Source organism: Solanum stenotomum, chromosome 8 (genome assembly GCF_019186545.1).
Source record: "Solanum stenotomum isolate F172 chromosome 8, ASM1918654v1, whole genome shotgun sequence".
Lineage (NCBI taxonomy): Eukaryota > Viridiplantae > Streptophyta > Magnoliopsida > Solanales > Solanaceae > Solanum > Solanum stenotomum.
The window spans coordinates 10,716,111-10,785,923 of NC_064289.1; the positions used below are offsets into that span (position 1 = coordinate 10,716,111).

At 33.7% G+C, this 69,813-nt stretch overlaps 8 protein-coding genes and 1 non-coding gene across 11 annotated transcripts; 2 read left to right on the forward strand and 7 right to left on the reverse strand.

Moving 5' to 3' along the window:
- Window positions 1-3,657: 3,657 nt before the first annotated feature.
- On the forward strand, window positions 3,658-9,131 carry LOC125872494 (oligouridylate-binding protein 1B-like). 2 transcript variants are annotated; one of them, XM_049553230.1, is made up of 12 exons: window positions 3,658-3,897; window positions 6,279-6,340; window positions 6,542-6,644; window positions 6,782-6,858; window positions 6,932-6,993; window positions 7,110-7,197; window positions 7,392-7,467; window positions 7,554-7,584; window positions 7,770-7,889; window positions 8,103-8,188; window positions 8,367-8,543; window positions 8,649-9,131. In XM_049553230.1, exons 1-12 carry the CDS (start codon window positions 3,793-3,795, stop codon window positions 8,913-8,915), a joined length of 1,254 nt encoding a protein of 417 aa, XP_049409187.1. In that variant the 5' UTR covers window positions 3,658-3,792; the 3' UTR covers window positions 8,916-9,131. The 2 variants fall into 2 exon arrangements, with proteins under 2 accessions (XP_049409187.1, XP_049409188.1); XM_049553231.1 differs by having other exon boundaries at window positions 8,106-8,188.
- Window positions 9,132-10,370: 1,239 nt separating this feature from the next.
- LOC125872485 (protein PHYTOCHROME-DEPENDENT LATE-FLOWERING) lies at window positions 10,371-21,574 on the forward strand. The gene is made up of 12 exons (XM_049553218.1): window positions 10,371-10,661; window positions 11,905-11,947; window positions 12,085-12,149; window positions 12,227-12,313; window positions 13,530-13,610; window positions 14,454-14,615; window positions 14,690-14,788; window positions 14,862-16,240; window positions 17,712-17,938; window positions 18,023-18,171; window positions 19,264-19,302; window positions 19,393-21,574. Exons 1-12 carry the CDS (start codon window positions 10,497-10,499, stop codon window positions 20,974-20,976), a joined length of 4,080 nt encoding a protein of 1,359 aa, XP_049409175.1. The 5' UTR covers window positions 10,371-10,496; the 3' UTR covers window positions 20,977-21,574.
- A 5,267-nt stretch (window positions 21,575-26,841) lies between these two features.
- On the reverse strand, window positions 26,842-30,569 carry LOC125872491 (zinc finger CCCH domain-containing protein 62-like). The gene is made up of 10 exons (XM_049553228.1): window positions 30,231-30,569; window positions 30,003-30,124; window positions 29,091-29,205; window positions 28,944-29,005; window positions 28,656-28,707; window positions 28,371-28,482; window positions 28,050-28,148; window positions 27,836-27,963; window positions 27,412-27,720; window positions 26,842-27,369 (listed from the first exon to the last, which is right to left on the reverse strand). The coding sequence occupies exons 1-10, from the start codon at window positions 30,449-30,451 to the stop codon at window positions 27,039-27,041; spliced, it is 1,551 nt and encodes a 516-aa protein (XP_049409185.1). The 5' UTR covers window positions 30,452-30,569; the 3' UTR covers window positions 26,842-27,038.
- Window positions 30,570-31,626: 1,057 nt separating this feature from the next.
- LOC125872499 (25.3 kDa vesicle transport protein) lies at window positions 31,627-36,695 on the reverse strand. 2 transcript variants are annotated; one of them, XM_049553238.1, is made up of 7 exons: window positions 36,513-36,670; window positions 35,646-35,714; window positions 34,959-35,167; window positions 33,630-33,790; window positions 33,379-33,525; window positions 32,650-32,726; window positions 31,627-32,030 (listed from the first exon to the last, which is right to left on the reverse strand). In XM_049553238.1, the coding sequence occupies exons 3-7, from the start codon at window positions 35,144-35,146 to the stop codon at window positions 31,947-31,949; spliced, it is 657 nt and encodes a 218-aa protein (XP_049409195.1). In that variant the 5' UTR covers window positions 35,147-35,167; window positions 35,646-35,714; window positions 36,513-36,670; the 3' UTR covers window positions 31,627-31,946. The 2 variants fall into 2 exon arrangements, with proteins under 2 accessions (XP_049409195.1, XP_049409194.1); XM_049553237.1 differs by lacking the exon at window positions 35,646-35,714 and having other exon boundaries at window positions 36,513-36,695.
- A 784-nt stretch (window positions 36,696-37,479) lies between these two features.
- On the reverse strand, window positions 37,480-40,071 carry LOC125872496 (2-alkenal reductase (NADP(+)-dependent)). Its single transcript, XM_049553234.1, has 2 exons — window positions 39,909-40,071; window positions 37,480-38,760 (listed from the first exon to the last, which is right to left on the reverse strand). Exon 2 carries the CDS (start codon window positions 38,699-38,701, stop codon window positions 37,670-37,672), a length of 1,032 nt encoding a protein of 343 aa, XP_049409191.1. The 5' UTR covers window positions 38,702-38,760; window positions 39,909-40,071; the 3' UTR covers window positions 37,480-37,669.
- Window positions 40,072-42,012: 1,941 nt separating this feature from the next.
- On the reverse strand, window positions 42,013-46,116 carry LOC125875279 (uncharacterized). Its single transcript, XM_049556382.1, has 4 exons — window positions 45,315-46,116; window positions 43,464-44,751; window positions 43,064-43,147; window positions 42,013-42,376 (listed from the first exon to the last, which is right to left on the reverse strand). Exons 1-4 carry the CDS (start codon window positions 45,873-45,875, stop codon window positions 42,312-42,314), a joined length of 1,998 nt encoding a protein of 665 aa, XP_049412339.1. The 5' UTR covers window positions 45,876-46,116; the 3' UTR covers window positions 42,013-42,311.
- Window positions 46,117-49,076: 2,960 nt separating this feature from the next.
- TRNAA-UGC (transfer RNA alanine (anticodon UGC)) lies at window positions 49,077-49,149 on the reverse strand. Its single transcript has one exon. It is a non-coding gene; the product is annotated as a tRNA-Ala (tRNA).
- A 1,418-nt stretch (window positions 49,150-50,567) lies between these two features.
- On the reverse strand, window positions 50,568-52,354 carry LOC125875205 (dormancy-associated protein homolog 4). The gene is made up of 3 exons (XM_049556304.1): window positions 51,781-52,354; window positions 51,116-51,194; window positions 50,568-50,976 (listed from the first exon to the last, which is right to left on the reverse strand). Exons 1-3 carry the CDS (start codon window positions 52,091-52,093, stop codon window positions 50,949-50,951), a joined length of 420 nt encoding a protein of 139 aa, XP_049412261.1. The 5' UTR covers window positions 52,094-52,354; the 3' UTR covers window positions 50,568-50,948.
- A 3,897-nt stretch (window positions 52,355-56,251) lies between these two features.
- Window positions 56,252-58,657, reverse strand: LOC125872233 (ethylene-responsive transcription factor RAP2-12-like). The gene is made up of 2 exons (XM_049552949.1): window positions 58,306-58,657; window positions 56,252-57,278 (listed from the first exon to the last, which is right to left on the reverse strand). Exons 1-2 carry the CDS (start codon window positions 58,532-58,534, stop codon window positions 56,392-56,394), a joined length of 1,116 nt encoding a protein of 371 aa, XP_049408906.1. The 5' UTR covers window positions 58,535-58,657; the 3' UTR covers window positions 56,252-56,391.
- Window positions 58,658-69,813: the final 11,156 nt, after the last annotated feature.

Genomic DNA, 69,813 nt, shown 5'->3' on the forward strand with positions numbered 1-69,813 from the left:
TTTCTTGAAGATTTTAATAAACTTTAATGGAGAGAAGAGTGTCGTGTATACATTTTGAAATATATTTTAAAGTACCATGTTATATAGTAAGAGATATACATTCAAATATACATATTGTAAAATGTAAATGACTAAACAAACTTATTTTTTGGATAAACATTTTGTGAAGAATCGATGCCAATTTAGTTATGCATACAAATGATTTAAAAAAATACATACAGTGTTTAACACATAGATAGTGTAAGCCAATTCTTGATACATAAGATATACGACAACAAATTCCTTTAATACTCGATAATTTAGTAATCTAACTAAACAAGTATTGATTTACGTATACCAAAATACATCAAATTGATACAACGCATTCATACAAAGTATTAGTATCACATATAAAAAATTATTTGACTTTGAATTCTAGTCCTTATTATTATGTTACTAATAATATTAAGTATGCCTAATATAATATTTGAGGCAGCGAAAATGATATTTTGATCTACATAATTTTAGGAGGAACAATAAAATTTTATGATCTAGATAGAAGATTTACAACACATCTGTTATTGCTAAATACGTTTTTGATAAAAAGAATATTAATATTATGTAGGACTTGTGCATACATGTTAATTCGTAGTGCAACAAGATGCTTACAAATCCTCAATTTCTAATAATATTTTTACAAAATGATTAAAGAAAATGAGAGAAAAAATGAGATACAAGGGAGAATTAATAACAACAACATATCTAGTAAAATCTCATAATTAGATCTGAAAAGAATATAATATACGCAAATCTTACCATTACCTCGTAAATATATAAATTTACAGAAATAAATAAAGGATGTATACAAGTTTATGATAACATTCATGCTCTCTTTTCTAATTTAATTTTAAAATGAACTTTGAATAAGATAAAACGAAGATAGTATCTTCAATGAGATGTAAGAAATTCTAATTTGTAATAGAAATGTTCACAACCAATATGAGTTACGATGCAGTGGTGAGACTGTTTTACCCTTAATCAAAGGTCTTAGGTTCGAGCTCTAGCATGGAGAAATCTTGTTGGAAGCACTATGCAGTATGTTATGCAAATTTAATCAGAGTTCCAATACAAACTCCGATACACTAGGTAAAAAAAAAAGATAAAAATGTTCACAAGTACTAAACCCAACTAAGAAAATGTAACTACTATAGATCGAATAACAATTGATGAACACAAAAAGCAATATTTTAGTGGTATTCATTATATTCCTCCGATTCCACTATCAAAATACATTTATACTTCTAAAAGATTTGACAAAATCATAAAATGTAATCAAGAGCGGCTTAAAATAATCGATGGCCTAAAATTAAATTTCAATAAAGGAACCTTTTGATGAAATTTATGTGTATATTTATTTGGAGTCCGGAGTTAAAAGGGTAAAAAAAATTGTCAAAAATTTCAAAAAGGGGACATCATTTTTTTTTAACCAAAAGGGTAAAATCACTCCTGAAGGAGTGATATCCTTCGGAGAAAATTAACTCCGTCTACTCCATTAAAATAAACAAAAATCGCTGCCCCAACAGCGATTTTGTCGATTTTTTTTATTGTTTTTCTTTTAAAATCGCTGCCTTAGCAGCGAATTTGTCAATCTTTTTTTTTATCGCTGCACCGACAACAATTTTGTCAAATTTTAATTATTATTTATTTTTTAAAAATAAAATCGCTGCACCGGCAGCAATTTTGTCAAATTTTAATTATTATTTTTTAAATGGCTGCTTCAGCAGCCTTTTTTTAAAAATAAATTAATTCGCTGCAATAGCAGCGGTTCTCTTTTATTTTTTTATTTTTTTCCAAAACTTCTTTTAAGAAAAAGTTTAAAGACAAAACGCTTTGGAAAAATAAAAGTTTTGGAATAAAATGCTGCTCAGCAGCTATTTAAAAATAAATAATTTTTTTTAAAGAATTGTAAAGAAAATCGCTGTAATTGCAGCGATTTTAATTTAATTTTTTTAAAAAATAAAAATAGTTAAAATTGCTGCCGGTGCAGCGATTTTTTTTTTTTTAAAAAATAATTGGCAAAAATTTGCTGCTGTAGCAGCGATTTTATGATTTTTTTTTTTTTTTTTTGACAAAATCGCTGTTGTGACAGCGATTTTGTTATATTTTAACGTAACCGAGTAAATGGAGTTAATTTTCTCCAAAGGATATCGCTCCAAAAAAAAGAAATTGCTGCCAAACTTTTACTTTTCCAAAGCGTTTTGTCTTTAAGCTTTTTTTTTTTTAAAGAAATTTTGGAAAAAAATCAAAAAGAAAAATAAAAAAATAAAAGAGAATCGCTGCTATTGCAGCGATATTTTATTTTATTTAAAAAAAGGCTGCTTAAAAAATAATAATTAAAATTTGACAAAATCGCTGGTCGGTGCAACGATTTTTTTTTAAAAAAAACAAATTTGACAAATTCGCTGCTAAGGCAGCGATTTTAAGAGATAACAATAAAAAAAATCGATAAAATCGCTGTTGGGGCAGCGATTTTTGTTTATTTTAACGGAGTTAATTTTCTCCGAAGGATATCGCTCTTGAGGGAGCGATTTTACCCTTTTGGTTTAAAAAAAATTGATGTGCCCTTTTGAAATTTTTGACATTTTTTTTTTACCTTTTTGGCTTCGGACTCTATTTATTTGTAGCTCATCCTTAAATTTTTTTCAAGTACGAAATCGGGAAAAACATATGAATTATAAATTCATATGAATACTTACTTATAGTTAGTTCTTTTTACTTATTCAGGCAAATTATGTTAAAACTGTAAAATAAAGTTATCTTAAACAGAAAAAAATGAAATATGTGGAGAAAAAACAACTCAAAAAATAAAAGAGAATAACGTATTAACAACTTATCATTATTTGCTCATTCATTTAAAAAATCTCAATAAACTTTTTAAATTGTAGATATTTATACAAATTATATATTATCATTATACGTAACAGTAACAAAATTGGGTATTTGATATTTTTAGGGTGGAAAACAACAACTTCAATAGTCTTACTCTAGAGTCGTCCTTGAATATTACATTAGTTTTAGCAAACTGAAATATAATCTTTCTTGACTACTTGGAGGCATTGCGAAAAGACAACTTTATCATTTTGACTTCTTAGATTCAGATTCAGGCAAATTGAGAGTTGAGACTATCTTAAATTTTCTGTAATCCTTTATGAAATAATATATTGATTGACTGAATTAAGACATAATGTGGTCCCATATAAATAAAATGATGAATATCTATGCAGATATCGACGTCTTAATTAATTACTTGAGTATCAAGTCATCTACTCTTAAATTCATTCTTACTCTATTTTTTTAAACTATAAATAATTTTTTAAAATTTAACTAATACATATCCAAACACAAAATTATACCAAAGAAAATAAAAATTATTCCAACAAAATAAAAAAGTAGAAGTTGGTTGATAAAATATGATAGAAATTGCATTTGATAGTCAATTCAATTATACGTTTATAATTTTAATATAAGATTTTGATTAATCTTTGAATAAGTCCTCTTGTATTCTATATCTTTTGATTATATATTCATTTCATTTTATATATGGGTACTAAACGGGTCGGTTCTAACCCGTTTACCTTCTTCTATAAATGTCACCATCATCACCCGGTAAAATTTTGTTTTTTTTTTTTGTTTTTCCCTTTGTTCGAGCACCTTCTTTTTCTATTTGCTTAGAGAACCCTACCACCGCGTTCGAAGGGCTGGTGACTATCTCCTTCTTCGTTCATCAATCGATTGAATCGATCTTTGAAGAAAATGCAGAATCAGAGGCTGAAGCAACAACAGCAGCAAGCTTTGATGCAACAAGCGCTTCTTCAGCAACAGTCTCTCTATCATCCTGGCCTCTTAGCTCCACCTCAGGTTCGTCTCCTGTTTTTTTTGGTAATTTATTCAATTTTCTGGTCGTATGAGTGTATTTTGTTGAGTGATTTGTTAATTTTTTGGCATCGCGGTGGATATTCGCGATTTTTAGGTTTTGCTTTGTATTGTGTTTGATTTATCTGGAAATATTGGGCAGGAAGATATTACTTTTTTTTTGTTTTAATTTGTTTGTACTACTTTACTTTTTAATCGGTTTCGAAATGAGTGCATTTTTTTGGCAACATTTTAATTCCAATTTTACACCTGACATGATATTTTGGTACATTTGACATATGTGACTATATGATTCAAAAGTTTATCTTTTTTTGTTTTTTTTTAACTCTGTGCTGAGTCAAAATAGGGCAAACAAATTGGAATGGAGGGGGAGTGTGTTTTTTTCAGAACTGTTTCGACTTGAAGTTGATCTTTTTTTTTTCCTGGTGGACTTGCAGTGCTTTTTGTTAGAAATTTAGTGTTTGGATGTGTATTGGTGGGTTTGGCTGATAAGTGTTGTGTTTATTTAGTTCATTTCTCGGTTGGATGAGGCTTCTCATGATGTGGATCATACTCTTTCTGATACAGGCTTAAGATTGTTGACCCACTTTGATTATCTCAAGAGAAAAACTTAATTATAATAATAAAAAAGGGGGGCTGTTAGAGTATAAATCTGGTCTTTATTGATTTGTAAGAGTTCCCAAATGCATTTATGTTGGTTCTGGTTACTCTTATCTGTATCTCTAAAATTTTGGTTGGATACTTATATTCTTACTAAGTGTGGAACATGTTATGCCATAAGTTCGAACTTGCCTTTTTGGAAGCATCTATTTGTGCACTCTTCATTGCAGCACCTCAATTTCTGAAATCTACTTAAATTTCTCTTTACAGTGTGTATACATGAAGGAAAATGTTTTTATGAAGATACTTCACACTGAGAGATTATTTTCTGAATCATTTTTGTGTTTCATTGAGTATAAAAATAAGAGATATATGGTAATCATACAAGGTGGAGGATCGGTATTGAAGATAGACTTTGGTTATGTTCTTATGTATTAAAGATTGATAAATAATATTTTGATTGTTGGTTGAAGTGACATGGAGTATGAGCTTAGTTACGTGGAAAAAACTAAATATAACCAAATAACAATCTACAAATCCATCTTTAGTTTTCACTATAGCTAGATTTGGTGAGTTTCATGTGATATATGGTCCAAAATGCAATATTCTTAATTTTAAGCGACTTGTTCTTTGAAGAAGAAGTATGTGGACCCTCCTTCAAGGGAGCCAGATAGTGAAAGGTTTATTCTTTTGTTATCTTGCTGATTATGCTTGACTAAGTGATTTATGACTGGGTCAATTTAGAAAGTCTCAAACAAGGCAAGGCTAGATGAAATGCAAAGAAAGGTTTGGCTTTTGACTCATAGAAAAAGGACCGTCTCAGCTCAACCTTAAAACCTACTGAGATAAGATAGGTGACTGAAGGGAGAATTAGATGTATTCCTAGGGGGCAGTGAGCGTGGTTTGAGAAAGTGAAAAAGAATTATACTTGAATCTGCGAGAGCTGTAGAAACTCTATGTAGTTTGTATATTCATGGTTGTAGCATAGGAAAAGACCATATATTAAAACCATTAGGAACTTCAAATCTTGGAGACATGGTCTAGACATGACCTTATCGTGGTGTTGGATTTAAAGTTTTTATGGAGTCTCGTTTTGTTGTAGGAGTCTACCCATTGTTCATAATGTCTCAAAATGATATGTCATAGAGTAACAATGCTTTATTTAGAGATTTAATTGAATGATGATTATTCCCTCAGTATTAAAATAGCTGCAGACCTTATATATTGCTTAGGTTTACTTTCTCTCTTTTGGCTTGCTAGTGATGTATGGTACTAGGTGAACAGCTCTTTTGAGAGAAAATCTGATTATTCAATGGGATCCTTCTTGTGGGAATCAATTATCTTCAATTTTGTTACAAGTTTGTTGTAAATTGGTCCCTTTGTAACGGAACTTTTTGCTGTATATCTTCTTCCCCCTTACACAATGAAGTCAACAAAAAATAGGAGGGAGAGGGGGAGAAAGAAGTAGGAAAAAGACAATTTCTAGATACTTGTTGGAACTGTAATGGGATACCATTTTGCTGCCATCATCTAAGCTCTGACAGAATGCTGCTTTTATGGTCTGTTCTTTTCACTTCTACATCCTTGTTATTTTCTAGCTTTTGTGTGTTGGGGTGGTGGGTTGGGAGAGGGAGCTTTATCTTTTTCTTTATGATTCATGAAATTTCTTCCTGTTTTCCATATATTATCTGTGAATGATGCTTGGATTTTCTACTTTTGTTTATTCTTATCACCTTAGACACTCATATACATTTGGTTTGATGCAGATTGAGCCAATACCTAGTGGAAATCTGCCTCCTGGGTTTGATCCAAGCACATGCCGCAGTGTGTGAGTGTCCTTTTGGGGCCCGTCTATTTTTTCTCTCCTCCTGCCTGTTTGCTTTGACGTTTTTTAATTTTATGCATTTAACTTAGTTTTAATTTGTTATGATTTGACTATTGGAGAAGGTTCTTATAGCTTCGTGTATTTTTTTTCCTTTGTTTTTCTTTTTTTAAATCTTTTAGTTTCTTTATTTCTGAGAAAATGCAGGTTTGTTGGGAATATCCACCCACAAGTGACTGAACCTCTTCTTCAGGAAGTTTTCTCTAGTACTGGTCTTGTGGAAGGATGTAAACTGATAAGGAAGGAAAAGGTTAATTTTCTTCTCTCCTTGCTTAGCTTGTCTGAATTCTCTACGACTAAGACTTCCTCCTTTCTCTTGTCTTTAAGTATTGTATACTTTTTCTCTCTCTCTGACTCTGTCATTTACAAGCCTGTTCTGTCATGCAGTCATCTTATGGTTTCATCCACTACTATGATCGTAGATCAGCTGCACTTGCTATAGTCTCTCTTAATGGAAGGCATCTGTAAGTAAATTTATGAGCTCTCTATTTCAAACTTGGCCTTGGTTCAACTGTGACTCTTACTCCGTCTTTACAGGTTTGGGCAGCCTATTAAAGTTAATTGGGCATTTGCCAGTGGACAGAGGGAGGACACTTCAAGTAAGTTTCAGTTTCTATCTATCAATGTTTAACCCTCAATTAACTTTGCACTTCGCACATTGTTTCTTCTTGGTGCTAGTTTGTGAACCTATGTGAAGAGTGTTTTGCTTTTGCAGGCCACTTTAATATATTTGTTGGTGATCTGAGCCCCGAAGTTACTGATGCAATGCTATTTGCTTGCTTCTCTGTTTACCCTGGTTGCTCGTAAGTGTCATCCTCCTATTTGAACCCACCCTAAAAAATGTCAGAAGACTCGTTCCATTGTTGAATATCACCTAATGATTGTATCATGCCTTTAATGCATTTACTTCAGAAGGTTTAAAATGCATCCACGAGGGGAAAATGATAGGGTTGGCGATGCTTAAATACAACGGCTAATTATCCCTTTTTAATGACAGTGATGCAAGGGTAATGTGGGATCAAAAGACTGGGCGTTCTAGGGGTTTTGGTTTTGTTTCTTTCCGAAACCAACAGGTAACTTTTTGGTATATAGCTTCATGTTTTATTTTTTCATCCCCTCTTTGATATTGTAATAAATTCTTTTTTTTTTTTTTTTGCAGGATGCTCAAAGTGCCATCAATGATTTAACAGGTAGAGAGCATTTGATCAGTTCTTGTACACATTTCACTTTGTTCAATGTGTATGTTGTAGACCGTTCCTATACAGTAGGAAGCTATAAGATTTCATTTAATCATTAAACCTTAAGTTCAAGTATAAACTTGCTTCTAATCTGAATGGCTGATTGTGCGCATTTTATTTCTCCTTTGTTTTTGAAGGCAAATGGCTTGGTAGTAGGCAGATACGTTGCAACTGGGCTACCAAAGGTGCTAACTCGAATGATGACAAACAGAGTTCTGATGCCAAAAGTGTTGTGGAATTAACAAATGGTTCATCAGGTATGTAATTTTTTAATGAATCCTTGGCTAGTGCTTTAATTGGTAAAGAAGTTCATGCAAGACAAGCTTAAGCACTGTGTATCGACACTAGTTGAATTCAGTACTTGGTACTTCATTTCGTTGTGTACTCAATCAATGTCGTTCTTGCCCCCTTTGTACATGGTCAATATCATAAACTAAATTCCCTGTTTATTTGCCTTTTTGTTATTGTAGAAGATGGTAAAGAGGCAGCGAATAGTGATGCTCCTGAAAATAACCCACAATACACCACTGTTTATGTGGGCAATATTGCTCCTGAGGTGAGGACATCTCTTACCATTGTTTAGTGTCCACCTTTCCTCCATTAAGATGTCAATGTTGTAACTTTTAGGTTCAAAATAACCAGGCTGCCTTGGCATATTTTCTTCTAGTTTCCTTCTTGAATTTGCTTCCTGCCTTTGGCAAGGACTTTTCCCTTACAAGCATTTGTTATTTCAGGTAACACAGCTCGATCTCCATCGCTACTTTCATTCCCTTGGTGCAGGAGTGATTGAGGAAATTCGAATTCAGCGAGATAAAGGATTTGGCTTTGTAAGATACAATACTCATGCTGAGGCAGCTTTAGCAATTCAAATGGGAAATACCCACTCAGTTCTGGGTGGAAGGCAGATTAAGGTTAATCTTTGTGCTTGATACCATTTCAGCTCTAGTTGTGTGATCTTAGACTAATCTGTTGTGTTAAATTTTTATTGCCAACTGCTCTAATTTGTGTGCTTACAGTGTTCGTGGGGTAACAAGCCAACTCCGCCTGGAACAAGCTCAAACCCACTTCCTCCGCCAGCTCCCACACCATTAGGTATTTCAGCCACTGACCTTTTGGCTTATGAGAGACAGCTAGCTATGAGCAAGATGGGTGGTGTCCCGGGCCTCATGGGTCAATATCCTTTGAAGCAAGCATCAATGGGGATGGCCTCTGGAGCAAGCCAAGCTATATATGATGGCGGTTTCCAGAATGTTGCTGCACAACAGCTCATGTATTATCAGTGATGTGCTTGATCTGGCTCTGCGGTTGGCATTGCCTTTCTACCTAGTTTACCTTTAATAACACTTTTTTTTCTTTTTTTCATGTTCTCTATTTTTGTTCTTAATATTTAGGCATCATGCCTAGTTAGATGTGAGTGCCACGTGTATCAATACGTATAATGTATGCTTTGTCTTCCAGTTTATTAGTAGGAATGAGGGAATACTACGAGGTTTGCTCCATTATTGTTGTTCATACATGCTTTGATCTGGAACATTTTCTTCGTCTTGTTTCGAGAATTTTGATGCAACTTCTCTAGCACGCAACGCTTTCGGGTACAGTATAAACTTGAGAGGTTGCTACTGCATCCATACAAGTTTGCTTCTTAACCGTCAAGAAAATGAGTTTGTTTTAGTAATGACGTATTTGTATTTGCATTTGCTTTTGCTTGTTTGCTTCTTAACCATCAAGGTTTTAGCAATTACGTATTTGAATTTGCTTCTGCTTGTAGTTTGTGTGGAGTTTTATGTATTAAGGCAATGTATAATAAGAGAGCAAAATAAAATAAAATGGAGGAACATTTTCTTACTGTTAAATTGAAAATCAAATTGTTAAGGACAAAATATCTATTCAACTGAAAATCAACAATAAATATCATATTGATTTGGTTATTAGCGTGTGAAAAATTTAAAAACTGATTAGGTAATACAAAAAACAAATCGGTCGATGAGCACCCCTAGTATCCCCTTCCTTTTTTTGTTCCGATCATGTTCCTCCTCTACAAATTTCCCTATTTCTCTATTTTTTTATTGCTATATTAGATAACTAGGTAAAATATTTATTATTTATTAATTATAATTAATAGCTCATTTTCGTCACCTCAGATAAAATTACTATAAACGATAATTATATTTAGTAATTAAGCGTAAATAATTTACCATGAAAATCTCTCAAATTCTACATTTTAATTGCATGATTTGTTTCTCAATGATCTGATCTTTATTTGTTATCTTTAGTTATTTATATGAAAAATTACATAAATACACATCTTATTTTATCATAATCTCTAAAATTTTCTACTATCTAAAAAATTACAAAAATTTCCTCTTGGATACATCCCTATTCTTCTCGGATAAATTCCTTCCTTCTTGATACATTCCTCTCCCCTTTCGGATACATCCCTCTCCCATTATGTAATGTATCATTCCTAATCTGTGAGCTACGTATCCGTACGTTTTCTGATAAATCCGAGATCCTATATATTCAGGAATTTTTGTAATTTGAAAAAGAATAGAGATATAATGTAATTAGGATCTTAAGAGATTTATGTAATTTTTACAATTTATATTTCGCGAAAAAATTCTTTTAAGTGCATGAAGCAAGTTTTCGGGTCAATACCATCTCGAAAGAGAATTGGATCCTGAACGGGTCCAGTTGGGGTTCCCTTTTTATTCAACCATTTTATTTATTTATTTACTGAAACAAAACCAAAACGTCCCGAGTCAATTTCTATTCTCTCTCTGTGCTTGTTAATTATGCCCAATACACAGATACTACTTCACTAAGTCTCCGGCACCGGATCAACGCTGTTGTAGAATTTTCAGGCAATGGGAGTTTCGTTTAAGGTTTCCAAAACCGGTGCAAGGTTTCGGCCCAAACCAGTACATCCCGACACCGAAGAACACGACGACGTCGCTGTTGGTGCTAACAAAGAAAGGAATTCAGTTATTTCACAAAATAAATCCAATTCCGCATCGACTGGAAAGCTCACGGTAATTTTATCATTCACATGTTCTGTAATTAGGTTTGATTTTCAATTTCTTCATTTTTTGGTGGTCAGTATGCTAAATTCGTAAATTTTCCCTTTTATAAGATGAGTTTAATTTGATTTGAGGTCTTTGCATATTTCACTCCCAATGTTTGCTGCTTTTACTGTTGCTCTAGCACGCTCTAAGTGCAAAAAGACAAGTTTTTGAGTTGCACTTGAGCGGCCATTTTCGATTTCTATCCTTTTCCTCATGATCTAACCCTAAACTATTTATTTCCTTGTAAAACCATGAATGAATTTATAATTATGTGAAGTTTGTGTGGCTGACTAACTTTGAGGAGTAAAATATTGAAGGGATATTTGGTTCTTTGGATTGCAATAAATGGATAATTATAAGGTGAATCAAGGGTGTTGCTTAGTGGTCAATGAAGTGGGTTGATAATTCGTGGAACATGTCGGGGTGCGCACAAGCTTGTCCTGACACCAAGATTGTCAAAAATAATAATAGTATGTTGATCGTTATACAATGAACACTAATACAAAGATTGTAATGCACATGTTGTAATACCAAAGTCAAGATTAGTTGTGTCCTGATATTGCTAATATGTGTATTTTTGTTTCACATTTAATTTCGTATGGAATAATACAGACTGTCACAGAAGTTATGGAAGTATTGGTTTTTATATGTTTTAATTTTTATCTTGGAACTCCTACACTGAATTGATACTACAGAATTGCATCAATGGTGCAGCCGAAACCAACGTTGTATTAATAATGCACAATTTTGTGTCTGGATTCTTATAAGCAAATTAGACGATCTCAAAGAGTACAATTAGAATATCCTAAACTTCATCTTTTGTAAATGAGGTTGAATGTGCTGGAAACTTCCCTGCCTACACACATTTGATTTGTGTGCGAGACTGAAAGAATCCTGAACAGTATGAATGAACATGCAGTAAAGGTAAATGAAGCTTCTAGCTCATGAAATTTAATAAAGAAAGGACATAAATGAAGCCAAACTTTTAGCAAGATTAAGTTGGACTTCTAAAATGTGGTGACGTGAGAGATCCAAGTTGTCAGCTAATGTTCACTGCCTCAAATAGTTAATCCATCATGCATAGTTACTTGACGCATGTGCTGTTAATCTTACTAGCATATCATGAAAAAGTATGCCTCATAAATTGTGTTTCTTTTGAAGAATCACTAAAATTTTAACTTCACTGATAACATCCTCCTGTCTGCCATAGGGTGCGGTTGTGCATGGAAGCAAGGATGTTACCACAGTCCCTGGTAAGTGAAGATATTGTAAAGGAATTCCATTTATATGGGGAGGACAAATGACCGTTCTCTCTCCCACTTATGTTACTATTTTTTTAATTTCAAGAGTTGTGCATTTTTCAGTATTCTTATTTTGCTGTATTGAGCAGATAATGAAGTTTCCTTCACATTGTGCCTTTTCCTGGATGGATATTCTATTGGGAAGCCCTCTGAGGTTTGTTGTTAATCATCTCATATGCACTATATAATAGTTCAGGCTTTGGGCTGATAGTTTTATGTTTTCCTTTTCAGATGCAGAATGAATATGGGCATCAAGCCTCTGAAAATGTTCCAAAATTATTGCATCCATATGATAGAGCATCTGAAACTCTCTTTTCTGTAAGTGTACTGAGCTTTATTTTTCCTCTTTTCCTTATCTCTCTCTATCTCTGGGTGTGTGGATCATCTGTTGCTTTGTTCCTAAACTCTTTTTTTAACAAATTTATAGCAAAAGAAGATAGTGTAAAATATCTGTTCAAATGAGAATCAACCACAATCATCTATCAAGTTTTTACAACTATCTATTCCAAAAGAATTCTTTCGTTACAACAAATATATGAATGACACTTTGATATTTTTATTCTTAATTTACACTCGCAAGTCACAATACAACTTCCTATTCAATCCAAATATGTCCAAACTGCATACATTGGTTACCTCCAGCTTGACGTCTCAGTCCTTGGTAGCACCTAGAGAAAAGCCCGGGGTCAACATCTGTGATGTAAGGCTACTGTGCACCAGTAGGTGGTGCCCTCGCCATTGTCTTTACAAGCAATTCCAACTCACGATAATTTGCTTAGTCTTCTTAGATTATCCGCCATTAAGGTCACATCCTGCATTGCACCTACCAAGTGAAAAAAGCTTCTCTGTGGTGGTACCCAAATGTACTCAGCACCTCGCTCTTCTCCTTGCCTTCTGTTAACTCCCTGTATTTAGTGCCCGGCCCCGCCATATCCTATTGTCTTCCTAACATGAACAGTTTGCAAAATACATTTATTTTTCAGGTAGTTCTTAGTCATAGGTCTTGAGCTGCTAGCAAATAGTAGTATATTTTCGTGAAAGTCTAGTGTGATTGAGAAACAGAAACTTGATGCTCAGTTTTAAGTTGAACTCATCTGTCTGTGCTTTTATAAGGATTTATCTGTCTTTTTTTTTAAAAAAAAAGAAAAAAAAATTAAAAGAAGGATTTATCTGTCTATATACTCTTGATCAGCAAAAACCTTATGGTGTGGCCGTTTTCATTTTGATAGTAATTAGCTTTTATAATAATAAGTCCTGTCAATATTAATTGGACTGGAGGAGTGAAAGCCCCACTTGACTGTGGGAATGCTTACAGTTTCTGATGCCGAAGCCATTCCACTCTTTACTCTTTCCTTTTCCAGGATGGATTTGGCTTCAGTATTCCTGAAGGAACTAAGTTTGCGGTTATGTAGATGATAACCAGCTTATACAAAGTTTGTTTGATTATCTTGTTCTACTACCTTATCTTTTCTTTGTATATTTGTACTGTTACCTTTCTCAAAATAAATTTCTTTGTATATTTATGCAACTGGAGGCAATTGAGTCTGGACATCTGCCAGGCGATATTTTGGAGGATATACCTTGCAAATATGTTGACGGAACTCTAGTCTGCGAGGTAAGGTTTCTGGTCCAGAAGAGCAATTATAACTCCTATAAGATTTATAATATCATGGGTTGTACTTTCTTCAATTTGTATTCACCATCTTGTGAATAGAGAATTGTTGTTTGTTTGTCGTATGCTAAGAGATGCTAATAGACCCGCTTCTTCTTAAGAAACACAAGCTCCCTCTGTCACAAAATGCGGAGTTGGAGTGAAATAGTTAAAGCATCTAATATTCGGTTTGGACTTTGGATTAGAAAATCAATCTTTCAATTTAGCTTTTTACTCTTGTATTTTTCTAACCTGTTTAGGATACGCTTTTCTCAAGCCAATGGTCTTATGGGAAACAACAAGGTCTGCGTACACCCCACCCTCATCATATCCCATTTATGGGGTCATACTGGGTATTATGTTGTTGTAGTAAAGTTACATATTTGGTAAATATGCAAGTAAAATATATCATAAATCCGTGTTTTATAATTAAAATATTGGGTACGTTTTACCTATAAAAATAAAAATAATAATTTAGGTACGTTTGAATGGATCCTTGTAAAAGGAAAAAATGTTAAATTCCCCAATAGTTGTAGTGTCATGTAGACAGGAGAGAGGAAATTAGATTATGGGTTTGGAACTTCCAATTTTGCGTCTCTACTTAATGGAAGAGATCAAAACAACAAATGGACTTTTAACAGGATGTCAGTCACTCAGCTTTGTCATTGACTTTATTCTTCTTCTTGCGATATTTTCTACCTTCTACATTTCTTTGTTCTCCTTCTGAAATTACTGTCACCATTCCTTTCCCTATTACATAAACATAGAATTAGGATAGTGTTTTGTTACTTAAAATTACTATTGCAGGTGCGAGATTATCGTAAGTGCTTCCCTGAAGTTGGACAAAATGCGCCTTCAGCCACTGGTTGTCCCATTATTAACAGAGTATGTCTAAAAATGTCTCTTGAAAATGTGGTGAAGGACATTCCATTGATTTCAGATAGTGCTTGGACATATGGTGATATGATGGTTAGTAAGATCGACCCCTCTTAGTGGCATTCAAATGGTTTTGTATTTTAAAGAATTATTCTCTTATGCTGTAGGAAGTCGAATCCCGGATATTAAGAGCCCTACAACCACAACTCTGCTTAGACCCCGCCCCAAAGTTAGAAAGCCTCCGCAACAACAAAGCTTCCTCAAAGGTAGTGTGCTTTATTCATCTTCATGTGGTAGAAGGAGCTCATGTATTTAAACTGTCCTATATTTCGTTTACAGTTGACATTGGGTATAGGAAATCTAAGGAGGAAAAGACTAAGGCAGCTTCCAGATGTGATTGTCATGTCTAATGATAAGATCCATGGGAAAAATATTTGCATAGATAGAGTGCCAGAAAGTTCAAGGTCAGGAGACACTGGACAGCTTCTGCCGCAGCCTGCTCATGAGAATCTGAACCGACAAAATAATGGACCAACCAATATGTTGGCACTAAGAAGTAACAGTTTTGGGTCTGAGACCTCTATTCCAGCATCGCCTTCGGTATCTCAGCAACCAAAGTATCAAATGGGGGTTGTGAGTCCAAGAATCATGCAGGACCATAGGTCAGGAGTTTTAAATGCATCAGGAGCTTCTCCTGCTGCGCCAGAAATGATGCTTTCATATGCGGATGCGATGAGCTCTGGTGCTGCTTCTTTACATGGTAAGAGAGAGAATCATGATGGCCAAGCATCTCCCCTTTCCAATTTAAACAAGAGGGCAAGGTTTACACATATGAGTGCTGATTCCAATCAACAGCAACTTATAGGAGGACAAATAGATGGCTCTCATGCTCCAGATTTGCACTGGAAAAATTCCTTATTACAGCAACATTCAGTTCCCAGGGGAATTCCATATGCTAATACAAACATGCAAAAGTATCCTCAACAAATTTTTGAAGGGGGTCTGAACCAGGAAGCTGGAACAATGCCATTCACTGCAGGACAGCAAGGAATAAAGTATAACTTAAAGGAAGAGCCTGCTGAGATAGAGAGATTGGACAAATTAGAGCCAGGAAGGACTAAAAATGAGATGCAGATGGTGGAATCGGATATGAACCTTATGGAATCCCAGCAGGCCCGACTAAAGCAGAGAATGACTCAGCAGTTTACGCGGTCTGGTTTTCCTCAGACACCCTGGAATGGCCTTGGTCAGCCTCTTGAAAACAATCTTCGGAAAGAAGACCCATTCCAGAACAGGAAAATGGTGCAAAGTCCTCGTGTATCTGCAGGAGGCTTGCCTCAATCTCCTTTATCCTCTAAGTCTGGAGAGTTTTCTAATGGTTCTGTAGGAGCTCAATACGGTGCAGCTGTGACTAGTGGACTTATACAATCAATGAAGGAGAAGCAAGGATCCACATCTGTTGCTCCAGCTGGTGGAACAACTTCTATGACTTCTAGCGCCAATGATTCCATGCAGCGGCAACACCAGGCTCAAATTGCTGCAAGGCGGAGATCCAATTCTGTTCCTAAGGCCCCCATGATGAGTGGAGTCGGTTCTCCTGCCAGTGTCAGTACCATGAGTCTTCCAATAAATGCAAGCAGTCCTCCCGTAGGATCTACACAATCAGCTGACCAAATCATGCTTGAAAGGTTCTCCAAAATTGAAATGCTGACAACTAGGTATGTTTATAGGACATTATTTTGACCATTTAAATAAGCTGTTATTTTGAATGAGCACAAGTTTATTATGTCAAATAGAGCACTTAAATTGTGTCATCTTGGTCAAAGGATATACCTCACATGCATATGTTACCTTTTGATAACTGGTTCATTTAAAATAGTCTTTTGTGATTGTATTCCGTCGTTATAAAGGAGCTTAGTGGTTCAGTATCTGTGGTCTAGAAGTGCCAGACTATAACGATGGGCCAGACTATAACAATAGAAGCTGTCTCATGTGGGACAACCAATGTTACTGGTGCGTGACATGTGTGTTGTGGGGGTGGGGGGCACTGGAAGAGTAGCTGCTCTAATATTCATATAATTCTATGCTATACCTTTAAAAATATGGAATACTTAAACGAGAATCCCAAAAACGTAATCTAAGGTTTATGTTGAAAAAGGCTAGAGGGAACAACTGCTTTGTCATGTTGCCTATTTCTTGAACAACAGCTTGAGGAAGATAATTGAGACTAAATTAAGTGAATGCTTAAGCTTGTTGCCAGGTTTATTGCAAATTATGCAAAATACCATTATATGAATGCACAAAGATGACGAGCTCAAAAAGAGAGACAGTCCATTTTTGGTTCTCCGGAAAAAAGGGACTAGACAATGTTGACATGGGATGGAGGGATAAGTGTATCTTCTTCATCAAAAAATGGAGGGATAAGTGTATCTTTGTTCCTGGTTTCTGTTTTGTCTTTTCTCTGTCATTCCTACAGTAATGATCATATTTTTCTCTTTTTGGTGATAAAATTGATCATGCTCTTAAGCTATTTCATTTTTACAGCTTAAGTTGTCGGTTTGGTTTCTTCATTTCTTTCGTCTTGCACCCTTAAGTTTTAGCTAAACCCAGTATCTGCTCTTTTCTCCTGTAGCCCAGAAATCATGCCTGAAATGTATCTCAAAATGCATCCAATGCTGACGTCTGAGTTTATATCTTATTACTTAATGGGTATTAATAAGAACACGGTCCATTATTGTGCAGGAAATTACACCCAAATGTCCTTGGAAATGGGTGGTCCTGAACTTTTGACCCCCACTTGCCCCATGGGCAAACCTTCATGGTCAAAAGTCAAAACTTGTTAAACTTGAAGTCTTGACCATGAGGCAAACAAGGTTAAGAGTTCACGACCACCCACCTCCAAGCCCATTCTTGTAAATCATCCACTATTGTGCATAATAGGGTTCTGGTTTGAGTGATGAGTTACAATTTCACATTTCACCCGTCATCCACTATATATAAATAATAATTCTTTTACTCCTCCATGCTTGTTCAAGTGATATCAAGTGATCTTTGCTTCAGATGTAATTTATATCTTCTTATCATCTTGCTATTTTAACTGTGTATTTTTTCTCAACCACTGTTCTTAAAGCTTGATAATACTCTTATATAAAAATCCTCAAAATCTCACGTTAACCATCTGAGTTTCAGGTTTCAACTTAATCCCAAAAAGAGCAAGGTCGAGGAGTACTCTAGCAGGAAGCCAAATGTCTTTCCTACTCAGCAGCTGCATGTTCATCTTTCTAATGATTCAAACAATGAGAATGTCAAAGATGAATCCTGCAAAATGTCATTGTCAAAATCATTGGTAGGTGGCAGTACAAATGTTTGCAAAAGAAGAGTCTTGGATTTTCTGCAGACAGAGCGCGTTCTTCAAGGTCTGTCCATTATTAATGCACTCTCAATCTGTATCATATGCTATTTTCTAACCGATCCTTTGACTGCTTGATGTTATCTACTAGGAAATGGTTATTCATGTGTTCCTAAGGCGCGGACTAGAATGGTCTTGTCAGAAAAGCCAAATGACGGTACTGTGTCAATGCTTATTGGAGAAATAGAAGAGGTCGAATACACGACTGTTGAGGATCACCTCCCAACGCTGCCGAATACTGTGAGTGTTGTGCACAATATTTGTTTGTATGAACCAGACTGGACCAACCTCCTTCTTTTGGTGTCCACTCATTCTACTTAATCAAGTAGGACGAGATTCTGAAGCCAGCTATTCTGAGCTGAATTTTTAATTTAAAAGCTATATGGGAACACCCTTAAAAGTAAAGTGGAAGAATGATAAGCATTCCATAACTCCTGGATCTAGGTTTCGATATGGTGGAGCTTGGAAATCCATTTCTGCTAGCATGTGCCAATCTTAATGATGCAAATGTGTACAATACTCATTCGAACTCATTAAATTGGTTTGAACCTATTCAAGGCTAGCAGTTGAATATTTTCATCAAACCAGCACTAAGATGGTAAACTAGCATTTACATCCAAAAAGCAAGAGTGTAGTCCTGTTTAGTTCTGCAGGAACTGATAGAATGAATCTATACTCGTTTAGTTGTGCAGGAACTAATAAAATCTATCATTGTTTCAGCATCATTGACATATTTAAATTTACACCAAAAAGAAAGTGAAATATACAGTCAGTTGGATATGGTAATCCTTCTAGCTTTAATTGATAAATTAAAAGAAGTCATATTGAGATAGATCTTATTGTTGTTCAAGTTATCTTTCTATAGCAGTTACATAGAGTAGAAAATCCTGTTCAATTTTGAGTTGAGCTATGGTGTATAACCTTCTCATAAGGCGAGTTATCCTGACATTTACTTATCAAGTCTTAGGATCAGTCGATCAAATATTTGATGATAATCGCCTTTGATATGCATCTATCAATATCTTTGATGATGTTTGCCTCAGATGAATTCTAGATTTCAAACATTTAATCAAATTTCTCCTAGCAAAGTCTTAGTAAAGCGAGTAACAGAAATAGCTAGATGCAATTTTCGAGTTACTTAATAGACATCAATTTGTTATATGATAAGGTGTATCTGAAACATGGAGAATTGGAGGAGACCTCATAGTAGCTGCTATAAGAGGCATTTTATTTTCATTTGTTTCAACCATTTTAAATTGGGATGCCAGTGAAAGAAACTTACAATGATCTTATGCATTTCTGTTTCTTATGTCTGAAATTTTCTTGTGACAGCACTTTGCAGACTTGCTTGCTGCACAGTTTTGTTCACTGGTAAGTTGTTTGCGTAAAATATAAAGCACAAAGGATCAATATTGCTTTATCAACTTGTTCTTATTTTTCCGTGCACCAATGTGTTTGCAGATGGCACGCGAAGGATACCTTGTGGAAGATCATGTCCAACCTAGACCAATCAGCATGAATCGTGCTTCAAGTAGTCAAACTAACATGCCAGGAATGCCACCAAATGGGTCAGTAGCTGATCTGCAGCAATACTCCGAAGGGGTCTCTGGTCAGTTGTCCAATGAGCTTGCAAGGCCCTCTAACGGTATTAATTCATCAATAATTTCACCCCAGAACATGCAAGGCCAGAGAATACTGCCTTCCGGGAATGCTCAAGCATTACAGATCTCTCAAGGACTCCTGACGGGGGTTTCAATGCCTTCTAGAGCTCAACAATCTGATCCTTTATCCCCTCTGCAGCAGCAGCAGCAACAACAACAGCAGCAGCAGAATCAACATCCTCTGATACAACAGCAACATCCACAGTTACAAAGATCCCAACTAATGCTTGCTTCAAATCCACTTGCTCACCTAAATACAGTTGGCCAGAATTCAATGCAGTTGGGTAATCAAATGGCTAATAAACCATCGGCAGTGCAACTTCAGCTATTACAACAGCAACAACAGCAGCAGCAGCAGCAGCAACAACAACAACCACAACAGTTGCAGTCGCAACAATCCCAGTCGCAGCATCCACAGATGCAGAGGAAAATGATGATGAGCCTTGGTAATGTAGGTATGGGGAACATTAGCAATAACATCGCGGCGCTTGGTGGCCTTAGTAATGTTATGGGCATGGGAGGTGTAAGAGGAGTTGGTGGACCTGGAATTTCAGCTCCAATGGGAGCCATCGCTGGCATGGGCAATATATCTCAGAACACAATAAATATAAGCCAGGCATCTAATATTAGTAACGCGATCAGCCAGCAACTTCGCAGTGGTGCACTCACTCCACAACAAGCTGTTTTCATGCAAACAAAACTGAGAATGGTAGCACAGAACCGAACAAATATGTTGGGGAGCCCACAGTCAAGTTTAGGTGGTATTACGGGAAATAGACAAATGCATCCAGGTTCTACCGGTCTTTCAATCTTGGGTTCCCTCAACCGAGGTAATATCAATCCAATGCAGCGACCAGGAATGGGTCCAATGGGTCCGCCAAAGCTAATGGCAGGTATGAATCTTTACATGAACCAGCAGCAACAACAACAGCAACAACAACAGCAGCAGCAGCAGCAGCAGCAGCAGCAACAGATGCAGTTACAGCAGCAACAAATGCAGCAGCAACACATACAACAGCAGCAGCAATTGCAGCAACAGCAGCAAGAGACAGCTTCGCCTTTACAGGCTGTAGTTTCACCTCCTCCAGTGGGCTCACCTTCAAATCTGGCAATCCCACAACAAATGAACCAAAATTCCCAGCAGCCACAGCAGCAACAACAACAGCAACATCAGCAGGCCAGCCCACAGCAGATGAGCCAACGAACTCCACTCAGCCCACAGCTGAGTTCAGGGGCTATCCATCCTATGAGTACTGGTAATCCAGAAGCATGCCCAGCAAGCCCTCAGTTGAGTTCACAAACCTTGGGGTCAGTAGGTAGTATAACCAATTCTCCGATGGAACTACAAGGTGTGAACAAGAGTAATTCCATTAATAATACCTAATTGAGATGTAAGCTTCAGCTCCTTTAAAACGGTAGGCTGTTGCTATATCATCCCTGCCATGTCTATGTATACATCTGGTCAGGTTACCGTGAAGATGAAACAAAATGGTGCCTCTGGCCAGTGCTGGTTGAGCAGATGTCTTTATAGGTTGTGGAACATGGATTGTCTGGTTTAATGGAATCCCAAAAAGGAAACCAGAGAGGACTTGGGACATGCAAATTATTCTTCTTTTTGCTCGAGAGAGTGAAGAGACGGCTTTTAATCTCCTGAGCAGGCTGAAAGAACACATGCTCCAATGTTGATCTGTGATAAGCTGGTAGAGCAACAATTATTCTAGGTTTATTCATATGTTTTGGGTATTCTATATGAGACGGATAATTCAGATTGTCTGGATCTGTTGTGATCAATCATATTGTAGTTCAATATGATCCTTGAGAGCAGATTATAGTTCATATCATAACCAGTGATATATAAAGATTTAACTCCAGTCTTGCATGAAGTAAATGTCATAGTTGTGATCTCTTGGTTGATAAACGTGTAAATGAGTACAATCTTTATGTGTATACAGTTTCTTATTTTCCTGGTAAAAGAATCATAGTTAGACCACATACTTCCAGATTAAAGAAACTTTTATGTCTGTGGTTGTATCGAATATGCCATCTGCCAAGTATGGCGTAATTGAGTACTCGGATAGGTAGTGCTTGTGCAGGGGATAATTTTCGAAATTCGAATCTTGCCATTCTTTATTTGGAACCCCCAGAGTGTACTTTGTGGTAACCTGCTCATTGTGATAGATTGCAAATCACGTAAAAAATGTAAACCGTACTAGGTATGCCTCATGCGATGAGCCCGTGGCTGAGTAGCAAACAAAGGCTGGAATCGATCCCTTCGAACCACTCAACTATGCCCTTGGAGGCAATCTTGCCATTCTTTTTGCACCTAAAATCCCATCAATTTCTCCACTGAAGCCTAGAAACCAAAACTTGTCCTAAGTTGGTACTGATTTCACCTTGTGGTGGATTACGCAACTTTCTTTGTTTTTAATGTGCATTAGTTCATGTATCTGACGCCTTGGAGCATCCATTTTTTTTTTTATATTTTGAGGACCCCAGTAATGAGTTGGGGAATTCTTATGTAATAGTTGCACCATTTTTTTAAGTCATATTTTCGCATTTATGAGCCAATATTTTGGAATTATGTGACTTTCTTGGTATTTCGTGTATATTACACCATGGATCTGGCGGCTTGGAGCACCCAATTTTTTTTTCAAAAAAAACTTTATGAGGATCTTCGTGAGTTGGGGAAGCATTACATATAGTCACACTATTTTTTTAATGAATATTTTCGCATTTACGAGCCAACTTTTAGAAATTACGCGACTTTCTTTGTTTTTCGTGTATATTAGCACATGGATCTGACGCTTTGGATAACCCAATTTTTTTTCTTCAAATAATGAGTTGGGGAGGGATTAATATTTTCTCATTTACGAGCCAACTTATAGGAATTACACGACTTTCTTGGTTTTTCGTGTGTATTAGCCCATAGATTTGACGCCTTGGAGCATCCAAAAATTTTTCTGAAAAAACTTTATGAAGACCTCCGTAAAGAGCTAAGAAGCATTACGTATAGTCAAATCATTTTTTAAGGCATATTTTCGCATTTGCGAGCCAACTTTTAGGAATTACGTGACTTTTTTGGTTTTTGGTGTGTAATGCCCATAGATTTGGCACCTTGGAGCACCCAATTTTTGTTTATGTAAAAACTTTATGAGGACCTCCGTAATAAGTTGAGGAAGCATTACGTAAAGTCACACCGTTTTAAAGCATATTTTCACATTCACGAGCCAGCTTTTAGGAATTCCGTATGTATTAGCCCAAAGATTTGGTGCCTTGGAGCACATAAATTTTTTTGCTCAAAATTTTTTATGAGGACCTCCGTAATGAGTTGGGAAAGAATTACGTGTAGTCGAACCATTTTTAAGACATCTTCACATTTGCGAACCAGCTTTTAGGAATAACATGACTTTCTTGGTTTTTCTTGTGTATTAGCCCATAGATCTGGTGCCTTGGAGCACCCAAAATATTTTTTTGAAAAAACTTTAACAAAGACCTCCATAATGAGTTGGAGAAACATTACGTATAGTCGCACATCTTTTTAAGGTATTTTTTAACATTTACAAGCCAAATTTTATGAATTACGCATTTTGTTTTATTTTTTTCGTGTGTATTAGCCCATGGATATGGCGCATTGGAGAACCCAAATTATTTTTTTCTGAAAAAACTTTTTGAGGACCTCCGTAATGAGTTGGGGAAGCATTACGTATAGTCGCACAATTTTAAAGTCATATTTTCGCATTTAAGAAATAACTTTTAGAAATTACGCGACTTTCTTATTTTTCCGTGTATATTAGCCCATGGATAAGGTGCCTTGAAACGCCCAAAAGAATTCTAAGAAAACTTTATTAGGACTTCCTTAATGAGTTGGGGAAACATTACGTATATGCGCACCATTTTTTAAGGCACATTTTTCACATTTACGAGCCAACTTTTAGGTATTACGCGACATTCTTGATTTTTCGTGTGTATTAGCTCATGAATCTGACTTCTCGCAGCACCTAAAAATTCATTCAAAAAATCTTTATGTTCCTCTGTAAAAGTTAGGGAAACATCACGTATAGTCGCACCATTTTTAAGGCATCACATGTATGAGCCAACTTTTAGGAATTACACGACATTCTTAGTTTTTCGTGTGTATTAGCCCATGGATATGACGTCTTGGAGCACCCAATTTTTTTTTTTTAAAAAAACTTTAGTAGGACCTCTATAATGAATTGGGGAAGCATTACGTATAGTCACACAATTTTTAAGGCATATTTTTTCATTTACGTGCCTACTTTTAGGAATTACGCGACCTTCTTATTTTTTCGTGTGTATTAGCTCATGGATCTAGCGCCTTGGAGCACAAAAAAAATTATTATGAAAAAACATTATGAGGACCTCCGTAATGAGTTGGGGAAGCATTAGGTATAGTCACACAATTTTAAGGCATATTTTTGCATTTACGAGCTAACTTTTAGAAATTATGCGCCTTTCTTTATTTTTTTTGCACGTATTTGCCCATGGATCTTGCGTCTTGGACCACTCAAAAATTCATTCCGAAAAAACTTTATGAGGACCTCTATAATGAGTTGGGGAAGCATTATGTATAGTCGCACCATTTTTAAGACATATTTTCGCATTTATGAGCCAAGTTTTAGGAATTACGCGATTTTCTTGATTTTTTTTGTGTATTAACCCATGAATTTGGTGCCTTAAAGCACCAAAAAAATAATCTTAAAAAACTTTATGAGGATTTTCGTAATGAGTTGGGGAATCATTACGTATAGTCGCACCATTTTTTTGACATATTTTCGCATTTACTAGCTAACAATTAGGAATTACGAGACTTTCTTGATTAATTTCGTGTATTAGCCCATGGATCTGACGCCTTGGAGCACCCAAATTTTTTTCATGAAAAAACTTGATTAGGATCTCTGTAATGAGTTGGGGAAACATTACATATAGTCGTGCCATTTTCATGGCATATTTTTCACATTTACGAGCCAAATTCTAGGAATTACGCAACTTTCTTATTTTTTCGTGTGTATTAGCCCATGGATCTGGCGCCTTGGAACATCCAATATTTTTTCTGAAAAAACTTTATGAGGACCTTTGTAATGGGCTGGGGAAACATTACGTAGAGTCGCACCATTTTTAAGGTATATTTTTGTATTTACGAGCCAACTTTTAGAAATTACGCAATTTTTTTTATTTTTTCGAGTGTATTAACCCATAGATCTGGCTCCTTGGAGCATCCAATTTTTTTTTTTGAAAAGAACATTATGAGGACCTATGTAATGAGTTAGAGAAGTAGTACGTATAGACACACCATTTTTAAGGCATGTTTTCGTATTGACGAGCAAACTTTAAGGAATTATGCGACTTTCTTGATTTTGGTGTGTATTATCCCATGAATCTGATGCCTTGGATCACCCAATTTTTTTTCCTGAAAAAGCTTTATGAGAATCTCCATAATGAATTTAGGAAGCATTACGTATAGTCACATCATTTTCAGGCATATTTTTGCATTTATGAGCCACATTTTAGGAAATACACGACTTTTTTGATTTTTCGTTTGTATTAACCCATGTATCTGACACCTTGGAGCACCCAAATTTTTTTCTGAAAAAACATTACAAGGGCTTCTGTTATGAGTTAGGGAAGCATTATGTGTAGTCTCACTTTTTTTTAGGCATATTTTTTTTATTTGCAAGCCAACTTTTAGGAATTACGCGACTTTCTTGCTTTTTTGTGTGTATTAACTCAAAGATCTGGTGTCTTGGAACACACAATACTTTTTTCTGAAAACACTTTATGAGGACCTCGTAATGTGTTGGGGAAGCAGTACGTATAATCGCACCATTTTTTGCCTTTACGAGCCAACTTTTAGAGATTATGCGACTTTCTTGGTTTTTTTGAGTGTATTAGCCTATGAATATGGCGCCTAAGAGCACCCAAATTTTTTTTCTGAAAAAACTTTATGATGACCTCCGTATTGAGTTGGGAAAGAATTACGTATAGTCATACCATTTTTTAGGCATAATTTTGCATTTACGAGCCAACTTTTAGAAATCACATGACTTTCTTGATTTTTTGTGTGTATTAGCCTATGAATCTGACGCTTTGGAGCACCGTAAAAATATTTTCAGAAAAAACTTTATGAGGACCTCCGTAATGAGTTGGGGAAACATTACGTATAGTCGCACCATTTTAAGACATATTTTCACATTTACGAACCAATTTTAGAAATTACGCGACTTTCTTGGTTTTTCATTTTTATTAACCCATGAGTCTGGCACTTTGGAGCACCCAATTTTTTTTTTGTTAAAAATCTATAAGAGTACTTCCGTAATGAGTTAGGAAAGCATTACGTATAGTCTCAACGTAACATATTTTCACATTTACTAGCCAACTTTTAGAATTATGCGGTTTTATTGTTTTTTCGTGTGTATTAACCCATAGATCTGGGGCCTTAGAACACCCAATTTTTTTCCTAATAAAACATTATGAGGACTTCCATAATTAGTTGGGGAAGCATTACGTATAGCTACACCATTTTAAGGCATATTTTCGCATTTATGAGCCAACTTTAAAAATTATGCGACTTTCTTGGTTTTTCGTGTGTATTAGCCCATGAATCAGACGTCTTGGAGCATTTCTGAAAAAACTTTATGAGGACCTCCATAATGAGTTGAGGAAACATTACATATAGTCACACTATTTTAATACATATTTTTGCATTTATGAGCCAACTTTTAATAATTACGCAACTTTCTTTGTTTTTCGTATGTATTAGCTCATGGATCTGGTGCCTTGGAGCATCTAATCTTTTTTTATGTGGACCTTCATAATGAGTTGGGAAAGCATTACGTATAGTCGCACAATTTTTAAGGCATATTTTTGCATTGACGAACCAACTTTTAGGAATTACGTGACTTTCTTGATTTTTCATGTGTTAATAATAGCCCATGAATCTAGCACCTTGGAGCACCCAAAAATTTATTTTGAATATTTTTTATGAGGATTTACTAATGAGTTGGTGAAATATTACCTATAATCTCACCAATTTTGCACCTAAAATCCCATCAATTTCTCCACCGAAAGCCTATAAACCAAAACTTGTCCCAAGTTGGTACTAAGACCTTAGAACCACAATAACTTAGATTTGTTGGTTGATTTCAATTTACCTTTGTTTCGAAATTAGTTGAGACCAGACAAAAAAAGTTAAAGATATTTTTTAAATCTATCGATTATGTCGTGACAAATTTAGAATTCAGACGATTCATCATAAGGAATAGAAAACAGTTCAACAAAATCAAAAATTAGTTTGTTCTTCAAGCATTTTGTGAACAATGACAGTATCCCTGAGACAAAAGACTTGTCACCCAAAAAAAAGGGACCAAAATAGTTGATCTATGAAGATCTCTCAAAGCTTTCTTACTTGCTGCTCTTTCACCTGAATGTTTAAATATCTACAGAATCATGCAAGTTCTTGCAACTATGCCCATAGTAGCATCTTCCTTGAGCATAAAAGTGGCAAGGCTTCTTTTGTTCCTCGCGCTGTCCTTGGAATGGACGCTTTCCATTCCTTGCTTGCCAATTCTCAGTTCTTTGTGGAGATTTATAGTTTTGTGAATGACCATGACCTCCTGTATACATATGACCATGTCCTCGTAATGGACTTTTACTAGTATTGCAGTTGTTGTAGCTTCCATCGCTATAGCCCCTCCATGTTGGAATATTATAATTGTTTGTGTTACCTCCATAGCTAAGGCCCCTCCACATTGGCATATGCCTATTTGAGTTATGCATATGCCTATTTGAGCTATGCATATGCCTATTTGAGTTATGCATATGCATATTTGAGTTATGCTTCTCCCTGTTTCTAGGATCATTCAGGTTCACATTAGTCAAAGGCTGCCTCTGATTATGCCTTTCTTCTGGCCTATTTTCTCTAGGGTAGACATTTTCCTGTATGACTACATTTGTATAATTTCTGAATTGCTTTTGTTCATCTTTTTGGATGTTGTACACCACTTCTACCTGAGGCTGATCATTCTTGTTTAAGGAGTTCATCGAGCGAGAATGCAGCTGTTTCCCTTTACTCTCAGCTACTGTTTTCTTCTCCTTGTAATCTGTGTTTACCCTGAGATATTTAGACATAACAATGATTCAAATGTTCAAAATCAAGTGAAGTTGGCATATTTCATAAGTTCATTCTACCAATCTGCTTACTAGAATGACCAAAATTATCATGGTACCTATTTTCCCTTTGCATCTTTCGCAATTCCTTCTCTTGGACACGTGTTTCCCTGCTAGACCGAGCTATGGAACCTCTGGTATGCTTTTCTGATAAAATTTTCTGCCGTTCTGCTTCATCGTCCCATTTCTTCAAATGCAATATATGATTCATTAACATATGTTGCAGGAATAATAAGTGCAAGTACTAGAAATTCTTAGTACTGTTCAGCAGACCTGTCGCAATGTTTTTAATCTATAGAGGTTTCTGCCCTTAATGAGGAGAGGATGAAGTGGAGGCAACGGTTTTTCCCCTTTACTCCACAATACCTCAACCTGACCAACAGTAAAAAGAATCTTACATGAAACAAACAAGATGAAACAATACAAGAAGTGTACGTCCGTCGAAGCCAAATAAAAAGAAGAAACGAAAACAGAAATGGTTAAGTCAAATAATTGTTGTTATCTACAAAGAACTTCAAGTTGAAAATAACAACTTCTCATTCCTCTTCTTGTTCCCAAGAGTTCAATCTAAATTGATTGCTTTTAAAAGCTCACCGTAAAGGTATGTTGCTGCCTTTTAGCACCATAGCTCTCCTTCACAATCCGCCCTGCTATTATTCTTGTTCCACAGGGAGGGCCAGTAGCACTCCTGGATGCAATGCTGAACCTGATGAACCACAATCATAAACCTGCTAAGTACATGCACGCATACTGCTGTCTAATAGGGAACTGAAGAGAATTATACATGACACATCTGCCACTAGTTATTTGCAGCCTTTAGAAGTGCATAAAAGAAGACCTAAAGATGCTTACTACCACTTGTTAGAGCTTCGAGCTTACATTTCATATACATTTTGTTCAAACATGACAACATCACCAGTGCACGCGTCCCCTGCATAATACAAAAAGTATAGATGAAAATGACAAGTCCAGAAAGTTCCAATTCATTGCTGAAATTTTAATGCTAGATTCCACTAGGAACGCCAGACGCAAGGTGAGAGATATGTGACTTTTCAGCAGATAGATAAACTTTGACTTGGTTATTTTCAAGGGACTAACGATCATAAATGTTTGCTACAATAAAACTATATCCACTTAAATATTCTATACATAGCAAAACATCTGTACCTTTGCAGTTCAATACAAAACTAGATGGGGGATACTTTTCCTCTCCACGACCATCGAGGATGCTGAAATACAATAGAATTTGCTTTAAGTATAAAAGTTTTGATCATTAAAAAATAAAAGCTGAATAAACTGAAATTGGGAAATTACTCAGTGTGCTCTTTAATGCGCTGGATAAGTGTATCTTTGGTACCCGTCAATCTCAGCCCGTGTTTCCTTAGGTAAACCTTGCATTGCTCCACTTTCAATTTCTCAATCTGACCAGCTGCCACCAAGTAGAAGCAGAGACAAAAAGAAGGATGCAATCATTGTAATCTTTCGGAAAATGAGAAGATGATCGACGGACACAAAGTTTAGGCAGTAACAATCATCTCAAAGTCTTGTATGTCATAGAGCAAGAAAAATACTGAATAATTTTCTCTTACTCAAAGATTTTTCTTACTGAAAGGAAAAATCTGCAACATCATAAAAAAGCTCATTTGGTCTTACAATTTATATACCAAATGAAGAAAAACTTTCATGAATAACCATATCTTTGCATAGGGGAGTGTCTTAACAAGTGTATACTTAAAATAAAATGTCTCATACATGAATTTTTTATAGCTTTCATATAAAAGAACACTACCATATTTTTAAGGTTTACACAACCAATAATCACACCACCAGAGGATGTGGTGGGATCCTCGAATTTGTGCCCTGCAATTGGAGAAATACATATGGAGCTCCGGGGGCGGAACTAGTAAGGGCCAAGGGAGGAAATTTACTCCGTTTATATAAAATTATCTTTTACATATATATATATAATATAGGTTGAACTCCTTTGGTCTTTTCGTGTGTTAGATGTTTTATACTTCAAACCCCCTTAGTGAAAATCACAGCTCCACAAATGAGGAGCTCTTCCTCCTAAATTGACTCATACGTTGTGCAAATCTGAATTAGTCGGACTAGTGAGTTTCGGATACTAGATTGTCAGATAAAAAAGAACCAATAATAATCACCAAGATTGAAAGCTACCATATCAACATGTAAATTAAAAAACAAAACAATGTTACTGAAAAAAACCTTTGATTATCTTCTGAACAGTTTCATAGCTTTTTTTATCCTTCTCATCAAGCTCTGGTACTATCTCGTCCAGATCCTTCTCTTCCTCAACGCAATCTTCCAATGTCTTAGAAACATTCCGCCTACATTTTCGCAACAACACGAAAAATCAACATCTCATTGTCATTTCTTTGGGGGAAATTGAAAACTAATATGTTTTTTTAGGAGAATCGAATCAAGGGATTGTACCTGGCAGACATATCCATAGATTTCTGTTTTTTGATTGAGAGTTTTGAAAGAGAGGATTGTGTCTCCTCAAGAAGATCAAAAGTTGGATCATCTAGCGAATCATCGGAATCGTAGTCGCTATCGCTTTCCGATACATCGTACGGCTGCTGGGAATCCATTTTTTGATTTCTGGATGATGATGCTTGAAGAGCTCTCTGTTGATTGTTGATTTCTTTGCTCATGAAATTATTGTTCAAATAGGGTTTTAATTTGAAAATATTACCGTTGTTGAGTGGATTGTGTTTCCGAAATTTGTACTCTAATTGCTGCTTGATTGGACTGTTCTCCGCATCGATAAAGTTTGGCATGGGCCTGAATGGCTGAATCAGAGACTTGAGGCTCAAAGTGCACAGATTCCCCAATTTTAGGATAAGACAGTCTAACTGACGGGTTGTTTGGGAGAATGTATAAAAATAATGTTGAATATGGTATAATAATAATACTGACATTATTAATGTTTGAGCTCGTTATGCTGAAGTGTTTGGTTTGGGAAAATGTATAAAAATAATGTTGAATATGGTGTATTAATTTAATTCTAAGAAAAAAAATCATTTACAAAAATATTCTCTACAAATATGGTGGAAAAGACGTGAAAAAGGTTTAAAGGGACAATTGTGTCTTTAATCATGCTAATGTATGTATTAAAATACTTGCATTACCAAATAGAGTGTATAAAATGCTTGCATTAGTTATATAAACAAGATACTACTCACTTTGTCCCTAATTACTTGTCCACTTTTCCTTTTTTAGTTATCCCTAATTACTTGTCCATTATGACAAATCAAAAAATGACACATTTTTTTTAATTATTATACTACCCTCAATTAATTATTTTGAAAAAGATAGAATTTCTTGAAAATCTTAAATTTTTAATTCATTCACTTCATAATTAACAGGGGTAAATTGGTAAATTCACTATGTCAATAATTGTTTTCTTAATAGATGAGTCAATTCAAAAGTGGACAAATAATTAGGGACCGAGGAAGTAGTAAATAATAGGCATACACAAAGGTATACTATATTATTACACAAAGGTGATGTGTGTACAATTTTTTTTCTTATTCTCTCTACCAAATGACCCCAAGTTTTTTTTAAATATTGTGAATTTGACTACTTTAAGATCAACTTCAGAAAACTGAAAAAAAATATCCTAGTTTAAAGTTGCAAAAGCCAGAGATACAAATTTTAAGTTGAGCTTGAAACTTCAGACAATTTGAAAGCTAGCAAACTTCCGATTGGTTTTGCCTGAGGTTTGGATTGACAGGTCTAATTTGGTCGGGAAGTCCCAAACTCTTTATATTCAGAATTCATGTTATGCACTTCTACCCGTTCACCGGAACGAATCAAAATAGTAGACAATAAGGCTACCACTGTAATTTACAAACATATACTAAAGTAGCTAAAACGGCATTTCAGAATTACAAATACCTATTGGAAGGCAAGTTTTGTTGATGAGTACTAAGAAAAATACATGCTGAGCGATTCATATTAAATATCATTTCTCAAGTATTAGCGACACTCAGTCGTCATGGTTCACATCCCCTGTTCTACATTATCAAACTGGCATGTCTTGAGTCTCCCCATCCGCAGAAAACAAAGGCCACTGTGGTCATGTCAGTTGCCCACTGTCTGATGCTGGAGTAACATCATTTCTAAGCTGTACATTTGATGGCAGCATCACCAAATCTTGTTTTTAGCCCAGAAGAGGAGACTAACAACTCCAATGACAATAGCAACGGGAGCCCACTTCCGTATCAGAGCCTTGAGTCATGAAGAAATGGATCAGTCACCAAACAGATTTAAGTTCAAACATCAGACTAAATGCATGTACATAACGAGAAAAAGAGTGAAAGAAAGCCCAGCCCATCTGATACCATGGTTGCTCATCTTCGTTAGTGTCTGGGTCTAAGACACCCCAGCCTAGAACAAGCCCATTCACATGTTGATTTATCATAGCCTTAAGCACAAATAGTCCACCATGGATTTGAACTTGAGACCTCACGGTTCTCAACCCACCTCATTGACCACTAAACCACACCCTTGGGTGTTTAATCAAGTATCTCTTCAAGAATAGAAAACATTCTCACACTGTCAGCACTCAGCAGAACCAGTCAAGCTCTATAATCTTCAACAAAATCTTGATACATGGTAGGTTTTAAAAATGCCAATGAACATTGTTTGAGCAGCTTATATAATTTTCTACCACCCCCCAAAAAAGGAACATGCAAGCGCAGGAGAACTTAAGAGAATGAACAGCAAATTTCATGTTCCCTCAGATCTGTGTACGGCACCACTTCGCATTCCCGACACTCAAAAGGTAGAAGTAACAATACCACACAAGAATTTAAGTGCATCATCTTGAAAAACGAATGACACTAACCTGACGATTCAAATCTCTCGCCTTATCAGCATATATGCGGGATTCTGATGTCAAACGGCTGGACATCTGACTGACCTCTGCAGAATTTGATGTTTAAACAATCAGGTCACTAACCGTGAAAAAAACATGATACTAAATCAATGCACAAGAAGGGTGAAAACAGAAGGGCAACCATATTATTAGAGTATAATTGTCGATCTATATCAAAGCTATGAGTCACCAGTGGTTGGAAATTCATATCACAACTGACTCAGCGCTTAATTTTATCTGTGCACAGGTATATGCTGCAGCATTTTGCACAAGCAGTATAGCTTGTCTCAGCATTTGATCCAAAATCTACTTTTTCTTAGTATAAACACTTTCAAGATAAAATCTCATCTCACAACTACCACATGTTACACCTTCGAATCATACAACAAAAAGAGGCATACAAGTGCATAGTTGCCACCAGCTTCTAGTAGACAGATCATCTTTATAACTTACATGCACTAGATGATACTAAGTTTCTCCAGGTATAAGGAGCTCAATTCTGACCTAAGCAATCCTAACTAAAAATGTATGGGTCGTTTCTTAATCTGTGAGTGTGTGTGTGGGGGGGTTAAGTTGGAGCACTTCATATCGTATTCTAGAATTCAACAGGCTGACATGAAACATACCAATCATTTTAAATGAATTTGCAAAAGATTTACTGATAAAGAGCTCAGAAAAATGTTGGAATGAGAAACTTACGGTCCAATTTTTCACCAACACCAAGAACTTCTTGTACATTTCGAGTCATTATCTGATGAACTTCATAAAGTTCATCATTCAACTTTGCAACATTGCGTTGAGTTCTGGTATCCTGGTACAGTTTCTTCGTCTTCTGTATGAATGTATCTTTTAAAAATAGGGAAAATAATATATTGGAAGAACAGAAAATTAGTTTTTAACAAAAGGAAATTGGAAAATTGAAAAAGGATAGTGTAAAGGAAAATGCTTACCAAATTTGATAAAGGCATAAGGTCTAGCAGCAGTTTCAATTTGACTTCCATTGACACGCTCAAACTCAGTCTTAAGGTCTTCTAGGTACTGAAAGGCAAGTTTCTTTGGATAAGAGCGATCACACATTGTCAGATAGCAAACGCGCCCTTCAACGATATAGCTGAGAACTTGGGTTAAGAGAACAGTACATTCACATTTCCCATAAGGCACATTTACAATTGGGTTGAGAGGACACAAAGTAGAGCTAGTGGTGATTTAGAAAGTAAGCAAATGAAATAGCAGCAGCAATAGAGAAAACTTGGAAAGTCACAATCCACATCATCCCAAAGATTTCACATTCTGATGGTCCTAAATTTTAATAGAAGCTTGGTGATATTTATTATTCTCTTGGTTATTTTCTTTTGGGTATTATAACTCCCAATCCTCCATCCCAGGATATAAAGAGTGGTTCCCACAGTGCTCCCTTGGTGACCCGAACCTCTAAGCTCATGATTAAAGTTGGACGCCCTTTCCACTAGACTACGCCTCCCTTGTCCTTTGGTGCTATCCATAAATCCAGAAAAGAATTAGTAACAAGTGCTTATAAAACATAGTAAATGCATATCAAGTGGAGAAGCTACTAAGCAGACAAAAGAACTAGATCTGCATAAGCGATATCGACAAACTTCTTTTTTGTTCCTTTTGTTGGTTTTATTTTTAACTGCATCATCCATATTTATCAGCATATGTATATACATCCAATATGGGAATTTCACTTATCAAAAGAATTAAGCTGGAGGAAACCTCATTAATTGTTTAGTACCTGATCCTAGTTTTCCCGGAAACTCACAACAATAAGAATAACAGAGTCCATCATAGAGTTTTCTTTAAATTACAAAAATAAAACTACAATACAGATTTTGCTTCTTTTGATAGGCATCCTAAATGGAATCTTCAAGTTGAAAAACTCTGTAGACTGTTTCCACATAGAATTGCGATGATGACTTATTACAAGTTGGCAGAAGAGCAGAAAGAGGGCCAACTGAATGTTCGAGAAGTTCCTAACAACTCCGCCCCCGCCCCGAAACTAAAAGAAGAAAGATTCACCAAGTTTGTAAAGAAAGCTTTTTCTTTCCTAGAGAGGAAAATCGAGGAATCATAGTTTGAGCATAGGTAACTCAGTGAGGCTATTAGGAAAAGACCAGTAAGTGCATGAACTTACTTATCTTGCAGTCATCTTGTTGAACAAAGAAGTTATTACTAATTATTTACAGAAATTTCCATTTAGCATCCGAAGAGATGTAAATAGTACTGTAAATAAAAACAATATGGAAACAATAAGAGGATACTGGAAAATGTAAGGTCCACTTTCAATGGACATCCTTGATGCCTCATTATGGCCCATAGAGAGGTTCTTGAATAAGGACTTGACTTGCTGTTTGTAGTAATCAGCATCTGGAACATCACGGCTATCATCCAGCCCCTCAGCTAATGGAAGGCCATCCGTTACACGAGCAATCATAGTCAACTTCACCATCTTCCTTAAACAAGCGAACAACTACAAGCAACCAGAAAAAGGTAGACGTTAACAAACATATAGTTTGAATACATAGAAACTACAAATTTTCCATGCTTTTCGGCTGCTACTTCCAAAACCTTGGATCAAGACTTATTGGACACAAAGTTCCTAGTTTACTTGTATACTCATAGAGTTCTCAGCTCACTGCCTACTTAAGGGTGTATATGAGTGAGAGGGTGAGAGAGACAAAGAGAGTATCTTTATTAATTAAGTTGTTTATCTCAAAGTTTGTCTTCTACACACTACAGCTTTTTAACTCGTATTCGGAAGTTTTTACTATTTTGATCTTGTTTGATAATTAGTCTGAGATCTGATTTAGACTTTAAGCATATGTTTCAGAAAATTTATGTTTGCACCAAGTGCGTCACTCAAAAATTGTAAAGCATGCACGACTTCCTTAAATCACTATTCAATGTACAAGTTCTTCAGTGCAAGAAAGAATCGCCATGAAAAGTACCAACTCCAAGATAGATGAACCCAAGTGCTCGAGTTATAGAGCTTCAGATGATGAATAGAAAACTTGATCCTAGTATGGCAACGAAGACAAAATAGTGCATCAATTAGAGCCATTCAAATGTGAAGAATGCAAAAAGAAGCAAATGATTTTCAATCAATTTAGCACTACATATCTTTAGGTTCAGTCAGCCTCTAGAGTCCAACCATATTCTAGTGGTATTCATCTCATTCCTGCTCTATATAACACAGGCCCACAAATGATATTAACTTATGTATTATGCCCTGATCAATGCAAAAGTTTGCTACCTTACCTATTAAAACAATAACATCAACAACAATGCATTGCTCAAGTAACCAATTTCAACAGACAATATAGAGGGTCTCATGGGTCCATCCAATGTTGAAGCACAGATCTTCATAGAAAAGATTTTTCCCGCAACGCCTTCCCCGTGAACTTCTTACTCTAAAGAGCTGCTCAATCATCAACTATACCTCAATCCCACATCAGCTGGAGCCGACTGTGAATTTGTCGAATACACAATTCAGCTCTATTCAGGCGCATTTCATTCTAATACTAAATAATTTGCTCATTTGGGCAATTTTAGGATATTTTTTCATTTTAGTAGTGGAAACACAGAATTTTGCATACTTTACAGCTAAGAGCCTAAGACCGTTATGCAATCTAACCGGACATATCAAATCTGAGCTAAAATCCGATTAAAATAAGTTTCCTATCAAATGTCGCGGATATTCATCACAAAATGAAAGTAACCTAAACTGAGGGAATTGCATGAGAACACAAAAGGAAAACAAGCATATTTTACATAAATAAATTGAGAGAATTATGTGCGTATATCAAATTACGCACCTATCATACGCGTCGGTGCAGCCTTTGTTGGTTGATCTGTCGAACTTCCGATCGCCGGTTTCCTATTTTGTATGATCCTCTCGTGAACTCCGATCGGTTTCAGCGAAATGACGGTTGTAATGAATGGGAATTGGGATCGGATTCAGGGAATCGGGTAAATACCCGTCTTCACAAGTATTTCATGGGTCGGAGTATTTTGTGAGATTATTTTATTATATTTTTTATATGAAATATTTAATTTAGTATAAATGATGAATAAAATAATATCTCACATATCAAATCATCTCTATGAATGATTATTTAGATTTTAAATTTTTAATAATCCTACTTAGGGTGTTTATGATTTGGTTTAAAATACCCTCTTATTGATGTTTTAATTTGGAATGTGGTATTATCACTAATTTTACAAAGTTTTTGTTTGTTATTAGTAGTAAAATTTCGGCAAACAAAGATGAGGTAAGGTATCAACGTAACTTCACTCAACATATTTTACAATGTTTTTTTTTTTTAAAAAAAGACATATTTGTACCAAAAAAAAGAAGTAAAAAACAAACATATTTCATTGTTTATTCGAAAACAATTTTTCTCTCTTCACGAGGTAGTGATAAATTTGTGTACACTCTACCCTCCCCAAATCCCACTTATGGATTTCTAGGTATGTTGTTTGTTTATTAATTACTCATGTGGAATGTTTAGGCTCCATTTGAACAAATAAGTAATTGAAGTTTGAAAAAAAAAAGTTTTTTAAGTTAAAATTTGAGGTTCTTGGAAGATTGAAATTGAGCGTCTATATGAGAGAAGTGGGGGGGGGGGGGGGGGGNGGAGGGGCGAGTATTCTGCTTGAAGCAGACAACATATATATATGCCATATATATATGCATTAAGCATATTATCAAAAAAAGAAAAAATGCATTAAGCAAAATCATGAAATCAAAACGTTCCCTAATTATAAATACAAATACAACAACATAGCCAGTGAAATCCCATGAGTGAGGTCGGATAGAATGTACGCAAACCTTCCTACTACCTTGTGAAGCTAGAGAGGTTGTTGCCGAAATACCCCACCATAAACACAAATAACTCTACTAAATCTGCAACAGAGCTTTATTTACAAGAACTGGCACATCAACCACCATCTAAACAATTAGTACTACCATTCATTCACGCGAAACCATCACAACTTGCTTTCCAATATTGCGACCAGAGAAGAGACCAACTAGAGCACTCGGAGCACTTTCGAGTCCTTCAGCTACGTCTTCCACGTACACAACCTTACCAGCCTTGATTTGCGGAATGATCATTTCCAAATATTTAGGATAAAGATGATAGTAATCAAAGACAAGAAATCCTTCCATGCGGATTCGTTTTGAGATGAGACAGAACAAGTTGTGCACTCCTTCAGTCTGCTCAAGGTTGTATTGTGAGATCATCCCACACACAGCAATACGACCATGGATTTTCATATTCAGAAGAACTGCATCAAGCATCTTCCCTCCAACATTCTCAAAGTAGATGTCAATTCCATCAGGGAAGTGCCTCTTCAAAGCCACGTCCAAATCCTGCTCCTCTTTGTAGTTAAAAGCTTCATCAAAACCAAACGTGCTCTTCAACCGATCAACCTTTTCTTTACTTCCAGCACTACCAACAACATAGCAACCCAACATCTTTGCAAATTGCCCAACAAGCTGACCAACTGCTCCGGAAGCAGCTGAAACAAAGACAGTTTCTCCCTTTTTAGGAGAGCAAACCTCGTAAAAACCAGCATAAGCAGTCAGACCAGGCATACCGAGGATTCCTGTATAGTAGGAAATAGGCACATCCTTGTCACGAATTTTAAACAGAGTCGGAGTAGCTGTTACAATACTATACTCCTCCCATCCAGTCCTTCCCAAAACTAAGTCACCTTTCTGGAAGTTCGAATCACCAGACTCCAAAACTTTAGCCACTCCATATCCCGTGATAGGAGAGCCAGGAGTGAAGGACTCAACATAGCCCCCCTCAAATTTCTTCATGCGGTTACGCATGTAAGGGTCACATGACAAGAAAAGATTCTTCAAAACCATAGCATTAGAACCTTCTGGAACATTCAATTTAATGGTGGTACTTTTGAATTCCATGTCCGATTCCTTAAGGTAACTGGTGACATAGTGTTTCAGAATGACCTGTTTGTTGCTCACTTCTTCTGCCATTTCTTGCTTCTTCCGTGTTCAATGCGAATGAAGGGTTGTGGTAGAAGTGATAATTGTTCCTGAGATCCATTTTCGCTTTGAGCATGAAGTTTCAAAAAATCATCCAAGTGCAGTATTCAAAATTTGTGAAGGATGTAGGACATCCTCTACACAAAAACTCGTTTTAAATTAACATAGCTAACTGCTAAGCAATAAAATCATTTTTTCACCTCCCATTTTCAATTAATTTGTATACCATCATCTAAAGAAAAAAGTGACAAAACAAATCGGGGTGAAGTGAGTATTCCATTGTATGATTCTAGTACTACTCCCAAGAATGCTAGGAAATGATCAAATGAAGTGTTTTACAAATTGGGATCAAATGATCTTGTCTGTATTTACAAGTTCTATTCATATTCTAGTAGCGTGGACAGGAGCTTGAAGTCATATAATTGTGTCATTAATGGGGGTACAATTTTAAGCCTAAAAATAACATCAAAGGAAAATTTAATTCAATAGGTGCCACAAGGGCATTTTTGAGCAATTTTCAATACGTCAAGGACATATTTGACCCTTTTCTGTTAAAAAAAATAACATCAACTGCAATGCAATATTAACAAGTTTGAACTAGCCAATTTCAATAAACAATCCATCCAATGTTGAAGCTCTTAGAGGTTTTCATAAAATAGATTCTTCCTCGTTGAACTTTTCTCTAAGAGCTGCCCAACCGATCAACTATCCCCAACTGTGAATTTGTTGGATATACCATTCAGCTCTATTAAAGTGAATTTCATTCTAACATCTAAAGGTTATGACCTAATGGTCAATGAAGTGTGCTGAGAACCATGAAGTCCCAAGTTCAAACTCCAACAAAAATACTTGTTGGTGGGAGGTGACAGTGACAGGTATCCCGTGGAATTAACTGAGGTGAATTTCATTCTAGTACTAAATAATTAGTTCATTAGGGAAATTTAGGATAAATCTTCATTTTAGTAGCACTTAGACTGACTTCAATGAAAACACAAAATTTTGCATACTAGTCATATCTACAACCAAGACAATTATGCAATCTAACTGAAAAAAATCAAATCTGAGTGTTATAAAAAAGCTTCCTGGGAATAATCATCACAAAATTGAAGTGACCTAAACGTACTGCAGAAATTTTATGAGAACATAATAGGCAAACAAACACATTTACATAAATAAATTGAAAGAATTATCAAGTTACCCTTTGTTTGGTGAACTGCTGTACTTTCGATCTTCGAATTTTGATTTTGTATGGTCCTCTCGTGAACTCCGATCAGTTTCAGCAAAATGATGCTTGTAATGAATGGGAATTGGGATCGGCATACATGGAGTCAGGTAAATGTTTACCCCTCTTCACAAATCACAAGTACTAGACTAAGGAGTGAGAATTTTGGATTTAAAAAAAAAATAAAAATTGTGGTGGTGGTGCTAGTTCTGGTGTCCAACGCTAAATTTAGATGGTTTGTAGTTGTAGTAATACTTTGGCTTTATTTGTTTTCATTAACAGTAAGATGTCTAAATATGAATGATTAAGATATTATTTTCAGTTTTGAACATTGAATAATTGAGAGGTTTATTTTTCAACATTTGAATATGGGTAACTTATTTATCTGTAAATGTATTCCATTCAAATAAAAAGTAATTGAATATTAAATATATATAGATTTAATAAAATAAAATTATTACTTGATTTAAAAAAAATATTGACGGCAGTGTTAGTCAAATGAATATGTGGTGATTGAAGATGTGTTAGTGATGTTGCTAGTTGTGATGGTGGAGGTGATTGGTTGTAGGGATCGACCACAACAGTAATAGTAATTGATAGTGGTGGTGGGGTGTCAATGATGATAGCAATGGATATAATTATAATGATGGAGATGGTAGATGTGACAATGATTGATATTAATGGCAACTAATAATCGTGATGACAGAATGGTTAGAATTCGGAACCTAAATGATGTGATTAAAAACCAAATGGACCAAATTAATGTACAAAAACAAAGTTCACAAAAACACACTTTTTAATGCGTTATACGAGACTTGGTTTACGGCTTCCCTTAAAATCCGTTATTTGATATTTTATTATTTTGAAGGAATTACACAACGCACTATTACCTCAACATAATTTTTAATTAAATTGAATAATTATAAATTACTTGTCAAGAACTTGATCATAATTAGAATTCCCTTAAGAAGGGCACATACTCCTCTAATATGTTTATAAAATATTGTACTTATTCTAACTTGCTGAGAATTTCTAAACTCACATGAGTTTATCCTATGTCTTTCTTTTAGTAGCTTTTCCCTTCAACGTTTTGGATCTAAACGTGCCTCTGAAAACCTTAACCGAAACAAAGACTACTATCAAGAACGTAGAGAAAGTAGAAGACCACTATCAAGAACGTAGAGAAAGTAGAATAGACCGTTAATCAAATTTAATATAAATCACACGTGAACAATAAATAAAGTCGCGTCACATGATTCCTTCATCTAAGATTTCTTTGGAAGAGGACTACTACAACTTTTTTAAGACCCATAAGGTGGGTGGCCTGCCTTGCCTTTCTACTCTTTAATTAGGTTACATTTGGTCGAGAAATCTCATTATATATGGATTTCCTTTTTGGCTGCCAACTTCAACAGTCACCATAGCAAAATATTCATTTCTCCTTTGGCCTTTTCTGCATAATTGATTAAAATACACTACATTTGCCTAGTATATTTCCCAAGCAAAATCAGCACAAGATCATCAACCACCATCTAATCAGAAAAGTACTATTACAAAGTATTCCTTATGGGATTCGTTTTTGTGAAGTATAATCCTATATATATAAGTACTTTCATATAGATGTGTCATTTCCAGCATAATATGCTTCTCTAAAGCAAATAATAGACGCGTTGATCCCTACTTAGTTGGAATCAGCTACACTTGTTTCGTGCTATTCAGGAGTGTTCAGATGATTCGTCATAGTTAGGTGGACGATTATTTAAGCTGGAGAAGCAGGGCACATGCTGAGTTATTTGAAACTTTGATCTTTCAAGAATTTTGCATGTGCTCTAGCTCTCCAGCTTAATTCTCCCGCCAATTCCTGCATTCAAATCTCATGTTACGTTGAGTTCAGGTAAGTCCTCGTTAATTCAATATAGTCTTTAGCCACCATTCTCTTCATGTACATGAAATATTAGATCTACAATTACTCGTGAATAAAGTAGCTCAATACTGAACATAAACCCAACTTCTGATATTTACAAAAATCAAGCTTTGATACGTACTATACATGTATAGTACGTATTACATTGAAGTTGAAGAATGGTCTAACTGTCAATATTACATTAACATTAAGCCAGAGGGAACTGTTCTCTCAAGGCAATAAACAATCTTATATACCGAAACAACAAGAAATAAAGCACAAGCAAGGCCTAACGAGCCCAATGATACGTACTATACATGTACAAGAATAAAGTGTATTTAGATGATTATAGGCTGTACATAGCACACACATACCTCAAGCTCTGGCTGAAAAAAATACTATGATTTGAAAATGTGTGTCATCAAGACAATTCCATGTGTTTTACATATCGCTGGAACCTTTGTCCTTCGAGGGACTTATCTTGGCTTCGAGTCCTTTCCTTTGCTTCTGAATGACGACAAAGAAAAGAATGATCTTGGAGCTGTGAAATGGTAAATAAATTAAAGTTAACATGTAAATACTTGAATTACTGAAGCACAAAAACTTGTACCAGCTTCAAACTGATTTGTGCAATACAAAATATTGAAAAGTTCAAGATTTGTTAAATATCTGATGATATACTGCTTCATTGTTGATCAATGTAATACATCTTTAAGGCATTGGCTAATAAGAAAGACATATAAGATGATGATGAAACAACTGTACTTCTTATGCTTCTCCCTTCGTTTCAATTTGTTTGTTTATCTTAACATGGAGCTTAAGAAAGTAAAGAAACTTCTAAATCTTGGTGGTTTTAAACTAAAGATAAATATACTAAATGTCCTTTAATCTTGTGGTCTTAAACATGTCATTGAAACTAAAGAGTTGTCAAAAAAGGAAAGATGCTTCCTTTTTGAAACGGACTAAAAAGAAAGTAAGTCAAACAAATTGAAACAGAAGAAGTAATAGATAGGGGAGTACACTTTGACTCAGGAAGTATATAGATAGTTGCATAAAAAAATGAGAGCTGCTGTGCACAATTGGTTATTTTAAGGTTTTGAAGCTAAGTGTCAACTACGCCGATGGAGGCTCCTACTCTTTTGTTTCTTCTAATGGTGGAATTTATAGGATTAAACAGAAAACACAGAAAAATAAGTTGAAAAACACCAATTATATTCTAAATGTTCACCCTTTATTGAGCTTCCTGATAAATGATTCTCCCTCGGTTTGAAGTTAGCTGGAGGTGCCGGAATAGACCTGTGCAAGGATTGAATTGCCAGAAATAAAGTACATTGAGTCAGTTAATTAAAATCAATGAGCTTCAGACCAAAAGTTGTTAAGGATTACTGAATAATAAGATCACATGAAAAGGTGTACTCATAAGCAAAATAAAATAGAAAAAAAACATTAGCTTAACCTTCCCAAAGATGCTCATTTACATCTACATGGCTTCAAGTATACCAACAAACAATTGCAACAGTTGTTTGTTATTATTCAGATAAGTCCGATTCAAAACAATTAACAACTGAAGTTTAATCAATTTTCGGGGAGCCATTGAATATCAATCAAAAGGAAACATCATATCTTACCTCGTTCGTTTAAAAGCACATCCTCATATAAGCTATCATTAGAGCAATGGTGACTATCATGTCCATTTCTTGTGCAATCATCTCCTTTAGAGGAAGTTGCAGCAATCCAGTCTTTAACCAGACTATCTGCATCAGGGTTTTTCCTCCCAAACTTTAGTAATCGCTTAAATCCTCTGGTCTTATCCTTCCGTGAAAGACTTTGAGAAGATTTTATGATATTGATTGGATTCTGACCTGTCGTTCCCCATTTCTTCCTCGTTCTAGTAGCACCATTCGCCTGTGTTGAACTCAGAAAATGTGAATCCCAGGATGTAGGACTTCCCACAGGAGAGTCTAAAGCATCAACATCAGACATCTCATGAGTCTGTGAGACAGGACTATTTAGGAAGTTGGAAGGCACAGAAGAAGGTGAATATCCGGCTTCCGAAGCATAGCAAACTTGAGAAAGTGATCTCAGTAAACGTCTATTTTCTGGTCCAGGATTTTTCTTCTCCATCTTATGACTCGGTCTTGGTGCCCCAATATCAAAATTTTCCTCAACTGCAGATATCATGTTCTCAAATTCATCCACATCTCTACCCATTGAGTCCCCAGAATCCAATTCCATGTCATCAACATCCTCATCATCGTTGTGCGTAAACGTAGATGCAATGTTAGAACCCCTTGTTGTCTCAGTCAAACCACCTCTTGAACTGAAATCAGCATCTTTTCCCTTCTTTAGTGAAGTCTTTGTATCCGAAATATTGGAAAATTTATCACTGAGACTCTGTCCCATCTTGTCCTTCACAGATTTAGGAGGTGCTGACATTACACACTTAGGACTTTGTTCCATTTTGTCTTTGTCAAATTTGAGAGGTGCCAACATAACACCCTCAGAATTCATAGCAGAGCTTTTTCTTAAGGACTGTGAGTGCAGTAATTTGCTACGCGAATAAGGTGCACGAGGAGTTGTTTTACCAGCTGGAGAATAAGGCTCAGCATTTTCCTTTCTCATGTAAGACAAGTTTGGAACGGATTGTGCAAGTGGACTTTCAGCTTGAGATCTTTGCCGACTGGAAGGACTACTAGAAACCTTCATAGGAGACCTCAGAACAGATGCTACTATGTTCCGAGGTTTGGACGAAGGTTTGATTGGTAAATTTTGTTTCTTCCTCGGAGTAGTAGTATGCTTAGAAACTTCTTCCAAAGATGTTTCACTAGAAGACCTGAGTACATCATTCCTCTTCTGATTCATGAATTCAGACATATCTTCTCTATCATCACATTGCTGAAAGAGTACTGATTGTTGCTGTCAAATGGAATTAACTTTATTCAATATTCGTGACAAGATTAAAGGAAAAAAAATAACCTAATCAACTCTAGGATTTAACAAGAAACAGAAATGCCTACATACTGTGAGTGAAAATTGTTGAATCTATACAACAACAACAACAACAACAATAACATACCCAGTGTAATCCAACAAATGGGGTCTGGGAAGGGTAAAGTGTACGTAGACCTTGGTACAGAGGTTACTTTCGATAAACCCTCAGTAAATTATTACATCTATACAACAACAACGCAAATCAAGTGTAATCCCACAAATAGGGTCTGAAAAGGATAGAGTGTACGCAGACGGTACTCCTACTTTTGAGAGGTAAAGAGGTTATTTGCTCAGCTAATTGCAGCATGTATACAATAACGGAAAAAAACAACATAACCAGTGTATCCCACAAATATGGTCTAGAGAGGATAGAGCGTACGCATACCTTATCTCCTTCCTTGACAAGTAGAAAGCCTAACTATTTCCGATAAACCCTCAGCTGATTATTACATCAATTAGTAAGTAAACTAAAGGAACTAGAATTATACCTGATCTCTGCTAAAAATTGAGCCGGAGTTAAACGATCTGCGTCTCTCAATAGTCTTCATTTGAGCTGTACTCCTCTCAAGACAATCCTCCATAGCCCTCAGCTTCGCTTCCTTCTCCGCTCCTTTAGTATTCCATTCATCCCTAAGTTTCGCATCCCTTTTCTGCATATACATATCATAGAATTTCCCCGGAGAACCCGCAAAACCAATTAACTCATGATCAGAATTTTTTTTGTCTATATTAATACTATCATTGTCAAATACTTGATCCTCCAGAAAGGCACCGCCGGTATTGTCAATAGCTGATGGCCAGCTTTGCATGTGACCATGCCTACTAGTTTTGCTTCTAGTAAAATAATTAGATTGATAATTTCCAGCTGACGTAGGAGTGCGCAATTGATGCTCTGCGAACAGCTTTTCGAGTTCATTTGCTTTTATTTTCAACTCATCATTCAGCTCCTGGTTTCCTTTTGATTGCCGCACCCTTCGAAATTGCTCCGCAGACGGTATGATTAATGAATTGATTCTTTCATTTGCCATATGAGACGATGGGTACGACATTATCCTTCCCTTTTATAATACGAATATGGGTGTTGTGACGATGGTTGATGGATGAGGAGGAGTGTTAAATCTCCTCCTCCTCGTTCACCTCGTGATTATCAACAATGGTGACTTTTGTATTGCTTTTGTGGTGATCAAGTTAAACGTTCAATTCTCAGGTACGTAGCAATGGGGAAGGGAGGGAGGAGAGGATATTGGGATGATGACACGTGGAGGGTTGGGATTAGTCTACGTAAGAGGGGGTGTTGCTGTTGTTGTGTTGGGAGGGATTCTCGGCAAGGTAGAATGGGGCCGGATCGATCATGGGGCCGGATCGATCCAGTTGGTTCGTTGATCTAGATAAATGGACCTGGACCTCTTTGATGTACATGTCCCATCCATATATAACAAGGGGATTTTTCACAAATTCCACGGCGTTAAAAAGAGCAAATTACATTTATCTCTATTCTTTTTCAAATTACAAAAATCTCTTTAATTTGGTAGAATTCGTATACATCTCAAAATGTCCCCATTTTGAATACATCACGCAACGTTCTGATATATCGTGTCTCAGTTTCGGATTCATCACTCAACTTCGCGGTACATCGTATGTGTCCCGATACACGGCGTAAAGTGATGTATCCAACTGATATATTGCGTAAAGTGACGTATACGACCGATATATTGCGTAAAGTGATGAACCCGAGAATAGGAGAGACTTGGGATTTTTGTAATTTTTTCAAATGGTAGGGAGTTTTAAAGAATATGGTAAAATAAGTTGTGTAGTTAGGTAATTTTTCGATATGAAAAGACTTCTAATGTTTATTAATCCCACCACGTTACTCTTATTTCATGGTGATCTTTAATTTTTGTTTGTGATCTTTTATTTTTACTTTTATTGCACATTTAATGAAAGTTTGTGAGTCAACAGATTTTATATGATTTAGCTCATTTTGCTTCATGGGGCATAAGTTTTGTGGTATCCGATTTGTAGGGCAAGACTTCTTTAAAACTTTTCTTGGGGCATAAGTTGGTCACTAAACTTATATTATGTGGCATAACTTTTGCCACTAAACTTATGCATTGGGCATGGTTTATGTCACTAAATTTATGATCTAGAGAAGTATTAGAGGAGCTTGTTAAATTCAAGTAATGCAAATACATAAGATAAAATATCGAGTTCGGAGTCAAAAGGGTAAAAAAAATTGTCAAAAATTCTAAAAGGGCACATCAAATTTTTTAAAACCAAAAGGACAAAATCGCTCCTGACGAAGCAATTTCCCTCTGACACAATTTTTAAAATTTTTTTATTTTTTTTATTTTCACTGCTAGGGCAGCGATTTTGTATTAAAAAAAAATTGTATTAAAAATCGCTACTAGGGCAACGATTTTGTAAATTTTATTTTTATTTTTTTATTAAAAATTGCTGCTAAAAAAATATTAAATTTTATTAAAAATCGCTGTTGTGGCAGCGATTTTAAATCAGAATTTTTTTTTCCTTACACATCGCTGCAGGGGCAGTGTTTTTCATGCCTAGTGCTATTATTTTCATGCCTATTGTTAATTATTAATAATATAAAAATAATAAACAAGACGGACAGTATACTCAAAAAAATTGTTGAAGCATGAGAAAAATTGAATTATATATCATAAATAATAATAAAAGAATATTAAATTTGAATTTTATTTTATTTATTTTTTAATTCTTAACCAAAATCAAGAAAAAAAGATTTTTTTTTTTTGAGAAAATCGCTGCTAAGGCAGCGATCTTAGCAACGATTTTTATTTTTTTTAATCGTACGACAACTTTTGTCAAAAGAAAATCGCTCCTGAAAATCGTACGACAACTTTTGTCAGAAGAAAATCGCTCATGAAAATCGTTCGACAACAATAAAATTTAATATTCTTTTATTATTATTTATGATATATAGTTCAATTTTCCTCATGCTTCAACAATTTTATTGAGTATATTGTCCGTCTTGTTTATCACTTTTATATTATTAATAATTAACAATAGGCATGAAAATAATAGCACTAGGCATGAAAAACGTTGCCTGCAACGATGTGTAAGGAAAAAAAATTCTTATTTAAAATCGCTGCTGTGGCAACGATTTTTAATTAAAAAATTATTTTTTTTACAAAATCGCTTCCCTAGCAGCGATTTTTGTCATTGTGTCAGAGGGAAATCGCTTCGTCAGGAGCGATTTTGCCCTTTTGGTTTTAAAAAAAATTGATGTGCCCTTTTAGAATTTTTGACAATTTTTTTTACCTTTTTAGCTCCGGACTCATAAAATATCCTTGCATACTATATTATTCATAACCACCTCAAGTTAGAAGAAAATTCATGTGAACATACTTGATCCAATTTTACATGTTATAAAATGAACCCTATGTTAGGAAAAATATATTTTGTGATACATGAATTGTATTTGATATATGTATAGGAAATTAATTTCTCATATGTATTATTTAGTTTGTTCATGAACTAGGGAAGATGGAAGTTCATGAACTAGATTGGAAAGGTAACAAATATCTAGAATTAAACCATGGTACATGTACTAGAGAGATACATGTCAAACATATTTTTGAAACGATATTGATTGATTATGTAAGTCGAATAGAATAAAAAAAAATTATTGTCTCACTTGTCTTCAATTAAGAATTTAATTAATTGAGAGTGTTTCTCCTCACCTATATTTCATCACGTGTTACACTCTAGATCCACAATTGTAAAGGAAGTATGTGTTACAAGCTAAATCAATCCTCATTACAGGTGAGAAATGGAGTTAATTTTCTAGATGGTCATTCAAATATTGTGTCTATAAATACCATTTTTGTGTTTTTTAAAAATAATAAAATCACTCGATTTTCATTATTTTTCTCAATCCTGATTGACATGTCATATCATTGAAATATCATATAATTTTATAAATAATGAATTTATTAAATCCATTTAGTCAAACTCATGTCTTATACCTGATCAAATATGATGTCGTTACAAAAATACATTAGTGACTGTGGGTAATTCCCAACACTTGAATTACAAACTTGTAGACATAAAGAAACTAGGGCCGTATACTTTTCAAATTTAAGTTATATATGTAAAAAATTATTTTTAGCTAAACTTTAACATGTAATGACATATTAGACACATAAAATGTAAATGTAAATGGAAACGAATTTGGGTTAAATCTGAAAAAGAACTACGTACTAAAAAATTAATGGAGATGCGGGGGATCGAACCCCGTGCCTCTCGCATGCAAAGCGAGCGCTCTACCATTTGAGCTACATCCCCAATTGATGACTTTCATCGGTATCCAACTTATTTAACTGTATTATTTGTATCATCCTTAAATCTCTTTTCGAAAATGACAAACTGGGACGAATGGAGTATTAATTTTGGTAAGGAAAAGGCTCAAATATGCCATCTAATTTTAACAAAGGATCATTTATGTTATCCGTTAAAAAGTTGGCTCATATTAGGACCGAAATAAGCAGGTGTAATGCGGAAGCTAGCAAAGCAAACCTCGAAAGACCACAAGTAAGAAGACAAATGAGAAACACATCAAAAGAGACAGATTTAACGTGGTTCGATCAATCGACCTATGTCCACAAAGGAGATGAGCAATCCACTATAAATATGAGAGTACAAAATATAGAGAGAAACAACCTCAACCAATTCACTCGGAATACAAGGAGGTACACAAAATTCTCCTCCATAACCGCGACTCTCAAAACCCTAGGACTACATTGTGAATGTTGATTAAGTTAGAAGGAACAAGCCTATATTTATAGAGTTCTAAAACCTTTCCTACAGGAAAAGGACTACTCAAAATATTAAAACCTATTTATGGTAAGAAATCAGGGCAAATAAACCCCAACAACTCATGCCATTTTTGTTTGAGAAAAGACTCATCCATGCCAAAATTTGTCAAGTGAAATGGCATAAATGAACTAAACTTTTAATGGATGGCATAGATGAGCCTTTTTTCAAAGTTCGACAAAAAATTTGAACCTTTTCTCTTTTTAAAAAAAATGATTTTAATGAATGACGTGGCCGTATTATAATTGACCACGTGTAAAAAAAGATTTTGCAAAACGGAAACTATTTTTAGTCAACAAAAAATGACATGGATGAACCTTTTCTCAAATGGAGATGACATATATGAGCCAAACTTGTAAAGATGGCATAGATGAACCTTTTGTTAAAGCTCGGTGATATATTTAAGCCTTTTCCATTTTTAGTAATTCAACTCTGTATCTTTCGTTTGTAATTAAAAAAAAAGAAAAAAAAAAGATGTCTTTCAACTATATAATATAAAATAACTTTGCCCTTCGTTGATTTTTTTTAATCATAAACGTGCCTTTATCATTGGTGGGGTGGCTTAAATTTGCCTCTCAATTATGCAAACTAAGAACAAATTTGCACATTGCTTAAATTTGGTCTCAAATGTACCCTTGTTGAATAATGTTTTTCTTTTTAGCTTCCCACTCTGTGTTTGATACATGTATTGGGGTCTAACTCAATTTGAATCTACGCATTTCATTCTCAAGGGTTCAAACTTGACACCTTAATTAGAGAGAAAGGATCTCAACTATTCCACCACAACCCATGTTAGTTATCATTGAATAACTTGCTCAAATTTGTCCATCAAACCATTCATAAGAACTACACTCCATGTTATATACACAACAAAAAAAAGAAGAAGAAGATAATTACACCAATATATTAACTAACTTAGAGCTTCATTCAAGTATTTATTGAAAGAGCATTATTAAGGTGGAGTACATCAAACTCACAACCATATTATAAAAACAAAAAATTAAAAAAGCATCACTCCAAACAGATGGAGGAAGCAGTTTATAAGAAAAAAATTAGTTAAAATCTCCTACTTGTAGTTTCTCTCTCCCTGATATTATTAACATAATCATCATCTATTTGTTGCAAGAGATTCCTTCACTACTCTGGAACCTTCTTATTATTATTTTGGTTATATACACTAATTAATATGTACATATTAGTAATAATTATACACCATTGCAGCAGTCATTTCTTCACACAAAAATAGTTTGTTTGTTTTTCTGTTTCCCTGGTCAACGATCCCAAGCACTCAGCACAATCCTGCAAATATAAAGAGTCAATTATTAAGTTACGCAAAAAAAAAAATGCGCGGATTGAATTGACTTTGGATGGATTAAATGACTGAGTTAATAAATAAATAGATTATTAATCCGCACAAGCGAACGATTAAAAAAATTACCAATCATAGTTGGCAGAAGAAGGTTCCATATTCGCTTTTCCCTTTAGTTGCTTCCTGTAATTCCTCCGTGGTGTACTTGCTATACAAAAATCCAAACGTCAAAAAAAAGAATTAAATTATCAAACATCTAACACCTCAGATTTTATTTTATTAAAAAAAGTATCATATTTGCTTCTATAATTAGTATACAAAATATTTTAATGTTAACCTCAACTATAATTTAGAGTCATTCATATATTTATCGTTAACAAATTGTCTCCTATTATAGATTTCAAGCATAAATTGAGTAAATTTTATGTCTAAATCCTTTGAGAAATATTCAAAGAATTAGGATCAAGGAACAAATATAAGAACGATATATATATATATATATTAATTTGATTTTAGCTGATATTTATATTTTTTTAAAAAAAATTAAATATGAGCAAGTAAATATTTTTGTATAAAATTAAATAAGTATATGCCTTTTAAATGATAGCTTAGGTGAGATACACTCAATTAATCTATATATGTTCACGTAAAATAGTGTGTCTATTTGTTCAACTTATGTACGTTCAAAATTAAAGATCTTTAAGTTAAAAGACATGTTTATGATATTTCGTAGCGGAGGTTAAAAATAAAATAAGAGGGAAGAAAGTAGAATTAATTGTGGAAAGAGGACTAACGTGCAAATGGGGAATTTGGAGCGCTAGAAAACGCCGGAGAAGATGGACCAGATCCAGAATCCGGCGTAGAATTGCCAGAACGGCCACAAGTTGAGTTGCTACGGAGTATCGTAATGCTCCGGGAAACCGGCATCAGATCGTCGCTAGCGCCGCCGCCACCGCCGTGATGGTGAAGGCCAAGCTTGGTGGGAGACGGCGGAGCACTGCAGGTAGAGCGTCCGGCGAACGAATTGTACTTGCGGAGTTTTCCTAAACCCGATTCCGGTGCCGGGCCGGCAAGTGTGTCGTCCCATAGCTTGTGAAGAAAACCCATTATCAATCAATTAATGAAAAAAACACAAATGATTTGAATTAAAAAAAAACAAAACTCTTAATTAGTAACTTAATTTTTTTTCTTTTTCTTTTCCTAATTTTTTTATTTTTTTAATTTGTAACAACCGTAATTGAGGTGATGCTAAACGTCTGAATATATTGTAAGGCGGGGGACACCACCAGAATGCGACTGTTACAAGTTTACAAAGAGAGAGGTAATTTATTAGACAAATTAAAAATTAGTAGATGAAATTAATTTAATTAATCTCATATTATGGTGTTATTAGGCTTTTTATAGAAGATTTTGATGGCTGGGGATATCCGGCTAGTATGGCTCTCTTTCATTGATACTATTAGTGGTGCATTGTTTAATTTATTTGGGATCTCACATTTTAGTCTAACTCGCAACGAATTTAGAATGTGAGAGGGATTTATCTGAATTCCTCGTTCGTTAAAAAATATAATGTGAGGTATTAAATTTTTTTATATTCAAAATTATGTAATTTATGAGGGGAAAAAAACACCTCACATGAAACTCTTGTCTAATGGTTGATGAGGGCATGGAGTAGGTAATACTCCTTGCGTTTTATTTTAATCGCCGAACAGAAGTATTTAAAGTATTTCTAAATTTAGTGTGAATTATTGATTTTATTTTTAAATTATTATTAATATTAAAACACTTATTTACTTGATTAATTGAACTTAAATATATTTTCATCTCGTAAATATGGGTGAAATATACTTCTAAATTCTCGCTAAGTTTAAGGTGTTTTTCATACTTCTCTCAGTCTTTTATTCAGAGTCACATGTTCTTACAAGAGTTTGAGATCACTTGTTACATTATGTGGCAGATTAGGGTAAATTTAGAGGTGTTTTCAACTTTTCTCTCAATCTTTTTATTAAGAGTCTCATATTTTTACAAGAGTTTGAAATCATTTATTATGTCATCTAGTAAATTTAAATGTATCTAAGTTTAATTAATCAAATAAAAAATAAATTTTAAAACGATCAATAATTCAAAAATAAAACTAACCGTCTATACCAAATTTAACCTGTTTTCAATACTTGATGAATTGAATTGTTAATTCAATGGCAAAGAAGGACCCTGAAGAACTTTGGTCCAAGTACATGTGGGGTTGATTCCTGCTGGGCGGATTTATTTTTCTGTTGATCAACAGAACACTTCGCGGATAATCAAGACTTCTCTTGGAAATTTTTATAATCGATCGAATGTTCGAACTTATATTAAAGCTCTAATTAAATTTAAATTAGAGCATTGTAGACTCCATTTAAGAATAATATTATCAATAGAAATTTTTTTAATATTCAAAATTCAAACTCAACACCACATCTAGATAGATTACTTTCCTAACTTTTCTCATTATGAAAAAGTCGGAAAAGAAAATATCGGTGTTTGATTGTGCATATTTTTATAAGATATCTTTTTAAAATTTACACATAAATAAATCATAAGTATCTCCATAACTATAAAATAATTTCATTAAGAATACATAAGAAATTAAAATTAAATTATTTTAAATTAAAATATTATATTATACTTCCTACCGTCCCATTTTATGTGAGGTAGTTTGACTCGACACGCAGTTTAAGAAAAAAGAGAAGACTTTTAAAACTTGTGGTCCAAAATGAATGATAGAAATTTGTGTGGCTGTAAACTATTTCATTAAGGATAAAATAGACATTTTATAATTGAAAAGTTACATAATATAGAAATGTGTCATATTTTTTAAACTGACTAAAAAGGAAAGTAAATCACATAAATTGGAACAGTTGGAGTTAGGGGTGTTCACGGGTTGGTTTGGATCGGTTATTGGTCAAAACCAAAACCAAATCAACTTAATCGGTTTTAAAATTATCAAAACCAAACCAAACCAAATATAATATACATTTATCGGTTTGGTGATTATCGGTTTTGGTTTGGTTCGGTTCGGTTATTCGATTATTAACCATACACAAAAATAAAAGAAACAATTCATTTAAAATGTGAAAAAAGTGACAACAATCCATTCAAAACGAAAAATAGTTAGAATGACTTAAATTACTGAACTTTCGATCACTAAATTTACTATCAATAAAACTTTAAAATTCACTATATTGGCCTAGAAGGAAGAGACAATAACATTTTCAGTCCCACAATGAATTGTCATAGACACTCATATACATGAAATCAATAAGATAAATGTTTCATCTTGGGCATTTTTGCTTTTAATAAGTAAATTATAAAGAAATTTTAATGAAAATATGTATAAGATCTTTAAAATTGTTTATAAAAATAATATATTAAGTATGTATATTAATAAAATATATGTATATAATTCATCGATTCGGTTTGGTTATTTCTTCGGATTTTTTTTAATAAAACCATAATCAAACCAAATACTATCGGTTTTCAAAAATCTAAAACCAAACCAAATCAAACCCAAATAAAATCGGTTTTAATTTATTGATTTGATTTAGTTTTTCGGTTTGGATCGGTTTTTATCCAAACCGTGAACACCCCTAGATGGAGTATTATTTACTAAGACAAATTAAAAAATGAAAATTATATGTCGACATACTCCGTATGGTAAGATAAGAATGGAAGTAATATTCATTCCTCCATGACAACAAATAAGACACCTTTTTTGTTACCAATTAAAAAAAAACATACCTTTTCTCAGTCTAATCCACCAAATGAATAAAGTAAGCAGTGATGCACTAGCGGATGCGACTGTTCTTTTCTTAATTAGAGATCTTAAATTTAAAATTTTGGGTATGAAACAATCTTTAGTAGGGACTTTGGAGTGTTTCCGCTAAATAGGATCCTAAGTCACGCGAATTTAAAATAATTGAGCTCTAATACAAATATCAAACACGAAATTAAATAAAAAAAAATTAATGATCTGAACCTTCCACTTGGGGCACATCTCCAAACAAATTGGACCCCACTATCACCACTAGCCACAAGCCGCCTTTCCCCCTTTCCAATTATACCCCTATGGATAAATTGTCTCATTTACCCTCACATATTATCATTATCATATGAGATAAGATCAAATATTAATTACTACGCCCTCCGTTTCACAAAGAATGACCTGGTTTGAGTTGGCACGGAGTTTAAGTAAATAAAGAAGACTTTTGAATCTTGTGGTCCTAAATTAAAGTTATGTCAAATGTACAAAATTGCCCTTAATCTTGTGGTCTTAAACATGCCACGTGGAAAGCAAAAAGTAAAATGTTACCAAAAAAGGAAAGAGGTCATTCTTTTTTAAACTGACTAAAAAGGAAAGGAGGTCATTCTTTGTGAAACGGAGGGAGTATTATTTTTAATATATACATATATAGCTGGAGTTAAATCTCTTATTTCTTCGTGTTTACTTATTTATATTTGATTCCTCAAAAATTTCTAGCTCCGCCTCTAACTCAACAACAGAGAGAACTTTTATTTGTAATGAATTCTAGATGATCCCATTTTAAATTAGTCGAGAGTAACAAGTTTCAAATGCTAAATAATTAAATAAGATAAATTAAAATAAGTCGGGTCTTTCCTGGAGTTGGCACAACTCTTTATGATCTCAAAGGGAAGTACGTATTCCACTTAATAATACGTCTTTCGTCTCAATTTATATAATAAAGTAATTTCGATTAAACATCGAATTTAAAAAGAAAAGATAAGACATGTAAAATTTATAACTATAAATAATTTTATTAAGAATAAAAAAGAAAAATTAAAAATGAAAGTATATCATGCAGAGAATTTAATAAATCATTTTTGGTATGTGCCACAGATTCTGGAAAATTGACATTATTGATCAATAATGCACAAAAGCTTGTGACAGGCTAGCCTCTATCTAATTAAATGACTCTTTCTGATAAGCATAAGCACAAGATTTTTAACAGAATGATCGATCACGCAACTTACAATTGTAAATTAAACAATACTACAATTTAGTTAATCATCACGTATCAGTAAAATGCTAAATTCAAAATCTCTCATTCATCAAGTTAGGTTAGTTTTACCTTCGCCAACGCAGCATATGCTTTGTGACTGTAGGCCATCGACTAATGAAAGCAAGGATACATACATACATACATTTATCAAACGAGTAAAATTTTGAATAAAGACTAATGAAAGCAAGGATACATACATACATACATTTATCAAACGAGTAAAATTTTGAATAAATTAATACAATACATATTAGTCTTAGTTTGGAGATAACGTAAACGCAAACGCAAACTTCACTCAAATGAAGCGTTATTTACAAAACTTAGCAAGGGAAGACGTTTATGCAGAGCTTAGTAGGCGCCTCCCATTAAAGAAGGTACATCATCGAAGAACCAGAGGTCCATGGCGTTTCCACCATCCTGAATTGCACTTGTATTGAGGAAGGCATCAACTGATGCATCCCCATTTCCCTCAAGATATGGGATCTGCAAGAACTTCATCTGGGATTCAAAAGCCGATAGCTCTTCAGATAGCGTGTTCACAGTGTTACCGTCATCTGTCAATGAAGTGCTGGAACAGGACTTCAGTTTTTTCTCTGGTCTGGCATCTTCATCAAAATGAGTCTCATTGGTTTCAAGAACTTCTGACAGAACAGATGAGATCTCTGGAGTCCTTGCACACGGTTCACCCCAACCGAAATCAGAGCAGTCAAAAGTGTTACTTCCTTCATCAGAGCTGAAGTAAACATTTGTACCAGCTGAAGGGGAAACTGAGCCCAGTCCCATATCTCCAGCAGTAAAACACACGTTCTCATAGCTGTACTGCTTTGTTGCTGGTTTCTCTTCGAAAAAGCTGAACGATTCATCAGATCCACCATCCAGGTTATTAATATAAGTCATGTCGGGCTGAACTGTGTTCAGGGTTTCCTCACGAAGTGCCTCCTGGGGATTTTGCTTAACAACACGTCTAGAAACAGACACTGGAGCTTCATCAGGAAAGTTCACCTTAGCTTTCTTGCCTCTGATCCTTCGCGCCTCAACATCATAAGCTCTGGCTGCTTCTTCAGCAGAATTGAAAGTTCCAAGCCAGACTCGAATCCCTTTCCTTGGATCACGTATTTCAGCTGCCCACTTACCCCAAGGACGCTGTCTGATCCCCCGGTACTGATTCTTCCTCTTTCTCTTGGAGGATCTGTCAGCATCACAGTTTGAATCAACAGATCTCACAGATTTGGAGCCTTTAGAAATAAAATGAATTAACCATCTCAGTCAGTCATAATAGCACCCAAATTCGGAACAATCAATCAGATAGAATGACAGATCAGATACCACGAAAGTGAGAAACATAGAGCACTCATGCAAGGCAGGTTCTCTTATCTCACTAGTACTAGAGATTACTTATCTTTCAAAACACATGCAATAATATGTTCTCTGCTGTTATTTACGCCAAATTACTTCTATTTTTGCTATCAACATCATGTAGCAAATCCTCTGGAGATAGAAAGTTTATCATCTAGAGAATCAGAGTTCATCATCTAGAAAATCTGCTATATAAATGACCACTTTACAGTCAAATTGAGTCCTAATTAGGAATCTATGATCCAAAAAACTAGATCTCTCGCAATCTTGGGTTTATCATATCAAACAGAATTATAAAAAGCTGACCAAATTCTTTCATCTGGCGCTAACAAACCCTCTGATAAGATGAGAACCGAGGCTACAGGAAACTTTAAGGAGGCCCAAAAATCTAACTTTGTTTGAACACCAACCACAATCCACAATTGCATAAATTACTTAGGATCATCTGTTATCTTAAATGTTCCTTCCTCCATTAATTAGGAAGAAAAATAGCATCTTTCTCCCCTTTTTACAATTCGCAAACATACTATACCCAAAAGTAATCTTTTTTCTCCTCTTAAATGTATATTCACATACTAAAAAGGGGAAAAAATCAATCGAAACCGCAATTTTAAACCCCAAATCACCTAAATCAGTATATTCAACACCAAAATACTCAAACTAAATTAAGCTCTACAAATGAACCACGCAACACTAACCAACTCAGGCGTGTTAGGTAAGACCCAAAATCTTTCCTAATTTCATTGAATCAAATCATTTCGAGGTGATTTTTAAAGCATAAAACGTATTTAAACACGCAAATAAAACAACCAGTTTCAGAAAATCATGGTAACATTTTCAAAAGCTAAAAGGAATTCCTACCTACTAGAAGCTGAAAAAAAAAACAGATGAGAGAAGAGAAAGTACCGAAGGCCTTGACATCCTCATCATCATCAGAGTAATCCTTGAAGTGCTGAAAGTCAGCTTCAAATTTATCTTCAAGGTCAACAAACTTAGACCTCAAGGGCTTTGAGTGGTAATTACTAGGGTTTTTCTTCTTGTTCAGATCGGATGTACCCCATAGAAAATCGGCGGTTAACCGGCGAGAAATCCGGCTAGGAGGTACCAAATCGGAGATAATTGCACCACCACACATAGCTTTTGCTTTCTTCTCAAAACTGTAAAAAAAAAAAAAATTGCAGAGAAATTTTTAATGGAGAAAAAGTTCAATTTGAAGAGAGAATGTACTTTAGTTTTAGAAAGTTTATAAGGAATCAAGTATTTTATATAGAGAAAAAAAGTGGTCCGAGAACTCGGCAGGAACGAGGCGGAGTAAGTTACGTTTCTACCCCTAACGAAGGTGCTCAATTACGTCTTTTTTTAAAAAAAAACCAAAATACGGATCGATGTCAAAATTAATGCGTTATGACATAACTTGTCTCCTAATTTATTTAAGATCACGAGATTAAGGAAGTATTTCCTTGTAAAATTGGGAACCCTAATTTTAAGTTTATAATTTGAAATTAATGTCTTCTTATCAAATCTCAAGTTATGAAAAAATAGAGTTTCAAATTTCAAATTCTTTTTTGTTTTTAAACTAATTTGATCTAAAATCTATATTCTGAGAATTTTATAGTTTATAAAAGGGATAAGGGTCTGAAAAATATTTCAACTTTGGTCAGATTTGTTGTTGCGATACTAAACTTTCATAAGGACCTATTACCTCCCTAGACTATTTAATACCGTATTGTTTACCCCCTGAACTATTTAATAGTGTATTTTAAAGGTATATATGTGTCCACGTGGACACATTACTATTTATAATTTTGCATTATTTTTTATGTCCATGTGGGCAAATATATATGTTTAAAATACGGTATTAAATAGTCTAGGGAGGTAATAGGTCCTCATGAAAGTTTAGTATCGCAACAGCAAATCCGACCAAAATTGGGATATTTTTCAGACCCTTATCCCTTTATAAAACTAGACTTGTTAATTTAAGTTTTGTAAAAAAGATAACTCAGAAACGATGTGAATAAATTATTTGTAACATGTGAAAACATTGTATTAAAAAATAACTAATTGTTATTGTTGTTTTTAAGATTTGTAAAACTATGTGGATATGAAATCTTGTAATGCATGTAATTACAAATATGTCTTTATAAAATAGTTCTTATGATTTTTTGTTACCTTGTTTACAAATTATGATGGCTCAAATTTTGTAATAGCATGTAATTACAAATATGTATTTATAAAATAGTTCTTATGATTTTTTGTTACCTTGTTTACAAATTATGATGGCTCATTTGATAAGAGTTGAAAAAGTTTTGATAAATTTTGCATTTAGTGCTTTAGTCCATATTGATTCATTCAAACTCAATTTAATTACTTGTTTACTACTAAAATTAAAATTAAATTTATCTTTGATTATAAAATTGTATCTTTATTATTTTTTAAATAGAAAAATAGGGATTTTTTTTAAAAAAAAAAAGGATAGTAACTAAATTAACTACTTCTGCATTATTTTATTTATCATCTCTGGTTTCCCACAATTAATTTTGTTAAGAAAAATTAAAAAGACAATTTACACATTTTAAAACTATTTTCTCTTTGAAAAAAGTCCCACGATACATCAAATCAGGCGGTGATCAATGAATAAAATAATAATTTAATTTATTACTTTTTAAATATACTAATAAAATTTGATACTTTGAAAATATCTTGTAAAATGACTATAATAATGAGTAATAAAGTTAAATTATGTAAGATTTATATTTTTATAAATCTGTTATAAAAGTTAATATTTTTATATTTGAAATTAAAATTATGCAAATACTTTTTTTTTTCTAAAATGAAATTATTTATAGTTTCATAAATATTATGATATAATACTTTTTATGCTTAAATAATATTTTGACACATGTTCAATTTCAAAAATCTAAAAAAAAACTTTATTTCTAAAAACCCTATCAAGTCAAAGGGTCAATGGTTTTGTATCCTTTACAAATTTCTTTTTAATTTTATATTTTGTTATAAAATATAATTAAATAAATAAATAAAGTACACATGAAAAAATATTTACATAACAATTTTAAATAGTAAATCAATGCCTATTTCCTCTCAAAGTAGTGATCATATCAGTAGTAAACAATTTTATGATATTCCTATGTTTTATACTATTTAACTCAACTTGACTTAACAATTTTTTTAAGAAAACTTTTATTATGTATTTATTTGACTAAATGAACTTCGAGCCTTGGGTATGAAGAAAATTTTGCTGGAAGCGCCACTCTCGATTGGGCCCTGCAGAGCGCGATTCAAATTTAGTCGGAGCCTAATGTGGGCTTCGAATACCGGATGGAAAAAAAAAAGACTTGATCAATAATATTGTGCAACTTCATAACATAATAAATAAAAAAAAAAAAAGCTCTAATAAACTCTTTTTAATTTATAAAAATTAAAAAATATTTTCGATATAAGAATCATATAAAATAAAATGAAGCTAGTAATTAAAATATGACTAGTACTCTCCTAGGAGACCTTGATTAGGTAGTGGTGGTATCACCATTTTCACCTAACTTTATGGAAAATATAATAAATAATTTAACAGAAGAGAAAACTCTAGATTTATCAAATAGTAGCTTTTACTGCTCCTAAACACTTGCTAAATATAGAGGTCAAAGCTAATAGTAATAACACACGTTTTTATTGAAAAAAATTTAGACACCAACTTTTTTATATTTGTATAAATTATAAATTATTCTTATTATTTGAATACATCCATAGCGTAAATTGTAAATAAATTTAAATTCATTTTTTGAATTATGCTAATTTTGAAAAATGATTTTTCACAGAATCAAAAAATTATACTAAATAGGTACTTTTTGATTAAAAATAGTTTAGTAAAAAACAACTCTTACTCTTTAGAGATGAGAAACATTTTCAAGAATTGTGTTTAAACTGAACATATACATAATATAAATATGTACTAATTCAAAAAGGAACATAATTAAATAATTTTATTAGATAAAAATATACTATTAATTTATTATAATTATAAAAATATTAAGCATTGGGTAAAGTATTTGCCGTAAATTTGGAAGAAAAATTGGAGCTGACGATAGGACAAAGGGCATAGGGAAAAGGCTATATCCTGAAGATTCAGAAATAAGGTCATTTGCCCATTTGTTCATATTTTGCGCTAGTTTTTTATTTTTATTTTTTAATATATTTTTATATTATAATATTTCATAATTATACTTTTCATTTTTAAAGATTTTTATATCTGCTACATATAAATTTAATTTTTAAGGACAAAAAATATAAAATATTAGAGATAGATAAAAGGAAGATGCTCGGATGGTAAATACCCTTCACTTTCAATCTTAAGGGTCGTTTGGTTTGAATGCAAGTTACGATAGGACTAATTATGATTGGATAAGTTATGATGAGATGAGTTATATTGAAATTATATCTTATTGAGTGTATTGGTATATTATATTTAAAATAATATACATTGCATATATTTTAAGAACAAGTTATTTGTTTACAAAAATACCCTTCACTTTATTTGATGTTTTATATTTTCTTTGCAATCTTTAGTTATTCATTCTTAAAAATAAAACTATTACACATGCATTTTCATGATGGTATTGTATGTATTTAAAAATAAAACTTTCTTCTTATTTATCTTAAAAACAGAACTTCTATCTTAAATTTGTTAAAGTAAAAGGATTGTACCATAATTTAGTCCCAAAATAAATTATTCCAAACTTACCAGCTAAACAACAAAATGAATCGCAACATAATTTAATCTCATAACTGTTCTTTTCACGTAACACTCTGTTTGGATCATTATTGTCCATTGTATAGTATTGTATCGTTACCATACCTATAATGTTTGTTTTGATTGTTACTTAAAATGTATTGNAAAAATAAAACTTTCTTCTTATTTATCTTAAAAACAGAACTTCTATCTTAAATTTGTTAAAGTAAAAGGATTGTACCATAATTTAGTCCCAAAATAAATTATTCCAAACTTACCAGCTAAACAACAAAATGAATCGCAACATAATTTAATCTCATAACTATTATTTTCACGCTAACACTCTGTTTGAATCATTGTTGCCCATTGTATTGTATTGTATTGTACTGTTACCATACCTACAATGTTTGTTTTGATTGTTACTTAAAATGTATTGTATTGTATTGTTAAATATCGTTGTTACGTAACAATGAAAACCCCCATTTTATGGAACAACCGATTTGGTGTGTTCCCATTGTTACTTAATTTCTTTTTCCAATTATATCATGGCATAATATTTCATAATACTTTTTTACCCTTTACCCTATATTATTTAATTATAGTCAAACCTCATACCCTAGAATAATTAAGGATATTTTAGTAAATTTATAATTACAATACAGTACGATCAAATCAAACAATAAAAATGTTATTAAACAACAACAAATAATACAGTCTAGCCAAACATTATATCTACCATACAATACAATAGAGTATAATACAACACAATATATTATGAAATAATGAATAACAATGATCTAAATAGAGTATAGACAACACTTAAGATTGTCTGTTCGAATCACCGAAGAAAACTCTTGTGAAGGGATAAGACGTGGGGACTAATGATGAGTAAGATGCCAACTATTTAGGGAAAGAATCCAAATTAGGCCGTACTAAATTATTACGTTGATTTTACGACTCTGACCTTCCCTTTCACAAGGGTTATTTGCTTTATACATGTCTATTTGTGCACCACTAGTTACAACACGCCACGCTGCTTCCCTATTTGCAGCTTTGTTGCCTTTAACAAACTTGGAAATATTTTTGTATAACCATCCATATCGATATTTATCGTCTCAATTAATTTAAGAGAAAATATTTAAATATATTATTAATTTTTGAGAAAAATTTATTTACGTTATTCGTTGAAAGTTTGACTTATTTATGTTATTTCAGTTAACAAATAATGACATGAATGAGTTTTTTCTCAAATGAAAACTACATAGATGAATCAAACATTTAATTGATGACATAAATAAATTTTTTCTCAATGTTTGATGACATATTTGAGTTTTTTCCAATTAAATTAATGTACGTATAAAAGCATAAGCAATATATATATATATATAAAATAAAGAAATCTTTATTCAAATGATTCGAATATGAAATCTCTAACCAACTAGTTAACGATAAAAGAATCTCACTTATTCCATCATCTTCTTTTTTAAGTTTTGCGAGTTGCTTCAAAGAGGGCTTGGGGTTGTCCTTTAATTGGCAACAAAAATGAACATTAATTACATTTTTTTTTATCAAATTTAGAAATCTTTTTGTATAATATGGTTATATCGATATTTATTGTCCTAATTAATTAAAATTTGTGTTCATATAAAAGTGAAATTTCTCTCTCTCTCTCTCTATATATATACTAGGTAATGTTGCCCGTGCTATGTACGGGCACGGGCCCAATAATATAAATGGTATGTTTTGGGTCTAATAACGGAGATTTTGAAGCGATTGTTTGCGTGGATAAAGGAATAAGTTTTTTTTATCACAAACTTGTACTTTATTTGACGCTATTCAAGGCACAATAAGACTATCCACATACAAANATATATATATATTGACATTCTCTGGCTTCTACGTGATTTTACATCTTTATATTTTGATAGCCTTTCGGACTCCACCGTAACTGATTCAAAGGATTCAACTATGAAATCTCTAACTAGTTATTAATAGAAGAATCTCAATTATCTCACGTTCTTCTTTTTTAGCTTTTGCGAGTCGAAGAGGGGATGGGGGTGGGGTGGGGGTGTCCTTTAAGTGGCAACAAGAATGGATGAGAAACATGTAGGATAGGGATCCGACATGTAGATAGACAAGGCATATACTGACTGCTCTGATCTCTAGTTAAAGTTTATGTCTATTCATCCAAACCAAAATGTATCTTGTCTGTGAATATGGTATGGGCTAAACGTATTCCAAAATATCACAAATTATTATATTAAATTAATATAAAGGACCTAATTTTGAATATGACAAGTTGTATATATTATATATAGGAGCATTTAATTTTGATATATATGTTTTTTTTAAAATTCTATCGAGATGAGTTACACTTTCTGCTATCATATCGTAATGCACACCAATATACTAATTATAAGAGGAGATATTGGAGCATGATGTAAGAAAAACAAACTATGTTTATTAGTTAGATAACTAGGTACAATGTATACAAAATAAAGCTGACGTACAATAAATAAGTACATAATTAACGGCTTAAAACTCAAATTTGGCCCTTCATCTTAAGAAAATGACGCGACCATATAGATATAACTGAAATTCAAAATGTAACTATAGTTTAAAAAAATAAATGAAAGTGTAGCTACATTTTGCGTTTTGTAGCAAAAACACCATACACATGCATGTTGATACAATATGCATTGAAACAATTTTTCACACATTTTTAATTGATGTATAAAATGCTATATGTATTGATACAGTTAATGTCTGTCACATCTGAATATAATTTTATCGCTAGACAACTGATATCCATATGATATAACTTTTGGTTGATCTAGAATTTAACTCATAGAAACTTTAGAATTTACCAAACATGTAGTAGGAGTAATTTATATTCTATTTTGACTGGTTATAAGCTTAGTTAGTCAAAGAAATTGACTCATAATAATTTTATAGATGATAGATGCAAAATGACAATACGCCCCATTCTCTATCAATATGTTCAAATTGTAATTACAATTAATATTTTAATTACACATATACTGCATCTTTCAGTATGCTGAAGGGCAATAATGATATATATATATAAAAAAATTTAAAAAGCTCACAAAAGTCATATTCGGTGAAGATAAGAAATGTAATCCAACCACTTAAGTAGAGTTCTAATTGTTCAACGCATCTAATGACTTATTAATCATTCCACATGGTTGTTATCTTTTTTAATTCTTTAAAGATATTATTTTAGGTAGATGCACCTGTTTTGACTAGCACTTATCATTTTATTACACGTAACCATATATGTGAGTGTTTTATAAGTCACAAACACTATAATAAAAATAATTTTTAGATTTTATCATCAACATTAGTTAATTGTCACTAGGGTTGTTCATGGTTATGGTTAAAAAACCAAATCGAACAGCAATTCGAACCAAATCGATTAAAAAATCGATATTTGGTTAGGTTTGGTTTTAAATTTTGAAAACTGATATTATTTGGTTTGATTTTGATTTAACTAAAAAAAATCGCAAAAATAACCATACCGAACCGATAAATTAGATATATAAATTTTATAATTATTTATATATTATTCATAAATAAAATATAATATTTTGTTAAATTTTAATTAACTTAAGTCTTTAACTTTACAATTTTCTCAAACCTAACACTTTAGCCCAACTATAATAATCCTAAGTCNTAATTGTCACTAGGGTTGTTCATGGTTATGGTTAAAAAACCAAATCGAACAGCAATTCGAACCAAATCGATTAAAAAATCGATATTTGGTTAGGTTTGGTTTTAAATTTTGAAAACTGATATTATTTGGTTTGATTTTGATTTTACTAAAAAAAAATCGCAAAAATAACCATACCGAACCGATAAATTTGATATATAAATTTTATAATTATTTATATATTATTCATAAATAAAATATAATATTTTGTTAATTTTAACTAACTTAAGTCTTTAACTTTACAACTTTCTCAAACCTAACACTTTAGCCCAACTATAACAATCCTAAGTCCAACTCCATCAAAATCCATTTTAGTCTTTACCTACCCTACTTCACATAAAATAGTCAAACTTTCTCTTAATTGAAACACTTTGTTCGTGTAATTATAACTCTAGTATTGCTTAATTGCTTAATTGAATCAACAATAGCTTTTATGTGGATTGTTCATGTGCTAGGAGTTTGTGTCTATTGACGTAAGTCCTCAAAAAATTTACTGTTACTTTCAAACCGAATGAACCATATCGAACCAAATCGACAATAACAAAACTGACGGTTATTTTTTTGATCTATTTTGATTTTAGAAATTTAAAAAACCGACTAGTTTGGTTTGGTTTTGGTTTTAATCATTAACCGATTCAAATCAAACCACGAACACCCCAAATTGTCACTAAAGATTATTTTTTGATGTAGTGTAACAATATGAACTGTGCTGAGTGAGATGATTGAGATTTCGTCGTTCTTAATCAAATATCTCAAATTTAAATTTCTGAGTATTAAAGTAAACTTATTAAGAACATTGCTTCCAAAATAAAATTATGTAATGTATGAATATAAATTCAATTGGTGCATAATACAAATATCAGACTTCGAACGAGGAAAATAGAAGAAGGAAGAGACTAGAGAGAGTATTTAGAAGTCTTAAGTTTGTTCTTTGGAGGAGTCATCAGCAACAGCAAGAAAGGGGCATTTGGCCGCGTATGAGGGCGATAGGTCCAAAATTCCCATCATGTCTTCCAATTAAGTGATAATTATGTCATAACAAAGTGCCAAAGAACAAGTTGCATGCTCATGTATTCTTAAACAAAAATTAAAAAATTATGGTGTTGGATCAGTTTACGCGTATATTAATTAATTAAAAGATATAAATTAATTTTTATTAATAAAATATAAGAGACTTTGTGCATCAAAATTTAATGAATAAAAAAATTATTTAGTATTTTTATTTTTATTTAAATTTAAATTTGAAATATTATTATTCTCAACTCACCCAATCAACCAATAGACCAAGGATGTGATATTAGTAATAGCGGGAAGAATATGAAGACTTTCTCTAGAATATTTTCGATACGAAGAAACAAATGGCTATGTTATGAAAGATAGAAGTGACAGATGAAAATATTTAAACGCTCTCAAGTATATTTGCTCCTATCGATTATATACATATAACACATAGATTTGCCAGATTTTTTTTGACTTTTTTGCTAAATGAGATTTCTTGAGTGGGATTTTTCCCAAGCTGGCAAGCTTGTACATGATGTCAAGAATATTAAATTATGTAATTCCCTGATAAAATAATACAAAGTGGTTAATTTCGACAAAAAAAGAATAACACCAATGGGTATGTCATTATTAAGAGGCCTCGAGCAACTTCTCCATTGTTTATAATAATTAGTGAGTGTCATTTTATTAATTTAATAATTGTCAAAAAGCTTATCCACTACTACAAAAGAGGAAGGAGAAAGCTACTCGTGGGGATGACACACTCCACTCTTTCCATTTTCAATAATAAAAAAAGAAAAACATTATAAAAACTTTCTTTAATTAGATCTTTCCAATTTTCGTTAAAAGTGTTAGATTTAGGTCATAAAAATATAACTAACATAATTCATTCAAGTCTCTAACAAAAAGAGTAAAAGAAATTTGGACCATAAATGTAATCTAATAAATGTTAAGTAGATATCAATCTTGTTGGTTTGGAAGATAAAGATCCTAGGATAAACTCAAATTAATTGTAGTTAGGATACATAACTCAGAGATTGTGAATGATACATTACTTGATTGGAGAGATGTATCCAAAAGGAATAGGGATGTATTCGAGAGGGGATCAGATTTGGATGTATCCGAGAGGGAAGAGATGTGTCCGAGAGGGGAGGGATGTGTCCGAGAGGAGATAAAGATGTATCCGAGAGGATATGGATGTATCGGAGAGGGAATTTTTGTAAATTTTTTAAATGATAGGAAATTCTAGAGATTATAATAAAATAAGATATGTATTTAAGTTTTTTTTCCTAAGTTTTTAAATATTTTTTAAAAAAAAAAGTGATTTTGAGTTGGGCAGTATGGTCCATTTTGTATGGGTTATAATGTCTGTCAAATTTCTCCTAATAGTATATTGTTATCTTTCATATTATTATATACTTTAATAGTATAGTATTTCCTTATGCTAGCTCTTACGTACCCTCATTTACTAAAACTTGTATACATACATTTGTAAGAACATAAAGAAATAATAACTTATTATTTGACCCTCAATTGGTGGATCACATAACGAACTCAAATCAATTTAAAATAATAGTTGCATCATCATATAATCGGTGGTGGAATTAGGAGTTTTACTAAAGAGGTACAGAATATATGTAAAAATAAATAAACGAAGAAGTAAAAAAAAATTCAATATCTAATATATATACATATATAACAATTATTTTAACCATGTATATCGATAATGTAATTTTTCGTCAAAATGAATTCGGATAAACTCCTTGACTCTATCCAACTCCGAATATAACTTGGAACACATAAATGTAGCAGCTGGCAAAAATGTCCAGGTATTATGCCACAAGTCATTCATAGCTGGAAAATTAGTTCTATATATATGTAGTCAAATTTGTGATTTACATAATTAAAGTCGCACAAACCAAATTAGTACGCAGGCTGTAACATTAATTTCTAATGAGTTCAACCTATATATACCGACAGGCACAAAAAAGTGAAATTCATATTATCAGATTAGTTCTATCTATTATACCATTAATTTTCTTGAAGATATCAACATACAATATTTGTATCCACATGCATGTATGTATTGAATGCATCCTATATTTATGTATTTCAAATGAATACAAGTGATATAATTTTATCAACTTATATATATCGAATACAACATGTATATCTGTACCGCACATGAATACAAATGATACAGAGCGAATAAATACAAGTGCTACATTCTTTATTGGCCTCCATGTATGTATCAACATGTATCTAGTATCTCTCCATTCTCTTGCTTAAAAATATCACAAATTATCTCTATAAATCGTAATTAAGTAAATTATAGATACTAATGATAAACATGATTCAAATTAAACTATAATTATTTATGATTTTTTTTTCTTTTTATAAACTAATTTTACCACTCTAATGGCATGCAGGTGTCTAAATGGGCTAGGGTCTGAACAATACGGCCCTTTGGTTTTATTGTGCAGTGATGACCCCAAGTCGATGGCCCACTTATCATGGGCTATACCAACAATATTATTGGACCTTTTGTAGAGCTTAAGGCTACACCAAAAAAAATTGAACCTTTAATAGAGCACAGGCCCATCTTCTAAGGACTCGTCTGATTGAGAACGAGTTATCCTGAGATAACTATTCAAGTATATTCGAAGTTTGTTAAAGTTAAATTTTGAAATGGCTAGCACTCCCCTTCCCAATTTTTGGTCGGATTTTCCCCTCAATATTAATACCAAACCTAGTCAAACCAAAAGATTTCAACGATGATAGCAGAAGATTTCAACAATAATAGTTGACAAAAAATATTAATACCAAATCTAATCAAATCAAATCATTAGTCAGGTTTTTTTTAACTCGATTTGTAGTTTGGTTCAATTTTTTACCCCTCTACTTTTCGTAATGGCAGAACTAGAATTTTATAATGTAAAGA

Bases quoted from the DNA above. Each gene is read 5' to 3' on its own strand.
- LOC125872494 (XM_049553230.1), top strand. From the start codon at position 3,793: ATGCAGAATCAGAGGCTGAAGCAACAACAGCAGCAAGCTTTGATGCAA. The intron at 3,898-6,278 runs GTTCGTCTCCTG...GGTTTGATGCAG, and splicing joins GCCTCTTAGCTCCACCTCAG to ATTGAGCCAATACCTAGTGG. The intron at 7,890-8,102 runs GTATGTAATTTT...TTGTTATTGTAG, and splicing joins ATTAACAAATGGTTCATCAG to AAGATGGTAAAGAGGCAGCG.
- LOC125872485 (XM_049553218.1), top strand. From the start codon at position 10,497: ATGGGAGTTTCGTTTAAGGTTTCCAAAACCGGTGCAAGGTTTCGGCCC. The intron at 11,948-12,084 runs GTAAGTGAAGAT...TGTATTGAGCAG, and splicing joins GGATGTTACCACAGTCCCTG to ATAATGAAGTTTCCTTCACA. The intron at 14,616-14,689 runs GTTAGTAAGATC...CTTATGCTGTAG, and splicing joins GGACATATGGTGATATGATG to GAAGTCGAATCCCGGATATT.
- LOC125872491 (XM_049553228.1), bottom strand. From the start codon at position 30,451: ATGAGCAAAGAAATCAACAATCAACAGAGAGCTCTTCAAGCATCATCA. The intron at 29,006-29,090 runs GTAATTTCCCAA...ATTGTATTTCAG, and splicing joins CGCATTAAAGAGCACACTGA to CATCCTCGATGGTCGTGGAG. The intron at 27,964-28,049 runs GTCTGCTGAACA...TTGCATTTGAAG, and splicing joins GATTAAAAACATTGCGACAG to AAATGGGACGATGAAGCAGA.
- LOC125872499 (XM_049553237.1), bottom strand. From the start codon at position 35,146: ATGGTGAAGTTGACTATGATTGCTCGTGTAACGGATGGCCTTCCATTA. The intron at 33,791-34,958 runs GTATCCTCTTAT...CCAAGTTCTCAG, and splicing joins AGTGGACCTTACATTTTCCA to CTATATCGTTGAAGGGCGCG. The intron at 32,031-32,649 runs GTTAGTGTCATT...TCATGACTCAAG, and splicing joins CGAGAGATTTGAATCGTCAG to GCTCTGATACGGAAGTGGGC.
- LOC125872496 (XM_049553234.1), bottom strand. From the start codon at position 38,701: ATGGCAGAAGAAGTGAGCAACAAACAGGTCATTCTGAAACACTATGTC.
- LOC125875279 (XM_049556382.1), bottom strand. From the start codon at position 45,875: ATGTCGTACCCATCGTCTCATATGGCAAATGAAAGAATCAATTCATTA. The intron at 44,752-45,314 runs GTATAATTCTAG...TCCATTTGACAG, and splicing joins CAATTTTTAGCAGAGATCAG to CAACAATCAGTACTCTTTCA. The intron at 42,377-43,063 runs GTGAACATTTAG...ACCATTTCACAG, and splicing joins ATCAGGAAGCTCAATAAAGG to CTCCAAGATCATTCTTTTCT.
- LOC125875205 (XM_049556304.1), bottom strand. From the start codon at position 52,093: ATGGGTTTTCTTCACAAGCTATGGGACGACACACTTGCCGGCCCGGCA. The intron at 51,195-51,780 runs GTTAGTCCTCTT...ATTTTTGTATAG, and splicing joins TCCAAATTCCCCATTTGCAC to CAAGTACACCACGGAGGAAT. The intron at 50,977-51,115 runs GTAATTTTTTTA...TTATATTTGCAG, and splicing joins TCTTCTGCCAACTATGATTG to GATTGTGCTGAGTGCTTGGG.
- LOC125872233 (XM_049552949.1), bottom strand. From the start codon at position 58,534: ATGTGTGGTGGTGCAATTATCTCCGATTTGGTACCTCCTAGCCGGATT. The intron at 57,279-58,305 runs GTACTTTCTCTT...TTATTTCTAAAG, and splicing joins TGAGGATGTCAAGGCCTTCG to GCTCCAAATCTGTGAGATCT.